The sequence below is a fragment of the Primulina tabacum genome, chromosome 7 (genome assembly GCF_025594145.1).
Source record: "Primulina tabacum isolate GXHZ01 chromosome 7, ASM2559414v2, whole genome shotgun sequence".
Classification (NCBI taxonomy): domain Eukaryota; kingdom Viridiplantae; phylum Streptophyta; class Magnoliopsida; order Lamiales; family Gesneriaceae; genus Primulina; species Primulina tabacum.
Window position 1 is genome coordinate 28,149,032 of NC_134556.1, and position 72,089 is coordinate 28,221,120.

The 72,089-nt window shown below is 36.7% G+C and overlaps 2 protein-coding genes and 1 pseudogene across 8 annotated transcripts; 2 read left to right on the forward strand and 1 right to left on the reverse strand.

Annotated features, from left to right (window-relative positions):
* Positions 1 to 35,160: 35,160 nt before the first annotated feature.
* On the forward strand, positions 35,161 to 37,047 carry LOC142550649 (sodium/calcium exchanger NCL1-like; annotated as a pseudogene).
* A 25,002-nt stretch (positions 37,048 to 62,049) lies between these two features.
* Positions 62,050 to 63,993, reverse strand: LOC142552380 (acetylajmalan esterase-like). The gene is given in 6 exon segments (XM_075662157.1): positions 62,050 to 62,366; positions 62,710 to 62,971; positions 63,069 to 63,217; positions 63,378 to 63,507; positions 63,509 to 63,585; positions 63,735 to 63,993. Coding segments are annotated over 6 exon segments (1,095 nt in total). The 3' UTR covers positions 62,050 to 62,148.
* A 4,128-nt stretch (positions 63,994 to 68,121) lies between these two features.
* LOC142551212 (uncharacterized) lies at positions 68,122 to 70,583 on the forward strand. 7 transcript variants are annotated; one of them, XM_075660321.1, is made up of 5 exons: positions 68,122 to 68,327; positions 68,468 to 68,812; positions 69,513 to 69,603; positions 69,932 to 70,014; positions 70,099 to 70,583. In XM_075660321.1, the coding sequence occupies exons 3-5, from the start codon at positions 69,523 to 69,525 to the stop codon at positions 70,361 to 70,363; spliced, it is 429 nt and encodes a 142-aa protein (XP_075516436.1). In that variant the 5' UTR covers positions 68,122 to 68,327; positions 68,468 to 68,812; positions 69,513 to 69,522; the 3' UTR covers positions 70,364 to 70,583. The 7 variants fall into 7 exon arrangements, with proteins under 7 accessions (XP_075516436.1, XP_075516437.1, XP_075516434.1 ...); XM_075660322.1 differs by having other exon boundaries at positions 68,468 to 68,607; XM_075660319.1 differs by having other exon boundaries at positions 68,123 to 68,372; positions 68,468 to 68,816.
* Positions 70,584 to 72,089: the final 1,506 nt, after the last annotated feature.

Below are 72,089 nucleotides of genomic sequence, written 5' to 3' on the forward strand. Positions count from 1 at the left end.
AGTATGAAATTGGTTCGATGTCATGGCATGCTAGGATGGGTCTCGGGGTGTCGGTTAATGGTCCGTACGATCGAGTCTAGAATGATAAGCATCATATGTATTGAAATTTCGTGAGTTTGCATTTCCCGCAGATACACGGACCTGGACACGGACCTTGGCACGGGGTCCGTGCGTTCATTATCTCCTTGGTGCCATTTTTGCGAGCCTACACGGACCCCCACACAGACCAGGGCACGGGGTCCGTGTCTTTCCCCTTCTGCACGACAAAGTTTACCGAGTTTACACGGACCCGGACCCGGACACGGACCTGGGCACGGGGTCCGTGTCCCTTCTTATTCCAAGTATTTCTTTTTGCGCACCTACACGGTCCCCTACCCGGACCCATTCACGGGGTCCGTGTACTCTATATTTTTGGGAAATGTTATTGTGTCTTGGAGTTTCATGTCTTGGGTTAGTACAATGAATTAAACGAGGTCAGGTCCCGAGTGTTATAGAATGTCTTAAGTTATTTATTGAATTCGGTGGTGAGCACGAATACCTACGTCTAAGTTATGTAAGTTAAGCATTTGAATTCATGTTAGTATGTGCAGCAGCGGCCCCAAACGAAATCCAACGAATCCCTCAACGCCAAGTAAGTATGTTGACGTGCAAGAAAATTATTTTCAAGTTTTGAGGTATGCGAAATGTCTTGTGGCCAATGTATGTATGGGGTTGGAAAGCGTTAAATCATGAACGGAGACCAACCCACCCCGTTAAAGCATGAACGGGTTTAGATCAGGATTTGAAAGCATTAAAGCATGAACGGGGACCAATCCACCCGTTAAAGCATGAACGGGGATCTCATGTATGTGGCAGTGGGTTCGCCGCTGTCATCCCAGTACTGTGGTTTAGTCTGATCAGGCGATTATGTTATGGGTCACTCGCTTTGAAACATGCCTCTACGTAAAATAACGAAGCTCATGTATGTTTATGTATGTACAAGCATGCAAGCATGTTTATGAAAGTTTTCACGTTATGGCACGTCTATGATAAGTATGAATATTCAAGTTTACTTCAAGTTCAAGTTTCAAGTATGTATGTTCTATTTTTAAGCTTCATGTGGTTTTATTACATATTATTCGTTATTCCCAGTTTATACGTGTTGAGTCTTTAGACTCACTAGACTTGATCGGTGCAGGTGAGGATGTTTATGCGGAGACTGAAGGTGGGGACCAATGAGCAGGCTTGGGCTGAGCGGGAGGCTAAACCCGAGGTCCGTCATGTTTTAAGTTTTACGGAAACATTCAATACATTTGTCAAACTTTAAATTTCAAATCTTTTGATTGCAACAACTTGTGAGACGTACGGTTTATATCTTTCATCGATTTTGAATGTTCACGTTTAATTAAGAAAATTTTTAATTTTTCCGCAAATTTTTAGTAGTAAAAGTACGGTAATGTTACAGTTGGTATCAGAGCGGTGTTCTTGTAAAGGTTTACGCCTACTGCCAGTCGCAAGAAGCTCACGAAGTCACACATCAAGTCTGTAAGTTTTAAAGTTTTGAATTATGTTATGCACTAAGTGCATAGTCATAATTTTAGCATGTCCACGATTTAGTTCAAATTACGTGCATCCTATGCTATTGTTATTATATTCATGCACATTGGGTTTACGTGTTGGGAAATTTATTGGAACAGTATGCCTCCTAGACGCTTGATTAATAGAGAAGCAAGAGAAGAGGACAGAGAGGCCCGAATTGAAGAGAAGGCCAATCCTCCACCTCCACATCCACCTTCGGATATGCAAGCTCATATGCTTGCAGGTATGACTCAGTTCTTCGCACAATTTGCGGGGAACCAGGCAACAGCAGATGCAGGGACGAGGCCCCAACCTGAGGCGGTGTATGAAAGATTCAGGAGGATGAGTCCGAAGGAGTTTTTGGGTACCACTGACCCGATGATAGCTGAGGGATGGATCAAGTCCATCAAAGTAATCTTTGATTTCATGGAGCTGACCGATAGCAGATAGGGTCAGGTGTTCTACGTTCCTTCTGTCAGGGGACGCCAGACTGTGGTGGGAGAGTGCGTCCGTATCAGTAAACTTGCAGACACTATCATGGAATGGCTTCAAGGAGATCTTTTACTCCAATTACTTCACTGAAGAAGTACGATCCAGGTTGACCCGGGAATTCATGACACTGCGACAAGGGTGACAATAGTGTTGCAGAATTTGTTAGGAAGTTTGAGAGGGGGTGTCACTTCGTACCCCTCATTGCGAATGATGTCCAGGCAAAGTTGAGGCATTTCATGGATGGTTTGCGGCCGATCTTGCGCCATGATGTCCGAGTTACTGTTTCTACTACTTATGCAGTTGCCGTGTCTAGAGCTTTGGCGGCAGAACAAGATCAGCGGGATATCGATAACGACAGGCAGGGCAAGAGGCCTTATCAGGCCCCATAGCAGCCGCAGCAGCATCAACAATGACCCCCATTTAAGAAGCCTTACCAAGGGCAGCAAGGGAAGAGGCCTTATCAGGGACCACCGAAAGGCAAGGGCCCTGTTCCTCAGCAAAAGGCTCCTCAGAGGCCGGGAGAGTACCCGGTGTGCCCAAACTGCAACCGCCAGCACCCATGGCAGTGTTTGTATGGGTCAAGCAAGTGTTTCAAGTGTGGAGCTAGTGACCACATGCTAAAGGAGTGCCCACATTGGAAGCAGCCAACCCAGGGCAGAGTGTTCGTCATGCATGCACAGGAGGCGAACCCAGATACTACACTGTTAACCGGTAACTTGTTTAATTCAGTACAGTATTAAATTCTTGCTTGCATGTTGAAATTTTATTTGGGATTATTAGTGTGTGAGTGATATTTTTGTGTGACTTGGGATATTAATTTTCTGCTATGTTGAGGTTAATGTTAGAATAGTGGGGATATAAGTTTTGTGTTGTGCTAACGTCCCTCAGGAAATATTTTCATCAGGAGGTTATCCACGAAGGCCATGATAGATTCAGGGGCCACTCATTCTTTCATCTCGAAGACCTTTGCTAATCATTTGGACATCAATTCCATCGGCCTTGATGTGAATTATTCAGTGACAGTCACATCAGGGGAAGAACTGGTAGCTACCAGCGTGGCCAGAGACATTGATCTAGAACTGCAGGGCCACCTGGTGTATGCAGACCTGATAATATTGCCGATGACAGAGTTTGACATTATCTTGGGTATGGACTGGTTGACAAAGAACAGAGTTCTGATTGACTTTTAGAAGAGATCAGTGTTGGTCAGATCGATGGGAATGGAGCAGTTTCTATTTGAGCCAGACAGGTGGAGAATTTTCCCTCGCATGATCTCCTGCATGCAGGCACGGAAACTTATTTCTAAAGGGTGTCAGGCCTTCGTGGCCAGCATTATTTCAGCACCTGAAGCACCCGCTCCGTCTATTTCAGAGGTGCCAGTAGTCAGAGATTTCCCAGACGTCTTTCCTGACGACGTCACAAGCCTTCCACTAGATAGAGAGGTGGAGTTTGCTATTGATCTCATGCCAGGCACAGTGCCAATCTCTAAGGCACCATACCGATTAGCTCCAGCTGAGATGTTAGAACTTAAGCAGCAGATACAGGAGCTTCTGGACAAGGACTTCATTCGCCCTAGTTTCTCACCGTGGGGCGCACCCGTGCTCTTTGTGAAAAAGAAAGATGGGAGCATGAGACTGTGCATCCGATTACCGAGAGCTGAACAACGTAACGATCAAGAATAAATACCCGCTTCCAAGGATCGAGGACTTGTTTGATCAGTTGCAGGGAGCTACAGTGTTCTCTAAAATAGATCTTCGATCAAGGTATCATCAGCTGAAGGTGAAAGACGCAGATCTTCACAAGACAACCTTCAGAACCAGATATGGGCATTACGAGTTCTTAGTAATGCCGTTTCGACTGACGAATGCTCCAGCAATTTTCATGGACTTGATGAACCGAGTATTTCAGCCCTACTTAGACTAATTCGTCATAGTGTTCATTGACGATATTATTATTTACTCGAAGAGTCATGAGGAGCATAGCCAGCATTTGAAGACAGTTTTTCAGGCCTTGCAGAGTCGCAAGTTATTTGCGAAGTTCAGTAAGTGTGAATTCTGGTTGGAAAAGGTAGCGTTTTTGGGTCACATAGTCTCTAGCAGTGGAATTGAGGTGGATCCAGCGAAGGTGGCAGCCGTTAAGGAATGGGTTGAACCAAAGAATGCTTCCGAGATCCGCAGTTTTCTGGGTTTAGCCGGTTACTACCGTAAGTTCATTCAGGGGTTTTCTTCAATAGCAGTGCCACTCACTTCGCTGACCAAAAACAATGCTAAGTTCGTGTGGAGTGACGAGTGTCAGAAGAGTTTCGATACTTTGAAGCAAGCTCTTATTTCAGCGCTAGTGTTAGCCATGCCAATAGGACAAGGAGATTTTGTGCTATACACCGATGCATCTAAGCTCGGTTTAGGCGCAGTCTTGATGCAGCAGGGTCGGGTGATAGCTTATGCTTCCAGACAGTTGAAGGTGCATGAGAAGAATTACCCGACACATGACTTAGAATTAGCCGCCGTTGTCTTTGCATTGAAGATTTGGAGACACTACTTGTACGGTGAGAAGTGTCAGATATTCACAGATCACAAGAGTCTCAAGTATTTCTTCACACAGAAAGAACTGAATATGAGACATAAACGGTGGTTGGAGTTAGTGAAAGACTACGACTGCGAAAATTAGCTACCATCTGGGAAAAGCTAACGTTGTGGCAGATGCCTTGAGCAGAAAAGTCGCAGTTGTAGCATAGTTGTCAGTGCAGAGACCTCTTCAGTCGGAGATTCAGAGATTTGGTTTAGAAGTTTATCGCAAGGGCAGAGCTACGAGGCTGTCTAATCTGACAGTCCAATCTTCCTCGCTTGACCGTATTCGTGCAGGTCAGCCTTCAGATGAGCAGTTACAGAAATGGAGGCTGAAGGACGAAGCCAAGGGAAGTGTACTCTACACAGTGTCAGATGGTATTGTGAGATACAGAGGCAGAATGTGGGTGCCTAGTGTTGATTCGATCAGAGAGGATATTCTGACAGAGGCACATGCATCTCCGTATTCCATTCACCCAAGAGGGACCAAAATGTACAAAGACCTGCAGATTTTGTATTGGTGGCCAGGGATGAAGCGAGACATCCGCAGATTCGTATCTGAATGCCTCACTTCTCAGCAGGTGAAGGCAGAACATCAGAGTCCAGCAGGAATCCTTAAGCCACTCCCTATCCCCGAGTAGTAATGGGAGAATATTACAATGGACTTTATGGTTGGGTTGCCGAGGTCAGTCAGGGATCAAATTCCATTTGGGTTATAGTGGATCGACTCAATAAGTCAGCGCACTTTTTGCCAGTGAATATGACTTTCTCTATGACACAGTATGTGGAACTCTACATCAAGGAGATAGTGTGATTGCATGGGATCCCAGTTTCTATTGTGTCCGACAGGGACCCGAGATTTACATCGTCCTTTTGGAAGAGCCTACATGCAGCCATGGGAACGAAGTTACTTTTCAGTACCGCTTTTCACCCGCAGACAGATGGCCAGTCTGAGCGAGTGATTCAAATTTTGGAGGATTTATTGCGGGCCTGTATGATCGATTTCCAGGGGACTTGGGAATCGAAGCTACCTCTAGTGGAGTTTACATACAACAACAGTTTCCAATCATCGATAGGTATGGCTCCCTATGAGGCGTTGTATGGAAGGAAGTGCAGATCACTAGTTCATTGGGATGAGGTTGGTGAAATAGCAGAACTTGGTCCGGAGATAGTTCAGCAGACTGCAGATGTGGTGGTCAAGATTCGAGACAGAATGAAGACCGCCCAAAGTCGCCAAAAGAGCTATGCAGATAAGAGGAGAAGAGATCTCGAGTTTTCCGTAGGTGATCACGTTTTTATAAAGATAGTGCCCATGAAGGGTGTTATGAGATATGGGAAAAGAGGCAAGCTGAGTCCGAGGTTTATTGGACCTTTCGAGATTCTTGACAGAGTTGGGACACTAGCTTATCGTGTTGCCCTTCCGCCGAATCTGGCCGGGGTACACAATGTGTTCCCACGTCTCGATGCTGAGGAAGTACCTAGCTAATCCTTCGCACGTGTTGAGCTATGAACCGTTATAGTTGGCTCCGGACATGTCTTATGAGGATAGACCTGTCCAAATCCTAGACAGACAGGAGCGTAGACTTCGAAACAAAGTGACCAAGTTGATCAAAGTCCGGTGGCTAAATCAATCAGTGGAGGAAGCCACTTGGGAAGCCGAAGCAGATATAAGAATTCGCTACCCGGAGTTGTTCGGTAAGATTTAATTTCGAGGACGAAATTTTTATAAGTGGGGGAGGAACTGTAGTGTCCAAACTCAGTACACGTATAACCCATGCATTTATTTAATTGTTAAATTATTTATTTAAGTTTAAAATGAGTTTTAGCCATGCATGATTTATTTAAATGCATTATTTTTAAATTATTCTTGTTTATGTGATGCACGTTAAAATGTTTTTCGAGTTCATGTTTCAGGCGATTATTCGAGGCAAGATCGAGGGAAAGAGACCGGTGATGATTTTTGGCAATATTTTAAAAGATGGTATTTTATTTTAAGTTGATATAGGGGTGTTTTAAATAATCTAATCTAGTTTCAGCATTTTAAAGCCTAAATTATTTATTTAAGTGACTTCAGAATTTTAAAACTTTTAAAGTCTAGCACATGTGCATTTTTATTTTTATATAAAGACTTTGTTAAAGTTAAGGGAGAGTTAGTATTTTAAATTAGTTGCTAATTAATAATTAAGCAAATTTTACTCTCCCTAATTTACTAATCACACGCACACACACTTTTACACACACTAAAAATCGCCTAAACTCACACACTCACTTCATTATTCAGATTTTATTATTTTTGAGAGCAAAAACCTAGGGTTCATATTACCTAGAGCAGCCGCCCTTCCCCCTTAGATTTTCCAGCAAATTTCGTTGGTTTTCTTCAAAGAAAATCGAGCCAAGTTCATCTGGGATCGTCTCTCTCATGATCTCCGCTTCGGTATCGCCGTTTCGGTAAAGTTTATCATCAAAAGGCACGTATATTCTGTTATTTCTGCATCGATCTCGTCATATTATGTGTTGTGTTATTTTTATGCGTAAAAATTCATGTGTGACGTTCGTCGTTTGAGCGAAAAATGGTTTGGATCAGTTTTGTAATAATTTTAGATCTGAAAACTCGTTTTTACTGTCCTTTTTAATACTGCGATTTTTCAGTCGCGTTTTTGAGAAAACTTTTAACACAAAAATTGTAGACATTTTCGATACCTTCGATTTTACAGTAAATTCGAAATTTTTGGATGAAATTGAGTGAGTTATGACTATTTTCGTGGGACTACTCAAACTACGTATTTCAAAAAATTATGTATTGATGTGTTCTCGAGAGTTTATTGTTGCAGGATTCGTTGGGAATCGACATATGATCGTTGCTGCGCCTAGGTATGCTTAATATGATGTTGGGTTGTTATTTGATAGGTCGTTTTGTGTCGATAGGCACTCGAATACATTAGAAGTCGTAGGAATCGATTTGGTGTCAATTGCCACGTTTTTGAATTGCATGTGTTGTATGGTGGACGTCGTTGCTTTGGGTGCTAGTACGAAATTGGTTCGATGTCATGGCATGCTAGGATGGGTCTCGGGGTGTCGGTTCATGGTCCGTACGCTCAAGTCTAGAATGATAAGCATCATATGTATTGAAATTTCGTGAGTTTGAATTTCCCGCAGGTACACAGACCTTGGCACGGGGTCCGTGCCTTCGTTATCTCCTTGGTGCCATTTTTGCAAGCCTACACGGACACCCACACGGACCAGGGCACAGGGTCCGTGTCTTTCCCTTTCTGCACGACAGAGTTTACCGAGTCTACACGGACCCGGACCCGGACCTGGGCACGGGGTCCGTGTCCCTTCTTCTTCCCGAGTATTCCATTTTGCGCACCTACACGGACCCCTACCCGGACTCATGCACGGGGTCCGTGTACTCTATATTTTTGGGAAATGTTATTGTGTCTTGGAGTTTCATGTCTTGGGTTAGTACAATGAATTAAACGAGGTTTGGTCCCGAGTGTTATAGAATGTCTTAAGTTATTTATTGAATTCGGTGGTAAGCACGAATACCTACGTCTAAGTTATGTAAGTTAAGCATTTGAATTCATGTTAGTATGTGCAGCAGCGGCCCCAAACGAAATCCAACGAATCCCTCAACGCCAAGTTAGTATGTTGACGTGCAAGAAAATTATTTTCAAGTTTTGAGGTATGCAAAATGTCTGGTGGCCAATGTATGTATGGGGTTGGAAAGCGTTAAATCATGAATGGTGACCAACCCACCCCGTTAAAGCATGAATGGGTTTAGATCAGGATTGGAAAGCGTTAAAATATGCACGGGGACCAATCCACCCATTAAAGCATGAACGGGGATCTCATGTATGTGGCAGTGGGTTCGCCCTTGTCATCCCAGTACTGTGGTTTAGTCTGATCGGACGATTATGTTATGGGTCACTCGCTTTGAAACATGTCTCTACGCAAAATAACGAAGCTCATGTATGTTTATGTATGTACAAGTATGCAAGCATGTTTATGAAAGTTTTCACGTTATGGCACGTCTATGATAAGTATGAATATTCAAGTTTACTTCAAGTTCAAGTTTCAAGTATGTATGTTCTATTTTTAAGCTGCATGTGGTTTAATTACGTATTATTCGTTATTCCCAATTTATACGTGTTGAGTCTTTAGACTCACTAGACTTGATCGGTGCAGGTGAGGATGTTTATGAGGAGACTGAAGGTGGGGACCATTGAGCAGGCTTGGGCTGAGCGGGAGGCTAAACCCGAGGGCCATCATGTTTTAAGTTTTACGAAAACATTCAATATTTTTGTCAAACTTTAAATTTCAAATCTTTGATTGCAACAACTTGTGAGACGTACGATTTATATCTTTCAACGAATTTGAATGTTCACGTTTATTTAAGAAAATTTTTAATTTTTCCACAAATTTTTAGTAGTAAAAGTACGGTACGTTACATAAAGAATTGCTTAATCTTTGTCCACATCATGGTTTTGAAATTTGGAGAGTTGTTTCTCAATTTTATGAATGCTTAACACCTAAAGATAGACAAATGATTGAATTAATGTGTAATGGAACATTTGAAGATAAAGATCCAAACGAGGCAATTGAGTATCTCGATTCATTAGCTGAAAATGCTCAAAATTGGGATACTATAGGTAAGAACCATCAAACAAGATTCAATCTCCCACATCTGGTGGAGGTATGTACACCCTCAAGGAAGAACATGATCTCCAAGCCAGATTTACTATTTTGGCAAGGAAATTTGAGGCACTTGAATTGAAAAAGAATGGTCAATTAAAATCTGTTCATGAAATTGTGTGTCACATCTGTGATATAAGTGATCATTCTACAAAAGATTGTCCAACTTTTCCCACTTTTAAAGAATGTCTCCATGAACAAGCCAACGTTTTGAACAATTTCAAAAGGCCAAATTTTGAACCATTTTCTCAAAGTTGCAATCCAAGTTGGCGAAATCATCCAAATTTTAGTTAGAGAAATGATAACGCTGCACAATTTTCACAACCACATTTCCAAAATAAACAAAAATTTCAAAATTATGCACCTTATGTTCCTCCACCTAAAAGGAATTTGGAGGATACATTGAATTCTTTCATTACAAAGCAAGAGTCTATCAATACTCAAAATTCTCAAACCATGACGGATTTGAAAGATACTCTTAATAAATTTGCATCTGCACTTAATGTTAATGAAAAAGGTAAATTTCCTTCACAACCACACCCTAATCCCAAGGATCATCATTCACAAACTGGACTTCTGGAACTCAACCGATGGATCAGGTAAAATATGTTATTACCCTTCGCAGTGGTAAGGTTGTGAAAAAATCCATTCTTGAACCTTGTGAAGATGATGATAAATCAACTCAAAAGGGTAAGGAAGTGGAACCCATAACTTGCGAAGAGGAAGTTCAACAGACAGTGTCACCACCATTCCCTCATGCATTGAAAAATACAAAAAAATCAAATTTGAATTCTGATATATAAGATATTTTTAAACAAGTAAAAGTTAATATTTCTTTATGAGATTGAATAAAGCAGGTACCATCATATGCCAAATTTTTGAAATACGTGTGCACTGTGAAAAGAAATTTGAATGTGAAAAAAAAGCATTTTTAGCCGAACAAGTAAGTGCAATTATTCAAAATAATAATACTTTGAAATACAAAGACCCTGGTTGTATTAATATTTCATGTATTATTGGAGAACAAATTATTAAAAAATCCTTGCTTGATCTTGGAGCTAGTGTGAATTTACTTCCATTTTCAGTTTATCGAGAACTCAATCTAGGCAATCTATAACCTACTTCGGTGACACTTATACTTTCCGATAGATCTGTTAAAGTGCCAAGAGGTATAGTAGAAGACGTGCTGGTCCAAGTTGATAACTGTATATCCTGTAGATTTTATAGTTTTAGATACACAATCTGTTGAAACTTGTAATGCAATTCCTGTAATTTTGGATCGTCCATTTTTAGCAACTTCTAATGCTCTAATATATTGCAGGAATGGAATAATGAAGTTATCATTTGGTAACATGACCTTGGAGCTTAATGTTTTTTGTTTTTTGTAAGAAACCACATGACAAAAGAGATGAAAGTGAAGATGAAAATCTTATTGAAATATTGTGGAAGAAAACATTCAGGAAGGGAGTACTCGTGACCAATTAGATATTTTTTCAATTAATACTGTTAAATAAAATATTTAAATTAATCTTTATGATTCTATCAGGTTTCACTCGTTACTAGGATCAGAGAAAGAATTTGAGGCAAAATATGATAACAAAGATGAACCACCCACATTGGAGTTGAAACCCTTGCCATTAAAGTATGCATTCCTTGGAGATGGTGAAACATATCCGGTGGTAATTTCTTCCGAACTAGCAAGTGATCAAGAAGGTAAATTAGTTGACATGCTTAAAAGACATAAAAATGCAATTGGTTGGATACTAAAAGATCTCAAGGTCATTAATCCACTAATTTGCACTCACAAAATTCACTTAGAAGAAAATGCTAAAACATCTCAACAACCACAAAGAAAATTAAATCCACACATAAAAGATGTTGTGAAAACTGAAGTTCTCAAACTACTCGATGTTGGAATTATCTATCATATTTCGGATAGTAAGTGGGTAAGTCCAACACAAGTAGGTCCAAAAAATTATGGTCACTGTGATAAAAATTGAAAAAGGGTGAATTATTAACAAATCGAGTCTCATCTAGTTGGCGGATGTGTATTGATATAGAAAAATAAATGACGCCACTAGAAAAGATCATTTTCCATTACCATTTTTGGATCAAATTTTAGAAAAAGTAGTAGGTCATTCCTACTACTGTTTTTTTATGGATATTCATGGTATTATCAAATTCTTATTGCACTTGAAGATCCAGATAAAACTACATTCACATGTCTTTTTGGAACATTTGCATTCAGAAGGATTCTATTTGGTTTATACAATGCCCCAGCAACATTTCAAAGATGTATGCTAAACATTTTTAGCGACATGGTTGAAAATTATTTGCAGATTTCATGGATGATTTAACTGTTTTTTTGAGAATACATTTGATAATTGTCTTGAAAATTTAGAAATAGTTTTGAAAAGATGTGAAGAAAAATGTCTTATTTTAAATTGGAAAAAATGTCATTACATGATTACTTCTGGGATTGTTTTAGGACATGTTGTGTCATCTCATGGAATTGAAGTTGATAAAGCAAAAGTTGATGTCATTGCCAATTTACCCCCTCTAAAAACCATTAAAGAAATTTGTTCATTTTTGGGACATGCTGGATTTTATAGGAGGTTTATAAAGGACTTTATTTTAATCGCTAAACCCATTTGTTACCTTTTAACAAAAGACACTGTATTTGAGTGGACTCAAGAATGTCAAAATGCTTTTGATAAAATCATTCGACATTTAACAACAACTCCTATCGTGCCACCTCCTGATTGGTCTTTACCATTTGAAATCATTTGTGACGTGAGTGATTATGCAGTCGGTGCAGTATTGTGTCAAAGATGAAACGGTAAGCCTTATGTAATATATTATGCAAGTATAACTTTAAATAATGCTCAAATGAATTATTCACCAACTGAAAAAGAACTAGTTGCTGTAATATTTGCATTATATAAGTTTCGTTCTTATTTGATTGGATCAACGACTATTGTGTTTACTGACAATTCTGCAATTAGATATTTTTTTCCAAACAGGATACAAAGCCACGACTGATACAATAGATTTTGTTGCTCCAAGAATTTGACATTGTAATCAAAGATAAAAAAGGAACCGGGAATGTTGTATCAGATCATTTATCAAGACTAGTAACAGGATCATCTTGTGAAATGGCACCAATTGATGATAATTTTCTTGATGAACATCTATTTTTAGTTACTATTACACCTTGGTTTGCTAACATAGTAAATTTTCTTGTGACAGGAAAAATGCCACCGCAATGGAGTTTCCAATATAAAATAAATTTTTTGAATGAGGTAAAAAACTTTTACTGGGATGATCCATATTTGTTCAAGTATTGTCCAGATCAATTTTTTTGACGTTGCATACTCGACAATGAGGTAAGTAGTGTCATTAAATTTTGTCATTCAGAAGCATGTGGAGGACATTTTTCTTCAAAAAAAATTGGATACAAAAATCTTGTAGTGTGGATTTTATTTGCCCACTTTATTTAAAGACACCCACAAAATCTGCAAGTTCTGTTAAAATTGTCAAAAATTGGGTGCAATTTCAAAAAGAAACATGATTCCTTTGAATCCTATCATAAAAATTGAAATCTTTGACTGTTGGGGAATTGATTTTATGGGACCTTTTCCACCGTCGTTTCGATACTTGTATATTTTAGTTGTAGTTGATTATGTTTCAAAATGGATAGAGGCAATTCCATGTCGAACAAATGATCATAAAATCGTCATCAAGTTTTTGAAAGAAAATATTGTTAGCATATTTTGAATTCCTCGAGCAATGATAAGTGATGGGGGAACTCACTTTGTTAATAATCATTTGCTTCATTAATGAAAAAAACATGGTATTACTAACAAAGTAACTACTCCTTATCATTCTCGAACAAATGAAAGAGTTGAATTAGCTAATAGGGAGATAAAGCAAATTTTGGAAAAAAAAATGTTAATCCAAATAGAAAAGATTGGTCTCTACGACTTAATAAAGCACTTTAGGTATATCGAACAGCTTTTAAAATATCATTGAATATGTCTCCCAATAAGTTGGTTTACGGAAAATATTGTCATTTGCCTGTGAAATTGGAACATAAAGCTTATTGGGCGATCAAAACTTTTAATTCAAGCATGGATGATGCCAACAAATTGAGCAAATTGCAACTTAATGAACTTGATGAACTCAAAAATTACGCGTATGAGAATTCAAGGATTTATAAAGCAAAAATCCAATCATTTCATGATAGAACAATTCTTAGAAAATCATTTGAGATTGGTAAAAAGTTTTGCTTTATAATTCTCGACTTCACATATTCCCAGGAAAATTACAATCAAGATGGAAATGACCATATGTTGTAAGACATGTGTATCCTTATGAAGCTGTAGACATTGAAAATCCTAAAAATGGTGATGTTTTTAAAGTAAATGGACAAAGGTTTAAACCATTTTTAGAAAATAAAATCTTTCAAGAAGAGTTTATTTTCCTTTCTGATCCTTGTTTTTTTGTGTTTCGTTTAATTTTGTTTGTTTTATTTGAGTTTCCTTAATCTTTTTATTTTCCCGGTTAAATGAAGTATAACGGTACTCCATGACTCTCATAGTCGGTTAAATCAGTTTCTCACAATTGCTGATACAAAAAATTTAAAAAATCTTTTCTTTTCTTTTAAAAATAGATGAAATTCTCTAAAAAATTTGTAAATATTTTCCCTCTGTTTCTGAAAATGTTCTAAAAATATTTATGCAGGTAGGTGTGAAAGATTGAGATTGCTAACACAAAAAGGAATTTCAGAAGATATTCGTCTTGTAATAGAAGCTAAGGTCCGATTAGGAGGAGAAGTTCTACAATCATTACTCATTCGGTATATGCCTGGATTAGGAAAAAGAATTTATGCGAAAAAACGAAGGGAAAAGGTTAGGGGTTGTCCTAAGTGTTCAAGATGGACTTGTGACAAACGATGCAGATCTTTGAAATGTATTTCCAATAACAGAGAAGATAATTGATTTCATTAAGAATTAACTGAGTAAAGAGTCTTTAGATGACATCTTATTGACTCTTGAGACGCATTCTAGTGGACACGTGCATATTGAACTTCTCCACTTATGGAAACAATTCCAAGATGAGCGTGATCGTAATATTCTTGGGAATCCAACTAAAAAGACCCTATTTGTCAATTTATAAAATATTGGATGAGAGGCATATCCTCGACTCATAGAAAGCGTCGAACCCGTTTCTGGATGTAAAACCAGAGGAAAATTAATTTCATTTCATAAAATCACGACGGATGCTCATCTATGCTTCGAATGTTGATCAATTAATTGATGATTTGGAAGTTTTTGTTCATAAGCCTAATCCAATGATAACAAAGATCAATTGGTTGAATAAGGCAGTAAGAAAAGAAAGTTGGATCATTGATTCGAAAGTCGTGGATTGGTTTATGTTTGTTTCAGTTTGTTATCTTCAATAAAATTTCAGGTGATATCTCTTTCATTATGTACTTTTTATTAATTGTTAGGGACAATGTCATATTCTTATTTGGGGGGAGAACAAACTTATAAAATCTATTTTTAAACAAAAATTACTTTTATATTAAAAAACATTATTTTAAAATAAAACCATTTTTATTATTTGTATCTTAGTAATTTTTGCAAAAATATCACACATTACATGTTTGAAAGATTTATATTAGAAAATGTATTAATCCATCTAAGGATGTTTAAATTTTTATTTGAAAAAAAAATTCAATTTTAATATTCTGATCACTATAAAAATATGATTTTTGAAATCTTTTTGAATGATTAACCATTGTGATAAGATCAATTATTAAAGTATGTGACCCAAGATATATCTGATAAGAGTGTCTAAAATTTTAAGCTCACACATACTTTGTGAGTGAGTGGAGAGGATTGAGAAAACAGCTTTAAAGCCTTTATTGATAATGAGATAGGCTATCTATTGTTTACATCTTGAGTTCTTATTTTGAAAAAAAATAGATATTTCCTCGAAAAAGAAGAGAAAAAAAATTGTTGAAGATCTATGTAATTTAAAGCTATATGCTACGATCCAATTCTCTCTCATAAAAAAAAGAGAGGAAAAAAATTGAAAGAGAGAAATAAATTGTACAATTTAAATAAATATGTGGTCAAAGAGCATATACTTAGTCTGATTCTATGATGCTATGAAAAAAGAAAAAAAATATCAGGAAAAAATATATAGGATAAGAATAACTCGATTTTGAATCAATGAATTTCCTATCTTTTAATTAATCTGGCTCGTTTGTCTATCTGCATTCTGTAAACCATTTTCATGAGCATTTATATGTATTTCAACTCCATGAGAGAAATCGTTCCCATGAATTGAAACATTTATTAACCTTTGAGGATATGGAGTTGAGACTCTTACTAGAAATTTCTGAAGGCCATGTACATTTAATTAACTTAAAATAAGCTTTGAATTGATTAGCTCAGATTATTTCATAAATTATAATTATGACGATCTTGATATAACTTTGACAGTTTTCAACTTTTATTTAAACACTTAGATAGTTCCGATTACATTTCTATTTAAATTAAATCAATATGTTTTGTGTTGCTATTAACGGTTAAATTGTTAGGGACTAGCAATAAGCTGGTTGGGGTATAATAAATATAAAAAATTGTACATTAATTAAATGTTTTATAATATAAATTTATATTGGTGGCAGGCATGAAATAAAATCTTCTTACAAATGAGATCAAATTAAGCAACAAATAAAGTTATCAAATGAGTGGCAGTTTTACATGCTCTAGCATTTTATCCATATCTCTCAAATTACTTGGTCAAATGATAAAAAACAAATACTACAATTCAAGCAACTCAATTATCTACATGTTGGGTTTTATGAGGAAAAGAAAATCCGGATGGGAAGATTTTCAAAAGAGATGTGTATGATGACATAGTTTCTTGGAACACCAATGAAGACTTATGTGTAAAAAATAATATTTTATTTGTGGTTGTCTTCCCAAATTTGGTTATAAATAAGGTTGCATTGTAATGTATTGAGATATCTCTCATTTTATGAACAAATATTTGAGTTCATAATATTTCTCTCTTTTTTTCATTTATTTCTTCATTTAAATATATTTAGCATGTTACTTTCATATTCAAAGTTTTACACTTTGAATAATGAGTAGCTAACTTCCCAAAGTTGAGATGAAAATGTGAAACTCTTGGTATGATAATAAGGTTATTAAAAAGTAATAATCTGTGTTTTATCTTATTTAATCATTATTTATTGTTTATTTTATATATATTTCTTTAAACATTATTAAACCCTACTTATAAGTGGAGTTTTGATTTATTGTTGTTATATGTTACACTAAATTCTTGGAACCATTTAAAAGTTAATTTGGTGTTACCAAACATTTAAAGTGGATGCCTTGATTTATTTATATGAATATATCATAATATTAATTTCTTGGTAACATTTAAATGTTTGTTTGGTTTTATTAACCATTTAAAGTGAGAACCTTGATTTAGTGTTTACAAAATATATATAGCACAATAAATACTTGACAAAATTTATAAGTTTCGGTATATATTATATACTTATAAGATAATAATATATAACATATTATAAATATGATTATTTAATATATTGGAACCATTTTATTAAATGGATTTCAATAATGATCATTGATGTTAACTTTATTAAATTACCAAAGAGTGGATCCTCTAATCTCAACTACTTAAATTAAAATTTGAAATTAAAAATTACCAATTAAATATTCAAATAATTAAAAGAAAAAAAACAAAAACAAAAAGACATTGTAGTTGACTTGTAATTACCTTAGCTTCCATGTGGATACGATATTCGGACTCGCCGAATTATACTACTTATGAACAATCTACTTTTGGGAGTGCAACAATCAAAGTCGTATCAGGTCTCAGGTCGGTTCAATTTTTAGTAAAAGTAATTTTTATGCATGTGAGGTTTGAGCATATTAAGTCATTAGACTCACTAGATTTGAATGGTTGCATGAAATAACAATGTTAAATCGTGAGGTGCGGACTATCGAGTCATTCGGGAAGCGCGGTGTAACGTCCCAGATTCGACGACTGTCCTCACTGTACCAAGACTAGTCTTTCCAGCGTGCTTATGTCCTCACTCACACGTACCCTGGGAAACTTCCCAGGAGGTCACCCACATCCCAAAATTGCCACAAGTCAAGCACGCTTAACTTTTGAGCTCTTTTGTGATGAGATACCGAAAAGAAGATGCACCTTCGTGATATTAGTAGTACACATCAAATCTTTTAAGCCCTCTTCAACTATACAGACCATTACATTTAACAGTCTCGTAATCCCTCTCATTCCGGTGTGGGATCGGTTCATTCATGTTCCCTCCACATAGAAGCCTGCCAGGAGCCGCTCATTGTCCGTGCAACTGATGGCATCGGCGATCACCCCCCGCCCTCTTCGGCCCCGGGCTTCATATGCCCACCAGCTTCCGCTTGGTTCGTCCCCGAACCACACCGTACTAAGAGAGGTCGGCTCTGATACCAACTGTAACGCCCAGATTCGACGACTGTCCTCACTGTACCAAGACTAGTCTTTCCAGCGTGCTTATGTCCTCACTCACACGCACCCCGGGAAACTTCCCAGGAGGTCACCTATCCCAAAATTGCCCCAAGTCAAGCACGCTTAACTTTGGAGTTCTTATGTGATGAGCTACCGAAAAGAAAGTGCACCTTCGTGATATGAGTAGTACAAATCAAATCTTTTAAGCCCTCTTCAACTATACAGTCCATTACATTTAACAGTCTCGGAATCCCTCTCATTCCTGTGTGGGATCGGTTCATTCATGTTCCCTCCACCTAGAAGCCTGCCAGGAGCCGCTCATTGTCCGTGCAACCTCATGGCACCGGCGATCACCCCCCGCCCTCTTCGGTCCCGGGCCTCACAAGCGGTGCATACCCCATGGCTTAGAAATTCCGCATATGTTAAAGGCTTTTTGACGATTTATGGATTATCGCTTTTATTTATAGACTGTTATGATGCTTGAATTTTCTTGAGTTAAATTTAGACTTTTATCTCTTGGTTTACTTATTCCACGGAAATGATTATGGATGATATGGATATTTGTTTATTTGACTACTTATGCTAATTGATATATGATGAATTAATTATGTATGGTGTAAAAAAAATAGTGCAAAATAAATGAATTTAGAAGTAGGGTCGTTTCATGAGGATAAATTTTCTTCCCCTTATTCATATTTTAGTTTAATTAGATATATAAAACAAGAAAATTTAAAATTTTGGTGATTAATATGCACAGAGGGAGCACTAAGGCGGGTGAACATGACTGCCCCAACGCGGCCCATGATCGAAAAAATTATGCGCGGAGGGTGCGTTAGGGCGGGTGAACTTCGCCGCCCCAGCGTGCCGCCCTTCTCCTCATTTCTTCCCTACGATATCTCTAACCTTATTCCTCTCGCTTAGTCTTCCCTCCCCTATTTGTGTGCTTTCTTTGTATTTTATACTCTATTTTTCAGGCCAACTAGTGATGCTCATGTGCTAACCGCGGTACACATCTCTTTCAAGTCAAGATTTGGCAAATTTTACGGCATCCCCAGCCGATTTCCGAGGATATCTGGTGACTTCTAAGCATTTTCCGCTCCACCCATGGCCGCAATTATCCCACTTATTCGTGAATTTAATCCCAACGCTACCGAAAGTATGGATTGAAAGTCGTGGGTGAGATGGAGATTAATGTCTTATGATTCATAAACACTTAATGAGCTGCTTGCTATGACACTAGAGGACGATTCTTGGTTTGAGGTCTTGATGGCCAACTCGGATTAATTTGGTTGTCAAAACGCTTTATTATCCAGTTACAACGTGGAAGGTACCTGACGCATACACATTTTTTGGGGAGAAGCATTTGAAAATGGACCCTTCATTGTGGTATGCATTTTTGTCAAAATGGATGATGCCAGTGGGTCATACGAGCAAATTCCAAAAGGATAGGGCAGTTTTGTTATACTTGTTGAGGCAGAACATTCTGATGAATGTTGGAAAGCTGATTTTCACACAAATATACTTGAGTATCAACAACTGTAACTTGTTATTGTATTTTCCTACGATAATCACTGAGATGTGTTGTAATGCCTGGAAATTATGTTACGGTAATTTGAGATTAATTATCGATAAAGTGATTTGATTATAGCCGGATCACTACTAAAATGGAATTGGAATAGCATGAGTATTCTTGCTGCGTGACCAGTAGGTCTCGCGCATATGCGCGGCATGAGGGCGCGCATATGCGTGAGCTACACAGGAAGCTTAAGTGCGGAACAGAACCTTGCGTGCACATGCGCGGCAGAGCGCGCGTATATGCGCGATGAGTCCAGTGGCCATGATGCATTTCCAGAGAAGTAGGCGCACATGCGCGACGGGGAGCGCGCACATGCGCGAGATGTCCAGTAGCCAAAATCGATTTCCAGAGCATGTCATGCACATGCGCGGAGGTTGCACGCGCATATGCGCGAGCTGCCGAGGGGTTGAGATGCGAGAACAGAACTTTGCGCGCACATGCGCGGGATGAAGTCGCGCATAAGCGCGAAAGGCTTTGGACAAAATTCGAGATTGACACGTAGCAAGTTGCATGCAATATATATAAATCAAGTTCATTATTTGAAGCATTCAGAAAAAGGAAGAAACGGAAGTCAGGAGAAAACTTTGATTCTTGATATTAGAATTCAAGTTACGAGGAATCCGTCCGTCAGAATTTGAATCCGACTTCAGTACTGTATTCCTATCGACGCAGGCTACAACTGGACGTAAGTTTTGTTACGTTTTGTTAAGATTTGAAATTATGATATTGTTGGAATCGAATATGATTCATATATGGTGTTTCTGATATGTTAGACATCGTATAATCGCAGTCAGATTGAGAAACAGATTGATTAGGGAATTGTTATGGTTTTTCAGATTATATTGATTGATATTGGACAAATTTGAATTATGAATTGATTACAGATTGTGTTGGATATCAGTTATAGATTGTAATTATTATCTGTTGATATTGTATTGACGGGGATATTCAGATTGTTCCGTGATGCCGTTGGTTTTGAGTTTAATCTAGATTGATCAGATTGGTATTGATTTGAGCAGTATATTGATATGGGATTATTGATGAGTGTTGACAGACTTTGAATTCCAGACGGGAACGACATCAGAACTGCAATAAAAGAAAGGTATAAGTCAATGTGGTACCGGTAGAACGACTCGAGTAGGATATACTTGAGTTTCCCTAAATCACATACTTATTGTTATTATGTACATTGATTTGAATTGATATGCTTGTTCTATTGATTTATAGAAAGCATATATTAGACGAGTGATCTTGTGACATAAGTGCTGATAGTGATGGAATCGTCACTGGCACATTGCACATTGTCACAAGATAGTGAGTTGGCGATAGTGCCAAAGTCTGTGACGGATAGGTCAAGACACCGGATGTTCGGTTATATCGAAGTGGATAGAATTGGAGTTTCTTCTATTACTGATGTTTGATATGGAATACCAACGTCTGGAAACCGGGATCCCTAGACTAGGATTGAGTCTAGTCTGAGATATGGAGTCACGAGTCTGATTGACGATTTTATATTGAGTTATGTTTCCAGATTTTGATACATGTTATTGATATCTGGTACATGCATGTACATTGTTTATATAATTGCATGTTTCAGTTGATTTAAACTGGGATGTATTTCTCACCGGAGTTATCCGGCTGTTGTCGTGTTTGTATGTGTGCATGGCAACAGGTGGGACAGGATCAGGGTCGAGGAGATGATGAGAGATCGTGATTAGAGTGGAGACTACGGACTTTGACGTTGCTGTAGATAGGATTCAGGACTTGATATTTAGTTGCTGAACCTTAGTTTAAATTTGATGTTTGTTGTACAAGACTTGTACTTTTATACTGATATGTATATTAGTTTGAATACCATTACGTTCCGCAATTTTAAAAAAAAAATTTAGACCCTCTTTATTGTAATTGATTAAATTGTCCAATGATGATTAAGTATATGATTAGCGTCCGGGTCCCCACAACAGGTGGTATCAGAGCAGAGATCCTTTAGATTGAGATAGAAGCTAGGGAGCAGGGTAGATTGAGTTTTCTTTCCTGCTTTTGATTGCTAGCATGATTTACTGCTTTATAATGCATGTTTATCTGTTCATCTGAATTGATTTGAAAACCATGTGTTATTGAGAATGAATCAGAACCGATTCTTGATCAACAGTAAGATGATCGGAGGAGGACTGAAACAGATTTGTTGTATTTGGTTGCTAACCCTTTTGATAATCAGATATGCCTCCTCGAAGAGTACCGGAATAGGGTAGCACTTCGAATCCTCCAATGGATGTAACAGCAACATTGATGGAGACATTGTTGAAGAGATTTCAGTCATTCCATCCACCGACTCTGAAGGGTACTGAGACTTCAGTTGATTGTGAGAGTTAGTTAGATGACATTGAGATGCTGTTTGAGTCCTTGGATTATACTGATGAGCGGAGAGTGAAACTGATTGGACACCAGTTGCATGATGTGGCAAAGAACTGGTGGATTACAACAAAGCGGGCCTTGGAGCATCGAGGTACAATTATCACCTGGAATGTATTCTGAATTCTATCAGAGATTCTTTCCAGTGTCGTACAGGAAGGATAAGGGAGCAGAATTTGCGAATTTGAGATAGGGTCAGCTGAACATCGAGGAATATGTGGCCAAGTTCTCTACACTGCTACGATTTGCTCCACATGTGGCCGAGAATGACGAAGCTGTTGCTGATCAGTTCATTAATGGCCTGAATCCGGAAATCTTTACCTTGGTGAATACCGGGAGACCGAATAATTTTATGATACTTTGAACAGAGCCAAGGGAGCCAAAGCCGGTCTGATGAGATAGAAGAAAGCTTCGTTTGTGCCTCCAGCACCGAGACCACAGCAACCACCTCCCCGGTTTGAGAGTGGCAGCAGCAGTGGAGGAAAGAAAGATTTCCTGAAAGCCAAAGGGAAGCAGTTTAAGAGATCTGGAAGCAGTTCATCCAGTTCTAGTGGCTCGAGACAGACCGGTCAGGGCCAGAGTTATACAGGACCTTATTGCAGCACTTGTGGAGGGAAGCATTCCACAGAGCAGTGCCGAGGAGTGTTCGGCAGTTGCCGTATTTGTAGGCAGCAGGGACATTTTGCTAGAGTCTGCCTCCAGAGAGATTCTCAGAGATCACAGGGTGCCGAATCATCTGGATCAGCGGCACAGACCGATAGACGATCAGCTGTTGTTCATTCATTCCAGCCAACACCATCTCAGTCACAGCAGAGGCCAGGAGGTAGCCAGACAGTGAGCCAGCCTTCTAGACAGCAGGCCAGAGTATTTGCTTTGACAGAGGAGCAAGCTCAGGAGGCACCTGACGATGTTGTTGCAGGTAACTGTTTTATTTCTGGTTATCCTGCATATGTATTGATAGATACTGGTGCATCGCATACATTTATATCTGAGAGATTTGCCTTGATGCATTCATTTCCTGTTGAGTCATTATCTGCTGTAGTGTCTGTCTCTTCTCCTTTGGGGACATGTTTGATATCAGTGAAATCTGTTAAATATTGTATACTACAGTATGATGAGCATGAGATTGAGTTAGACTGTATTGTGCTTGGGCTGTCTGATTTTGACTGTATTATCGGTATCGATATGTTAACCAAGTACAGAGCTACTGTTGATTGTTTCCACAAGATTGTGAGATTCAGACCGGATATGGCTGATGAGTGAAAATTCTACGGTAAGGGTTCTCGATCTATAATTCCTTTGATATTCGTATTGTCTATGACTCGATTGTTACAGAAAGAAGCGGAGGTATTCCTTGTCTATTCAGTTGATTTACTGAAATCGAGTCCATCATTGGCTGATTTGCCACTGGTGTGTGAGTTCGCTGATGTCTTCCCAGATGATATTCCTGGTTTGCCTCCGATTCGAGAGATAGACTTCAGTATTGAGTTGATGTCATGTACAGTTCGATTTCGAGGGCTCCGTACAGAATGGCACCGATTGAGTTGAAAGAACAGTTGGAGGATTTACTGGCCAAGGAGTATATCAGACCGAGTGTGTCTCCTTGGGGTGCTCCAGTACTGTTTGTGAGGAAGAAAGACGGTTCGATGAGACTCTGTATCGATTACCGGCAATTGAACAAAGAAACGGTAAAGAATAAATATCCCTTGCCTCGCATTGATGATTTGTTTTATCAGTTGCAGGGTTCATCTGTATATTCCAAGATCGATCTGAGATCTGGATACCATCAGCTGAGAGTCAGAGACTCTGATATCTCAAAGACAGCATTTAGAACCAGGTATGGACACTATGAATTTATTGTCATGCCATTTGGTTTGACGAATGCACCGGCTGTATTTATGGGGTTGATGAACCGTATCTTTCAGAGATATCTTGATGACTTCGTTATTATATTCATTGATGATATATTTATTTATTCGAAGAATATGATTGAACATGCTGAGCATTTGAGAATCGTATTGAAAATTGTGAGGGCTGAGAAACTGTATGCTAAACTGTCAAAATGCGAGTTTTTGTTGAGACAGGTTGTATTTCTGGGTCACATCATATCCGGAGATGGTATATCAGTTGATCCTAGCAAGGTTGAGGCCGTGATCAGTTGGCCGAGACCGACTTCAGTACCCGAGATTCGCAGTTTTATGTGTTTTGCAGGATATTACTGGCGATTTATTAAAGATTTTTCTAGCATTGCCAAGCCAATTACTCAGTTGACTCAGAAGAATGCTCCATTTTTTTGGTCTGAAGAATGTGAGACCAGCTTTCTTGAATTAAAGAAAAGACTGACCAGTGCACCGATCTTGACGATTCCATCAGGTACTGGTGATTTTGTAGTTTATTGTAATGGATCTCACCGAGGATTGGGTTGTGTTATGATGCAGCGAGGACATGTTATTGCTTATGCCTCGAGACAGCTGAAGCCACATGAGACTCGTTACCCAATTCATGATCTTGAATTGGCTGCCATTGTATTTGCTTTGAAGATATGGCGACACTACCTTTATGGTGAAAATTTTGAAATTTATTCTGATCACAAGAGCCTGAAGTATCAGTTTTCACAATCCGAGTTGAATTTGAGACAGCGAAGATGGCTTGATTTACTGAAAGATTTTGATTGATGAAATCAAATATTATCCAGGAAAATCCAATGCAGCAGCTGATGCACTGAGTAGGAAGGTATGTTCTTATCCCTATCGACGATCGGTGTTTCGAATTTGATTGAAGATTGCTGTTTGTCTGGATTAGCTTTTGAAACAGATCGTCAGCCTCTGAGATTATGTACTATTCGAGCGGAACCAGAACTGATATTGAGAATAAAAAAGGCACAGAACGTTGATCAGAATGTGCAGAATTCGATTGCTATGGTCAGAGCTGGACATCAATCAGAATATCAATTGTTGTGCCGAATATACCAGATTTGAGACAGCGGATACTAGCAGAAGCGCACAGCAGTCGTTTTAGCATCCATCCTGGTGGCAGAAAAATGTATAATGATTTGAAGACACGGTATTGGTGGAAACAGATGAAATCTGATGTTACTGAATTTGTAGCCAAGTGTCTGAATTGCCAACAAGTGAAAGCAGAAAGAAAGAAACCAGGAGGATTGTTACAGAGTTTGTCTATTTCTGAATGGAAATGGGATCACATTTCCATGGATTTTGTGACGCAGTTACCGAGATCCTCCAGAGGTTGTGATGCGATTTGGATCGTGATTGATCGATTGACCAAATCTGCATGCTTTATTCCATACAAGATGACATACAGACATGACCAGATGGCCGATATTTATGTCAGAGAAGTGGTCAGATTGCACGGAGTGCCGAATTCGATTGTTTCCGACCGTGATCCTCGGTTTACTTCACACTTCTGGCAGAGTTTGCAGCAGGCTCTAGGTACGAAGTTACATCTGAGTACCGCATATCATCCCCAGATCGACGGACAGTCAGAGCAGACTATCCAGACATTAGAAGATATGATTAGAGCTGTAGTGCTTGATTTTAGCACTAATTGGCAAGATGCATTGCCTCTTTGTGAGTTTTCGTACAACAACATCTATCAGACGAGTATTGAGATGGCTCCTTTTGAGGTGTTGTACGGTAAGAAATGCAGATCCTCTCTGTATTGGGATGATATCTCTGAGGTTCCTGAGATTGGACCTGACATGATCAGAGATATGACTGAAAATGTAAAGCTGATACAGAAAAAAATGAAGGCAGCTCAAGATAGACAAAACAAATATGCCAACATCAGACGACGACCGTGGGTATTTGAGGCAGATGACCGAGTATTTTTGAAGATTTCACCTTTCGGAGGAGTTGTCAGATTTGGCAAGAAAGGGAAGCTGTCTCCACGATATATTGGGCCATATGAGATTCTCGAGAAGATAGGAGATCGTGCCTATCGACTCGCCTTACCGCCTTCATTATCGGGGATACATGATGTCTTTCATGTATCTATGTTGCGGAAATATCTCCCTGATGATTATCACATTATTCAGCTAGACGAGCCAGAACTTGATGAAAGTCTAAGTTATGTCGAAAAACCAATCCAGATTATCGATCATAAGGAAAAGCAGCTCAGAACGAAGACAATTCCTCTTGTGAAAGTTCAATGGACTCGTCATGGCACTGTAGAGGCCACCTGGGAGACTGAATCGGACATGAGGCAGGAGTTCCCAGAGTTATTTCGATGATGTGAGTCTTCTGTTTAGTTTTTGTTATACATTTTTTTTTCTGATATGATTTGATTGCATGTGATTTCGGGGACGAAATTATGTCTTAGATGGGGAGAATTGTAATGCCTAGAAATTATGTTACGGTAATTTGAGATTAATTATCGATAAAGTGATTTGATTATAGCCGGATCACTACTAAAATGGAATTGGAATAGCATGAGTATGCTTGCTGCGTGACCAGTAGGTCTCGCGCATATGCGTGGCATGAGGGCGCGCATATGCGCGAGCTACACAGGAAGCTTAAGTGCGGAACAGAACCTTGCGCGCACATGCGCGGCAGAGCGCGCGCATATGCGCGATGAGTCCAGTGGCCTATGATCCATTTCCAGAGAAGTAGGCGCACATGCGCGATGGGGAGCGCGCGCATGCACGAGATGTCCAATAGCCAAAATCGATTTCCAGAGCATGTCGCGCACATGCGCAGGAGGTTGCACGCGCATATGCGCGAGCTGCCGAGGGGCTGAGATGCGAGAACAGAACTTTGCGCGCACATGCGCGGGATTGAAGTCGCGCATAAGCGCGAAAGGCTTTGGACAAAATTCGAGATTGACACGTAGCAAGTTGCATGCAATATATATAAATCAAGTTCATTCTTTGAAGCATTCAGAAAAAGGAAGAAATGGAAGTCAGGAGAAAACTTTGATTCTTGATATTAGAATTCAAGTTACGAGGAATCCGTCCGTCAGAATTTGAATCCGACTTCAGTACTGTATTCCTATCGACGCAGGCTACAACTGGACGTAAGTTTTGTTACGTTTTGTTAAGATTTGAAATTATGATATTGCTGAAATCGAATATGATTCATATATGGTGTTTCTGATATGTTAGACATCGTATAATCGCAGTCAGATTGAGAAACAGATTGATTAGGGAATTGTTATGGTTTTTCAGATTATATTGATTGATATTGGACAAATTTGAATTATGAATTGATTACAGATTGTGTTGGATATCAGTTATAGATTGTAATTATTATCTGTTGATATTGTATTGACGGGGATATTCAGATTGTTCCGTGATACCGTTGGTTTTGAGTTAAATCCAGATTGATCAGATTGGTATTGATTTGAGCAGTATATTGATATGGGATTATTGATATTGTCATTGCCAGATTGAGTGTTGACAGACTTTGAATTCCAGACGGGAACGACATCAGAACTGCAATAAAAGAAAGGTATAAGTCAATGTGGTACCGGGAGAACGACTCGAGTAGGATATACTTGAGTTTCCCTAAATCACATACTTATTGTTATTATGTACATTGATTTGAATTGATATGCTTGTTCTATTGATTTATAGAAAGCATATATTAGACGAGTATTAGACGAGTGATCTTGTTACATAAGTGCTGATAGTGATGGAATCGTCACTGGCACATTGCACATTGCACATTGTCACAAGATAGTGAGTTGGCGATAGTGCCAAAGTCTGTGACGGATAGGTCAAGACACCGGATGTTCGGTTATATCAAAGTGGATAGAGTTGGAGTTTCTTCTATTACTGATGTTCGATATGGAATACCAACGTCTGGAAACCGGGATCCCTAGACTAGGATTGAGTCTAGTCTGAGACATGGAGTCACGAGTCTGATTGACGATTTTATATTGAGTTATGTTTCCGGATTTTGATACATGTTATTGATATCTGGTACATGCATGTACATTGTTTATATAATTGCATGTTTCGTTGATTTATACTGGGATGTATTTCTCACCGGAGTTATCCGGCTGTTGTCGTGTTTGTATGTGTGCATGGCAACAGGTGGGACAGGATCAGGGTCGAGGAGATGATGAGAGATCGTGATTAGAGTGGAGACTACGTACTTTGACGTTGCTGTAGATAGGATTCAGCACTTGATATTTAGTTGCTGAACCTTAGTTTAAATTTGATGTTTGTTGTACAAGACTTGTACTTTTATATTGATATTTATATTAGATTGAATACCACTACGTTCCGCAATTTAAAAAAAAAATTAGACCCTCTTTATTGTAATTGATTAAATTGTCCCAATGATGATTAAGTATATGATTAGCGTCCGGGTCCCCACATGTGTGCTTTAGTTGGGGTTGCGGCCCAAGAAGATGAGGAATAATTGCAGCTTATGCACCCAATTGATGATGCAAGTTGGAAGAGTAAACTTGATAACAGGCTCGCAGACATTCTGGAGGATGAACAATTTGGAGTGGGATCCATCTCTCATGAACGACTTCCACTGCTACCTATCCAGCGACGACGTGTGCCATTGGTGACCGAGATGATGAGTTTTGTGCTTGGGCTCACTCCCAGACACAATATGAGTGTACTAACATTGCTTATCAATCCCACCACCATCGGGATTTCCCCCTCCATTTTAGTTTCAATACACTTTTCAACGGGACCATGAGGAAGTAGTGCCACCACAAGACATGGAGGAGGACGAGGATCATTGAGGGGAGTGTTCCTTTTCTTTTTCCCATTTCTGATATTTTGTATCTCATTGCATGTCCTTTTGTTGTTTTATTTTATTCCATTTTGATTGTTTTGCATGTAGTCCATTTTGTGCCATGCCACATTGCACAACTTTATTAATGGGGGTTGGTTGTTGGTTACATTGGTTTGGTGAGGTTATTTATTTCGTTTTAGTTTCGTATTCGCAGTGATGCTACTGAATTTATGAATATCGATAGAGTTTGATTGTGCATAACGATAGCAATATTAATCATGCAGAACCAAGAAGTGTTCACAATATTAGAAATGAGTAAGAAATACAAGAAATATGTTAAACAAAATATTAGACCAAACATAATAACTAGATTTTGAATAAACTTATATCATACCTCTCCTTCTACATGTAAATGAGTTTATATCATACGAGGTTATATTCTCTCGTTTCTTACTCAGCTTTTGGAGAGGAACTCTCTCCTTCTTGCTTCAAGAAACTACTCAAGATGGAATACCATGTGCTTGCTGATATTGTTGCAAAATCACTATTGCTCAAAGACGGTACTTTTGAAAAACTGACCAAGGAGAAATTTCAAGTGATGCTGGCCATCACCTCTGAATTTAAAGTGGATTGGAGTGCATTCATGTTTAGAATTCTGAAGCATATGGTTCTGAGGAAGAGTTTTGGATTTGCTGTTCAGATCAGCAAAATGCTTAAGGATGCTGATTTTCCTTTTATTACTGATTAGGACGCTTCTTTTGTAACAATGGTCGATGCTGATAATGTACTCGCCCTGAGGCCAAAGCCAACTGTGGCAGAATTTGTTGATCTAAAAAGGGAGATTGGAGATGCTCAGACTGAGGTACAAGGACCTCAGAAGAAGATCAAAAGAAAAAGAGTGGTTATCTCCACTAATTCTGATAAAACAGTTTCTGAGGAGTCTGCTGCTCCTACTCAAGCATCTGTCCCTGCCACCCCCGGCAAGAAGAAGGCTCGCACGGTGCTTCGCATTAAGAAAACAGCAGCAATTGCTGATTTTTACACTGTCCCGTTGAGACAAGTGTTTCTAGAAGCCACGTCTTCTTTTTTAGTTTCTGCTCCTGTCACTAAACAAGCAGTCACTTCTGCTACCACCTCTTCTACTGCTCCAACCTTCAGACCCTCGTCTGAAGTTGTTATTCATGAATCAACTGCAGGGTCTTCTCCTTTTCGACCCGTGTTGCCTGCCTCATTTTCAGATAAAGAAAAGGAAAACTCGTTGCAGAACCACAACTAATAAATAGAGTGGATGAAGCTGACAGAGTGGCTGTTCAGTGCTCTGTCTGTATCTATACGATCCTGATTTCGTTTACTGCTCTATAATTGTTGTTTTCATATTTCAAATTTTAGCATTTTAGCTAACATATGCTTGTGCTCAAATGAACAAATTTGGGCCACTAGCCTTCAGATCAGTCGGTATGGTATGTCGTAATGTATCGAGACATCTCGAGTTCGAGATTTACCTATCACTCCCACTTATAATAAAAAAATGAACAAATTTGATCTCATGAACATGAATTATGGATTTTTTTTCCAATTAAAGACCAAGTAAAATTATAAATAATAACCTTGAAACAAAATTTAGAGATGAAGTATAGCAATCCCCTTACAGAGAGATACGAAATGAGGAGAATGTAGAAATTTTAGTGATCTTGCATCCTTGTAAAGATAAAGTCAAATTGTGAATAGTAATATTTAAGGAAAAGCTAAACTCGGCAGTTGTTTGTCACTATTCACATTGAAAAAAAAAATGGAAAGAAATATTAAGTTTTGAATCTATTCGGGTTTAAAACGCTTTACCGTTTAGCTATTAAGTAATTAAATCGAAAGGCTCGGGTTTACGCCTAAGAAAAATATTAGAAGTCAAATTTAAGCTTTTATGATTATTCGGATAGGCTCGAGTCAATAAAATTAAGAAAAAGTCAAAATTGGGAAGTTCGAGGTCCAAGGATAAAATGGTCATTTTACGTCCCTGATAGTTTTAAGGTCTGGCAATGTCCCGAATAATCATAATACATGCTAAACAATATTTTAAAATGTTTATGATAAAAATGTGATTTGTTTATGATATATGCAAATGTTTTACGATTTTTCCTGCAAAATGCTATTTTACGATTTTTGAAACAAAACAATATTTTAACTGTAACATCTACTAATTTAAAATACTAATAGAAATAATTTTTTTTGAAAGCTAATACACGAAAATCCCATTTAAATACATGCATGCAGGACTGTTGAAAAATATGCCTTCTAACAATAACCATAAACAATCGCCCAATAAAATACTGTAGTTTAAAAATTTGCCAACACGAGCATCAATAATGTACGTAAAAATAAAACAAGTAAAAATCCTGGAAAGACAACAACATATCATAATGAACGTATAAACTGACCATGTATACTCAAAACTCATAAAAACGTGATGTGCGGAAAAAAATATGGTCCTCGGGTCCTGTGCGCACATCCAGCCCTGCCTACTCAGAATTCGGCATCTCCAGCCTCCTCATCGATATGCTCACCTACATAATTCACACCTAGTGAGTCTAAAGACTCAAACACCTGAATCGTTAATAACAAATACATATACATAACATGCAACAGTGAAAAGTAAGTAATAAAAATACGGTTCATGATCTTTAAAGCGTAAACATAAACATAATAAAGCATACGTGTCAAAACATATCTCACGTAACATCATATACGTGTTCATTTCTTTTAATTGAATTTCTTTCATTAGTTGTGACTTTCGTATCATCATGTCAGTCGATGGATTAATCTACGTGTAACCATGGTACCCTGCGGCGAGAACATCAGCAACAGCATTACCCGTCCACTGAACCCTAGTCTTACATGTCATCGTGTCATTGTGTTAATCACAACCAAATCTCATCCTTCAAAACATGACATCATATCACTCATTTGATAAAATCATTCATATACGTAAATTTTTCTTAAGATCAAGCATACACGTATTTTCATAATTTCATAAAAATCATATATGTGATACATAACACTAAAAAAAATGATAAATTTGTGTTCAAGGTGCTGCCAGGACTAAAAACTCGACTCGCGTGCAAAATGACCATTTTTCCCCTGAAAACCCAAAATGACCATTTTACCCCTGAACCTCAAAATTTCGATCCGAAGCTTACCATACTCCTTAAAACACCTCAAAAAATATTTAAAAGTTTTTTCTAGACATAAACTCGAGCTTATGAAAAAACTTAATCGATGCGTTTTAAAACTTGGACCGGGGTCCCGAGGACCATATAAACTGAAACGAAATAAATAACCTCAAACTCTATCGATATAAAATTCATACACGTGTACGACCATAGTAAACTTATGATTCAAACATAATAACTAGATTTTGAACACATTACCAAATGAGATTAAACTTATGATTCAAAATGAATTTTCAGTAGCAACTTTCATGATGGAACCGGTGGTCCGGAGACCCCTTCAGTAAAGGGAAGCGCGCGAAGGGACAAGGGTCGGATCATTATTGCCAATCAGACGAAGAATACTTGGCCGTCTGCCTTGTTATGCTCGCACGCAGCGGCGCTGCCACTACCACCTCCTCCGCCGCCCTTCCTGAGTCACCTAGAAGTCAAAGGCGAGAACTTGCCCACCGACAGTACTATCGCCACCGCCTCGAAACCGACAGAACAGTCTTCTGCTAAGGCGGCGACGGCCCAGAACCAGTCTTACTGGTGCAGTGTTTGCAGTAAATCTTTTCCGTCGTACCAAGCCCTGGGTGGACACAAAGCCAGCCACCGCATCAAACCACCGGCCGCCACCACCTCCTCCTCCGACGGCAATCTATCAACCTCGGCCTCCATCCCGGCGTCGAACGTATCACCTCTAAACCCAACTGGAAGGCTTCACGCGTGCTCCATATGTCACAAGACCTTCCCCACCGGCCAGGCTCTCGGTGGCCACAAACGCAGGCACTACGAAGGCAAAATTGGCAATGCCGCCTCCAAGAATACCGCCGGCTCAAAAAGCGTCAGCGTCTCAAGCGTCTCAAGTGACATGACTACTTCTCACGACGACGGAGACAGCACGGCAGCCCGCCGGAATTTTGACTTAAACCTCCCGCCATCTCTGGGACTCGAGTTGAACTTGATGATTGGTCTTGGAGAAGTAGAAAGCTCCGTATAATTAATCATCTGTTATTGTTAAGAAAATATACGTAATAAACTTAGATTCATTTGAGTTTACTTCTAATATTACGTACTTGTTATTTTCATCGATTGAATTTGAAAAGAATTCATTACACTTGTAAATGACAATTGATTGATTCTCTTTTTTCTTTGAAAAATTTGTCACCATTATACTTATAATTTATATAAATACATTTTCTCAAGTTTTTAAGATGTAAATTCGAATTCAATTATTATTTTAAATTTCATCACATCTAAGATAAATATCATCTCAATTACATTAATATAAATAAATGTATTCATTTGTGGTCAATCGGTCAACCCAATTAACTGTTCAAACAAGTCCTTGCAAGGACTGGAGTTGCATACTTGAATTATTTCTCAAACCAATTATTCGACAGTAAGGTCGTTTGTGAGATGGTTTTATGAATTTTTATCTGTGAGACAGGTCAACTCTATAAGTAATACATTTTTATAGATGACCCGAATAAAATATCTCACAGAATACGATTCGTGAGACCGTTTAACATAAATTTTTGCGCTTAATTAATAACTTTCGATTTCTTAAAATTTTCCTGAATTTTGTAATATAGGTATATATGCGAAATCTTTATTTCAGCCGACGCAAAATACAATTTCATGTATATACCAACGTATATAATTAAAGGATAAAGGAATATTATTGGATCATAATACTTAATACAGAAAATAAAATTAATAAATAGTATAAAAATTCCATATAATTATATGGTAAAAACTTGTGTGAGACGGTCTCACATGTCTTAATTTGTGAGACCTATCTCTTATTTGGGTCATCCATGAAAAAATATTAGTTTTTATGTTAAGAGTATTACTTTTTATTGTGAATATTAGTATGATTGACTTATCTCACAAATAAAGAGTCGTTGTCTCACAACAGACCTACTCTAATTATATAACCACTTAAAAAAAATTTTGAGATCCACTTGCATGCCAAACAAATCATACAATCTCCCACGTTAGCCAGATAGTTTGTTATAATTTTAATGAAAAATAATATAACAGTCGTAAATTTTATCATCATAAAGAAAATAAAAAATCATGATCTTCTTTTTGCTTGCTTATCTACTAATACTTAAAGCACGCAATTCCGTTAGATGGCCAGTTTCCTCCCGGTTCCCGGTAATACCAACTACAGGTGTCTTTTACAACACAGTTTGGTAGCCCCAAAACCACGTGTGTTGCTTTCTTCTCTCCACCTCACTCTTGACCTCCCGGTTACAACAGCTTTATGTATCTCCTCATTTCTCCTCTCCCCCTTTTACCCCTTTCGTTGGATTTTGGCTTCCCCCATCTCAGGTACCAGCGTCCAAACCCTTTTCCCTTTTTGTTTGGTTTCTCCTTTCGCCAACTCTTCGGTATCGCCGCTGCTGTTTCTCCTCTCGACTTCTACGAATTGGTGGGACTCTTACGGCTCTTCGGCATGCTCTTTTCTCCTTCTGTCTTGTGCGCCTCCCTTTTACAGCTACGGCTTCTTCGGTCGGCCATCTTCTTTTCCTTCTGTAACATTGTTTACTTCTCTCTCTGACATACTTCTTCTCCTCCTCAGGTTGCCTTGGCCTCCGTCTCTGCTGATCGTGACCAAATATTGTGGCAGTACTATGTCTTCTGGTGTAGCTTACTGAATTATCTTCTTTTTTTTTGTTCATTGACATAAGGCCTCATCAGATCCGTACACTGTGGTTCACAAGACTTGAGGCGAAATGTTGAAAAAAAAATCTTGTTATGATAAATAATGGTAAAGCTCACTTTTCAAATTAAAATAACCAAATAATAGATATAAGGAAAATATAATTTACGAGTTATATATTTATCTTTTTGTGATTTTTTTTTTGTGCGTCACAACATCAACATGACTCTAACGTAATGCAGTATTATATGAATAATTATATTGGAAAAAGATTGAAATTAAGCAAAAATGGTAAGATATGTTGCTAAAATTGAAATTTATCAATATAAACTATCCAAATACAAAATGATAAATATAATGAATCAATATTGTAAAAATATATGATTTATTTTAAATAATAAATATAATATTTTATTCAAGAAAATAAAAATAAAGATATGTAAAATAGGTAAGTATCATAATTTTTTGTGTTTTATTTTTTGAAATGTGTCCAACTACATAAATTTAAGAAAAGAGGTCAAATAATCGACAAGTAAAATATAAAAGTTTAACACACGAGTTGACACAAGATAAAATAATAAATATATTGGACAAACATTACCATTTTATGCATACAAAATTTTTAAAAATTTAATTAATGAGCCGTGTAGTTTTATTGTTTGGGCTCTACATAATTTGATTAAATCATCAATGAACACAATCATCATATTTAATCATGTTTTCAATGGGTCAATGCCCAATTTTTTTTTAAATGTTCAATGCACATACTATTTAGGTGCAGACCTCAACAACATGAGATTTTTTTTTGGGCCCCTGTGATGGTCAGGCCCTGAGGCGATGGCCTCTCTCGCCTCGCAATAGGTACGGCTCTGGGCCTCATAAGTTCAATTGTTATCTGATTATATTAACTGGAGATATTGTCGATATTTAAGCTAGGTTTGCCAGAATAACACTAGGTATGCTGGATCACGTGCTGCTAAACTAAACAAAGCTCATAACCCACTTGTAGCTTGAATGCATTCTTAAAAAGTTTATGTATATACCGGTGTTTCAATTGATCGAGAGACTCGAACCACAGCTGGGATTATGCTCGGTTCTTTGATTCCTTACATTGCTGTGGAGCTGGTTAATGTTTTCAAATACTTATTTGCAAACCATTTGTTGACCTTAATAGCACTTTTAGTCGCAGTCTTTTCATTGCTTTCATATTTTCTTTGTCAGGTATTCTGAGTTTATTTATGGCTTATATTTTTGTCAGTAGTACGTGAGATGATTTTACTTCTAACATGTTTAAATTTTGTATTCTTGTTTAGATTTTGAACCCCTGGATTCAAGAAAGAAGTTTAGACTACTCGAAGTATGAAATTCTGAGGGCTGGATTTCTGAAACACGTGCAACGGCTAGGAAATATCGTGAATGAAGACGGGAAACTCAACACTTCTGTCATAAATAAGTAACATAAATGAAGCTGAAACATTATTCATGAAATAGTTTTAGTGTTATAACTGAATTTGCCATTTGTGTGGTTTTTTTTTTTTAATGTGCAGATTATTCTCGGAAACAGATAAAGATAAGAGTCAAAGTATAACAAAAACTGAGATAGAAAAGCTGGTTCTTGACATCATGGAAAGTGGGAAAAATAAAAATTGATAACAAATATGCAGTATCTGAGATTATGAAAACATTTGATTTCGATAGTGACATGAGAATTAATGAGCATGAATTCATCGACGGATGCAAGAAATGGATTGATGAAACCAGTTCATCAGAACATGGCGATAAGGCATGATGATAAAAATGTCGGGTTTAGACAATCGTAGTTTAAAATATTTGAGTTATACACATCACAGCAAAATATGTCTTGTTTTGGTTTTTAGCAAGCACCCACTCCTTCACCTAACGAATAACCTGAAATATTTGTGCCCACCTCTCAATTTGCAGATCGTGTGGAAACAAGAAGTGCATGACAAATGTGCATTTATGAAATCAGTAATCAAAGTTTGTTTGGCATTGTTGTCCTGCCTTTCCTTGGAGAACCTCTAACGGAGAGTATTCTTGGATTGTCGTTTTCCATGAATTTACCATCTTTCTGCATAGCATTCGTGATAGTTGCATTGGCCATGAATGCAAGAGCTCTAATAGCAGCAATCTTACCCGCCAGCCGTAAGAGTGAAAGATCTGCTTCTTTAACATTTTCGGAGGTATATATATAACCAAAAAATCCTCTACAAATTAAATTTAGCATCATTAATCTGTTCTATGAATTGGGATGATGCAGATTTATGGCGGAGTTATCACGAACAACCTTTCAGGATTGACAACACTGTTGGCTATTGTATATGCCAAAGATTTAACGTGGAATTATTCGGCAGAAGTGCTAACTATTTTTGTGGTGTGTGCTATTATAGGCATCATGACTTGCACACGCACCACTTATCCTCTATGGACTTGCTTATTAGCATTTTTGCTTTATCCCTTCTCCTTAGGATTGTTCTGTTTTGCGCAGTTTTCTGGAGCTGGAAATAACCTTTTGTGTTTTGTCCTTTGTTTTTTAAAGGATAATTAGCATATGATATACGAATGAAAAAATAATATATTATTTACAGAGAAATTGAATCGGACTCCTACTGGATTGAAAATAAATATATGCCGATTTCTTTTTAATTTTTATTGTAGAACCCGAAAATTTGACTACGTATAAGTCATGCATAATTCTAGTATTTAAATTAAAATGATTTTTATTGCATGAGAATTTAAATTCTTTTCTTTAAATTTATTTACTTATTTTATGCAGTAGTTTAATTGCTATCTTTTCAGTTAATTAATTGAGGCCGGACTGGAGTTGGAGTAAAAAGATAAATTTTGATATTTAGAAAATATTGCTAGAATTTATTTAAGTTAAATAATAAGCTAATTTATTGTAAAAGAAGGTTTAAGGAATTATTTAAATAATTTGAAATAAGTAGTAAATATAGTTCAATAATTAATTCCTTAATTCCCTAAAATATTTAATAGGTAGATAAAACACTAGAGATTTAAAAATACAACATTTAAGAAAATTTTCCCTCCATTTTCATTATAATTTTCGGCCCCTCTTCATTTAATTTAAGAATTTGTTGTCAATCCAATTATTTAATTATCTTTCCTTATTCATTTTCTTGGGAGATAATTCTATCACACTTAATCTTCAATAATTAATATTTAAGCAATTTCCCTACCCTATTTTTATTTATGAAAATCGGCCATCCCATATTTTAAAAGATTTTATTAGTTGGGCAATTTGTTTTCTAATTATCTTACCTCAACTTTTTCTAGATAGATATCCTCCCCAACTTTTAAATCACTACCAAATAAATTAATTACACAATATTCCTACCCAAATCTTAGTTGATGGAAATCGATCACCCCTCTCCCCTCATTTAAAAGATTTAAATTAGTTAACAACTCAATTCCTTGATCTCCTTCCTTATCTATTTTTTTGGAGATAAATCCCTCACCTTTTTAATTCCCCAATAATTATTAATTAAGCATTATCCCACCTCATTTTGGTATGATAAAAATCGGCCCTCCTTTAAGTTTGAAAGATTTTATTAGTTGGCAATTCATTTCTTAATTATCTTTCCCTTAATCTTTTTCTAGGTAGATATTCTCCCTACTTTAATCACCATCAATTAATTAATTAAACAATGTTCCTCCATTGATCCTAGACCATAAAATCGACCAAATGCACCCTCATCCACCCCAAATATCTTTTGATATCAATCTCTTAACAAACTCATAGATAGCAAGATTTATTCTTCCTTTTATCTTGCAAATTCCCATCTTTCATCTAACCATTCCCTCCCCCTCCTCTTCACCGAAAATCTGAGAGAAAATCAGAGGAAATTCAGTGTAAAAATCGTGAGAAAACCGTGAGGAATTAAGAGAGAAAATCGAGTTGCAAGAAAGAAAGAAAAGAACTCTGTCTCCTCCGCGTCGTCATATCGATTTGTTTTCGTATCAAACAAATCTAAGGCATGTATATGTTTTTATCCACTCCTCAATCAAGTTATATACTGATTTTTAACATCTCATGTGCATGATTTTTAACCATAAAAACCGAAATACATGACAGCAATTTTCTAAGCATGTACAGAATTTTCTTGCCTTCCTTGTGCACTTCACGTTTCTGCTTGGTTTTGATGGTTCCAGGGGTTGGCTCACGTCCAGGCTTTCTAGGCTGCATCTAGGATGGATAAAGGGTGTGTTAGGAAGGGATACGTCCATTGGTAGCAGCCCTTTTCCCCCCTTGTACCACGTTTGACAGCAACTCCCCCAAGCTTGCCATTCGAGTCTCGGTTTTCATTGCTTGCTGTCAAAGAGGATGTTTCTGATCTTGGCTGCCCTAGGGGCTATAGCCATGGTTAGAACATCACCTTGGCATGTCTAGGACGTGACCAAGATTTCCCTTTCATGGCTTGGTTCACGTCCCAATCGGTTTTTAAAAATAAACAAGAACAGCCCCATCGGTCTTTGAAAATTCTGGATGTTTGTGTGCGTTGAGTTTCGAGTTCTAGAGTGTTTTGTGAATCTTGGTTGGCTTCTAGCCCTTAAACACGGTTCATACAATACCTCTTGATGTCTAGATCATTCCATGGACTATCAAATGGCCACTGGAATGACAAGGAACAACAAACGAAGTAGTACACCCCACGCACGCAAGGGTGCTTCTCGAATTGTGGCTGGCCTAGGGCCCTTAGCCATGGTTCAAATCATTCCTTAGGGTGTTGGTAATAGCCTCTGGTTGGTGGTTCAAGCCCCAATGGCCGGTAGTCTCGAAAACGACACACGAATTCGAAGGCACAGCTGCTGTAATTTTTGACAGCAAGCGTGCTGCGGTTCAGAGGCGTGTTCCGGGTTCTTGGTTGGCTTTTAGCCTATGGCCTTGGACTGGACAGTGCCTCATCAAGTTATGAAGGTCATGTTTTTGGCCGTTTGTGATTCGGATCATTTTAGAGGTCGTACGAGAATTTACGGTGCAATGTGCCAAAATGACTCTCGAAAGAGCGTTGCACGTTTTTGGCCTCCATTCACTAAATTTCGAGTACTGTAAATTTAGGAGCATTATTTCATCATTTCAAGTGTATTTTAATCATGACTAAATGATGGTTCGGTGTTGGTTCGGGTTGGTACGGAGTCATGATTAAATACGAAGTCTTTATGGCGTAATTGTCTCATTTTTGGGGATTTAATTGCTTAGTTTGGTCAAATAAATCATTTGCATAATTTTTCATGTTAGATTTAAGTCGCAGCGAGCCTGGGAGCGATCCAATCCAGTCAGTAAAATTATCACAGGATATTTAATTATGTTATTTAATTATAGTACGTGCAAAATATTCATTTTGAGATCTATGCGATATTGCTTGTGGTCACTTTACTATCATTACTTCACCCGGTCGCCAGGTACCGGTCAGTTCAGTTCAGTTCCACCCAGTATACTGTGGCATTAGTCTGATCAGACGCTCATTACTTCACCCGGTCGTCAGTTACCGGTCAGTTCAGTTCAGTTCAATTCAGTTCAGTTCAGGGACCACTTGCGTAGACCATAATCTCACCAAGAAAATTATTACAAGTTATTTCATTACAGGGCTCCAAGGAGCAAACATTTTCACTATGATATTTTCAGTTCAGTTATGCACGTATTATAATTACCATTGAAATGATATTTTACGTTACATCTCATTACAAGATATTTGCACTTGCCTGCAATTTTACTATTTATTTACTTGTTATTTACGATATATGCATGCTGAGTCTTTAGACTCACTAGGCTTGATTGTTGTAGGTACTGATGATATCGGGATCGAGGGCGGGGACCAGTGAGCCAGCTCAAGTCGGCAGTAGTGGGACCCGAGGACCTCAATTTCAGCATTTATTATCGTTATTGATCAAACATTTTTATCCATCGTTGGAAAAATTTTTAACAGTTATTTTTGCAAACAATAATTTCTTCCACCGCTATTTTTAAACACTAAACATTATTTAACAGTTTATTTTATGAATGAGATATTTTATTTAGTTTAAAAGAAAATTTTTAAATTTTCCGCAAATTTTCAAGTAAGAATTTTCGGGTCATTATAGCTGGTATCAGAGCAATGATTCTGTATAGATTTATACTACTACTGACCACGAGAAGCTCACGAAATCACGTCTTCGGTCTGTAAGTTTTACATTTACGCATTTTATTCAAAGCATGAATTATTTAACAGCATGTTTTCATGAGTTATTTTTACGTCCAGATTTTTATTGTTCAGTATTTAAATTTAAATAAATTATGGAATTATGCATGTTAGTTACGTATGGGTTATATATGGAACAGTATGCCTCCTAGACGCCAAGTTGGACGCCCGAGAGGTGGTGTTGAGCACCGTCATGAGGATGGTGAGGATCAGAGGCGAGAAGAGAACGGGCCCCCACCCCCTCCTCCAGATATGAATGCCCAGATGCTAGCTGGGATGAATCGGTTCTTCGCGCAGTTTGCAGGGACGTCAGACCCCATGATTGCCAAGGGCTGGATCAAGTCCCTCGAGGTTATCTTCGAGTTTATGGAGCTTGGAGATGCAGACAGAGTACGCTGTGCTACTTACTTGTTCGGAGGAGATGCCCGCTTATGGTGGGAAGGAGCATCAGTAGCCCTGAACTTGGCTACACTGACTTGGGCACGCTTCACGGAGGTATTTTACTCCAAATATTTTACTGATGAGGTGCGTTCTCGATTGACCAGGGAGTTCATGACCCTGAGGCAGGGCGATCTGACAGTTACGGAGTTCATCCGTAAATTTGAGAGGGGCTGTCACTTTGAGCCCTTGATTGCGAATGATGCGGGTACCAAGCTGAGGTACTTTCTTGATGGACTGCGGCCGATCTTACGCCGTGATGTTAGGGTTGCTGGCCCTACTACCTTTGAAGTTGCTGTTTCTAGAGCTCTGGTTGCAGAGCAAGATCTGATTGATATTGAGAGGGATCGCTTGGGGAAGCGACCAGTTCAGGTACCACACCGTCCTCCTCCTCCTCAACAACAGCATCAGAACAAGAGGCCTTTTCACGGCCCACCTAGAAACAGAGGTCAGCAGCAGCAGCAGCGGGGGCGCCCAGCCCCGAGGACTTTTGAGCATCCAGTTTGTCCTAAGTGCACCCGCCGCCATGCTGGAGCATGTACGTACGGCTCAGGGAAATGTTACAAGTGTGGCAGTTCAGACCACATGCTGCCGCAGTGCCCTCAGAGGAACCTCCCTACCCAGGGCAGAGTTTTTGCTCTCCATGCTACAGAGACGAATCCGGAGACCATGCTTATGACAGGTACTTTTAAGCTTTAAATTTATATTTGGGATTTAATGTTTTGGGTTGAGATTTTGAACCTAGAATTGCGATAGGATTGCATGCTCTACTCAGTATTATTTTTGGGGAAATTAAGTTAGAAGAATTTTGGCCTATGCATGTCTATAAGCTTAGCTCTTGTGATTATTGGGTTCAGCATAGTGTTCTAACTTTCAGGGAGAATCTTTATAGCGGGGTCAGCTACGAAAGCCCTGATAGATTCAGGGGCTACTCATTCCTTTATTTCGGAGACCTTCGCTAATTTTCTCAAGGTCAAGACCGTGGGGCTAGATGTAGCCTATTCAGTAGTATTGCCGTCTGGTGAGGAGATGGCAGCTACCAATGTGATCCGAGATATAGACCTTGAGCTGCATGGAAATCTGGTGTATGCGGATCTTATCGTGTTGCCGATGCCAGAGTTTGACATCATTCTAGGGATGGATTGGCTATTGCGGAACAGAGTTTTGATCGACTTTCAGCGGAGATCTGTTCTAGTCCGACCAGCCTGGGATGACACAGTTCTTATTTGAGCCAGACAGGTACTTTCCTTTACCGCGTATTATTCCTTATGTCCAGGCTAGGAAGCTCATGCATAGAGGGTGTCGGGCATTTTTAGCAACTTTTATATCTGTCCCCGAGGCACCCAGTCAGTCAGCCTTAGATGTTCCGATTGTCAGAGATTTTCTAGACGTTTTTCCTGAGGACGTCTCTGGTATGCCACCCAAGGGAGAGGTGGAGTTTTCTATTGAGCTTATGCCAGGTACGGCTCCGATCTCAAAAGCACCATACCGATTAGCACCGACAGAGATGGCAAAGCTTAAGAAGCAGATTCAGGAGCTACTTGACAAGGAGTTCATTCGCCCCAGTTTTTCTCCATGGGGCGCACCAGTCTTATTTGTGAAGAAGAAGGATGGCTCTATGAGGCTTTGCATGGATTACCGAGAGTTGAGCAGGGTTACAGTGAAGAATAAGTACCTACTTCCGAGGATTGAAGATCTATTTGATCAGTTGCAGGGAGCTTCGGTATTCTCCAAGATTGATCTGCGTTCTGGTTATCACCAGTTGAGGGTGAAAGACGCCGATGTTTCCATGACTGCTTTCAGGACTCGTTATGACCACTATGAGTTCCTTGTGATGCCGTTCGGTCTGACGAATGCGCCAGCGATCTTCATGGATCTCATGAATCGCGTATTTCAGCCGTACCTTGATCAGTTTGTGATAGTGTTCATAGACGATATTCTCGTCTACTCCAAGAATCAGGAGGATCACAGCAGACACCTAACCACAGTGTTCCAGACCTTGCAGAAGCACAAGTTATTCGCAAAGTTCAGTAAGTGCAAATTCTGGTTAGAGAAGCTGGCGTTCTTAGGCCACATTGTTTCTAGTAGTGGTATTGAGGTAGACCCAGCGAAAGTCGCAGCAGTCAGAGATTGGGTTGTGCCGCAGAATGCATCAGAGATCCGCAGTTTTCTTGGACTAGCAGGATATTATCGGAAGTTCATTAAGGGATTCTCCTCTATCGCAGTTCCACTCACAGCATTGACCAAGAAGAATGTGAAATTTGTGTGGAGCGACAATTGTCAGAAGAGCTTCGATACTTTGAAGCAAGCTCTTATCTCAGCACCAGTTTTGGCCATGCCGTCAGGGCCTGGTGAGTTTGTTCTGTATACCGATGCTTCGAAGCTCGGTCTCGGCGCAGTATTGATGCAGCATGGGAATGTGATAGCGTATGCTTCTAGACAGTTGAAAACTCATGAGAAGAATTACCCTACCCATGATCTAGAGTTGGCCGCCATGGTATTTGCCTTGAAGATTTGGAGGCATTATTTGTGTGGAGAGAAATGCCAGATCTTCACCGACCACAAGAGCCTCAAGTACTTCTTTACGCAGAAAGAGCTGAATATGCGTCAAAGGTGATGGTTGGAGCTTGTGAAGGATTATGATTGTGACATTAGCTACCACCCGGGTAAAGCTAATGTGGTTGCTGATGCATTGAGCAGGAAAGTCGCAGAGATGGCACATTTGACAATTTAGAAACCTCTTCAGCTTGAGATGCAGAGGTTTGATCTAGAGTCTTATCCCCAAGGTAGAGTTCCCCGTCTATCTACCTTGACGATTCAGTCCTCTCTTATTGACCATATTCGCAGTGGACAGGTAGCAGATGAGCAGTTGACCAAGTGGAAGCAGAGAGATGAGGCCAAGGGCAGTGTCTTGTATACAGTCAGCGACGGTATTGTGAGATACCGAGACAGGATGTGGGTTCCCAGCAGTGGTTCTATTCGAGCATATATTCTATCAGAGGCCCACATGTCGCCGTACTCTATTCATCCAGGGAGTACGAAGATGTACCGAGATCTGCAGTCATTCTATTGGTGGCCTGGGATGAAGAAGGACATCAGACGTTTTGTATCCGAGTGTCTGACGTGTCAGTTAGTGAAGGCAGAGCATCAGAGACCAGCAGGTTTGCTCAAGCCTCTTCCCATTCCCGAGTGGAAGTGGGAGAATGTTACCATGGATTTCGTTACCGGTCTGCCGAAATCACTCAGAGGATCAAATGCTAATTGGGTGATTGTTGATCGTCTTACCAAATCAGCGCACTTCTTGCCTATTAAGACGACTTTCACCATGATTCAGTATGAAGAGTTGTATATCCGGGACATAGTCCGACTTCATGGTATCCCAGTTTCTATCGTATCTGACAGAGATCCCAGATTTACTTCCTCATTTTGGAAGAGTTTGCATTCGACTATGGGGACGAAGTTGTTGTTTAGCACAGCTTTCCATCCTCAAACAGATGGGCAGTCAGAGCGAGTTATTCAGATTTTGGAGGATCTTCTCCGTGCGTGCGTTATTGATTTCTCAGGGAGTTGGGAGTCGAACTTGCCATTAGTAGAGTTCACCTATAACAACAGCTTCCAGTCGTCTATTGGTATGGCTCCGTATGAAGCACTATATGGCCGCAAGTGCAGATCTCCTATACATTGGGACGAAGTAGGGGAGAGATCAGAGTTGGGTCCGGAGATTATTCAGCAGGCTGCCGATGTAGTAGTCAAGATCCGTGATAGGATGAGGGCTGCTCAGAGTAGGCAGAAGAGTTATGCAGAGCAGCGGAGGAGAGATCTAGAGTTCGCAGTCGGCGACCATGTTTTTTGAAAGTGGCACCTATGAAGGGTGTCATGCGATTCAGGGAAGAAAGGGAAGCTCAGTCCGAGGTTCATTGGACCATTTGAGATCCTCGACAGAGTTGGGACTCTAGCTTATCGTGTGGCTCTTCCGCCGAATCTGGCCGGAGTACACAATGTGTTCCACGTCTCCATGCTGAGGAAGTATATGGAAAATCCGTCGCATGTATTGAACTTTGAGCCGTTGTAACTTACTCCGAACCTGTCTTATGAGGAGAGACCGGTGCAGATCTTAGACAGACAGGAAAAGAAGCTTCGTAAACAAGCTGGTTAAGCGAGTCAAGGTCAAATGGCTTAACCATTCAGAAGAGGAAGCTACGTGGGAATCTGAGCCAGAGATGAGGAGTCGCTATCCGGAGTTATTCGGTGAGTAGTAATTTCGAGGACGAAATTTCTTTTAAGGGGGGAAGGATTGTAGAACCCGAAAATTTGACTACATATAAGCCATGCATAATTTTAGTATTTAAATTAAAATGATTTTTATTGCATGAGAATTTAAATTCTTTTCTTTAAATTTATTTACTTATTTTATGCGGTAGTTTAATTGCTATCTTTTCAGTTAATTAATTGAGGCCGGACTGGAGTTGGAGTAAAAAGATAAATTTTAATATTTAGAAAATATTCCTAGAATTTATTTAAGTTAAATAATAAGCTAATTTATTGTAAAAGAAGGTTTAAGGAATTATTTAAATAATTTGAGATAAGTAGTAAATATAGTTCAATAATTAATTCCTTAATTCCCTAAAATATTTAATAGGTAGATAAAACACTAGAAATTTAAAAATACAACATTTAAGAAAATTTCCCCTCCATTTTCATTATAATTTTCGGCCCCTCTTCATTTAATTTAAGAATTTGTTGTCAATCCAATTATTTAATTATCTTTCCTTATCCATTTTCTTGGGAGATAATTCTATCACACTTAATCTTCAATAATTAATATTTAAGCAATTTCCCTACCCTATTTTTATTTATGAAAAGTCGGCCATCCCATATTTTAAAAGATTTTATTAGTTGGGACAATTTGTTTTCTAATTATCTTCCCTCAACTTTTTCTAGATAGATATCCTCCCCAACTTTTAAATCACTACCAAATAAATTAATTACACAATATTCCTATCCAAATCTTAGTTTATGGAAATCGATCACCCATCTCCCCTCATTTAAAAGATTTAAATTAGTTAACAACTCAATTCCTTGATCTCCTTCCTTATCTATTTTTTTGGAGATAAATCCCTCACCTTTTTAATTCCTCAATAATTATTAATTAAGCATTATCCCATGTGGGGACCCGGACGCTAATTCATGTCTTAATCATTATTAATGTCTTAATCATTATTAATGTCAAATATAACAATTAAGAAAAGTGGGACTAAATTTTTTTTTTCCTTTTTAAATTATAAATGCGGAAACGTAACAGTAATCTATCTGATATACATGTCAATATCAAAGTACAAGTTATGTACTACAAGCCTCTATCTCAACTAGGTTCAACAACTATACATCTAGTGCTGAATCCTATTCTGCTTCTGGGTCCGGATCTCCACGCTAACTATAATCTCTCATCCTCTGCCTGATCCTGATCCTGTCCCACCTGTTGTCAAGCACACATACAAACAAGACAACAGCCGGATAACTCCGGTGAGAATTACATTCCCAGTATAAATCATGTATACATGCATTTCATATAAACAGATATAACAGCATGAAATAGATATTCATAACATGTATCAAAATCAGAAACATGAATCAATACAAACTCCGAATCACACTCCATGATTCCTAGACTCTGACTCGACTCATCCTAATCTAGGGATCCCGATCTGAATAAGAACATACACCCACCTACACTCCCGATCGGGGTGGTGGCACGTTCTTATTCACGGACTTTGGCTCTTTCCATATCGAACATCAGTAATAGAAGAAACTCCAATTCTATCCACTTCGATATAACCAAACGTCCGGTGTCTTGACCTATCCGTCACAGACTTTTGCACTTTCTCCAAATCAGTATCTTGTGACAATGTGCAATGTGCCCGTGACGATTCCATCACTATCAGGCACTCCTGTCACGAGATCAATCGTCTCTGCCTAGGCGTATAAACCTATGACTCAATACATGATCAATAGATCAAAGATATCAATTTCATTCAATTGCAAATATCAATGCGATAAGATAAAGTATGTGATTTTGGGAAACTCAAGTCAAGTCAACTCGAGTTGTGCAATCCCACATCAACATCAATTTATACCTTTCTCTTCTCGGTCTGACGAAGTCGAAGTCTCGAAGTCAAATCTGTCCATATCAAATCTGAAATGACAATATCGAATATACTGTGTCAGTGTATAACTCAATTCAGAACCCGTTCTGATCAATACTCAAATCAAACATAATCTGATCCTTATCAACGATATCATGATACCATCTCAATCAATACCGAACCTGATCAAAATCAATCTACTGATGTTTCGACGGCATAACAATACATTCTTGATAGCCCCGTCAATCTCAACATCACAGATATAATACCACAACTCATAATCGATATCAATACGAATCATAATCTTCAATAATAACAGGTCATAACATCAAATCTGCGCAATCTCAATCATATCACTTCCGAAAATCATAACAATTACATAAACAGTCCGTTCTTCGATCTGATTTCAATTATATACTGATCAGTGTATCTAGAACACAATATATCAGTCAAATCATAATTCCCCAAATATCATAATTTCAAACAATATCAGAATTCAATAAAACTTACGTCCTGTCACAGCCTGTAACCAGAGGATCACTGTACTGAGGTCGGATTGAAATTCGGACGGTCATATTATTCGCAAATCGAATTCTGCACTTACGAACTTAAAACTTCTCCAAAGCTTTTCGTCCTTGTTTCCTGAATTCTGAGGCTAAAATCGTGTTTGATATATATATATATTGCATGCCAAAGCTAGGTGGCTCACTCCTTTGCAATACACGTCTCGCGCATATGCGCGACTACCATCGGCGCATATGCGCGAGACACAAAGTCTCAGCGCGTAGCTTCACGGTGACTCGCGCATATGCGCGCCTCTCATTCGCGCATATGCGCGAGACCTACTGTCTCGTCATATTACCATTCGCGCATATGCGCGCCCTACTCGGCGTATATGCGCCAACTTCTCTGGACATCACATTTAGCTACTGGACCTCTCGCGCATATGCGCGCACCCGTATCGCGCATATGCGCGAGGTCTTCTGCCACTAGCGCACATATGCGCGGCTCCTTGTCGCGCATATGCGCGAGGTGTTCTGTCCTCGCACATATTTCGTGTTTTAATCCGTCTTTTCCGGTTTAATCCTTTCCGTCTATAATCACATCAATCATCGCCAAATCATTTCAGATTACGGTAATCAAATTCTCAGGCCTTACATCCCACCTCATTTTGGTATGATAAAAATCGGCCCTCCTTTAAGTTTGAAAGATTTTATTAGTTGGCAATTCATTTCTTAATTATCTTTCCCTTAATATTTTTCTAGGTAGATATTCTCCCTACTTTAATCACCATCAATTAATTAATTAAACAATGTTCCTCCATTGATCCTAGACCATAAAATCGACCAAATGCACCCTCATCCACCCCAAAAATCTTTTGATATCAATCTCTTAACAAACTCATAGATAGCAAGATTTATTCTTCCTTTTATCTTGCAAATTCCCATCTTTCATCTAGCCATTCCCTCCCCCTCCTCTTCACCGAAAATCTAAGAGAAAATCAGAGGAACTTCAGTGTAAAAATCGTGAGAAAACCGTGAGGAATTAAGAGAGAAAATCGAGTTGCAAGAAAGAAAGAAAAGAACTCCGTCTCCTCCGCGTCGCGTCGTCATATCGATTTGTTTTCGTATCAAACAAATATAAGGCATGTATATGTTTTTATCCACTCCTCAATCAAGTCATATACTGATTTTTAACATCTCATGTGCATGATTTTTAACCATAAAAACCGAAATACATGACATCAATTTTCTAAGCATGTACAGAATTTTCTTGCCTTCCTTGTGCACTTCACGTTTCTGCTTGGTTTTGATGGTTCCAGGGGTTGGCTCACGTCCAGGCTTTCTAGGCTGCATCTAGGATGGATAAAGGGTGTATTAGGAAGGGATACGTCCATTGGTAGCAGCCCTTTTCCCCCCTTGTACCACGTTTGACAGCAACTCCCCCAAGCTTGCCATTCGAGTCTCGGTTTTCATTGCTTGCTGTCAAAGAGGATGTTTCTGATCTTGGCTGCCCTAGGGGCTATAGCCATGGTTAGAACATCACCTTGGCATGTCTAGGACGTGACCAAGATTTCCCTTTCATGGCTTGGTTCACGTCTGACTGACGATTTTGGTTGGGAATAAATCTAGCAAGCGGACTAGGTCAAGTAATAGTATTTGGAGATGAGTCCAGGTATCGTACCCACAGATATCGATGTTTAATGACTAGAATATGAATTATTTTTCCTAATTCAGGCTAATAAAATTCAAATGATGGGAGATAAATTAATTAAAACTAAATAGCACGATTTAAATAAATTAACTAAAGCAAAACTAATCCAAACTATTAATTTAGACGAAAATTCAAATTATTTAAAAACGACTAAGGCGCACAACGGTACCGAGACAATTTATAATCTACGTGTCAAATTCATATTCAATAAATTAATTATTTAATTCACGACGAAATTCCCAAAATTATTTATTAAACGATTCCTCGAATTAATAAACCTAATTAAATCTAACAGTCCAATTATTCTTAACTGAATTTAATTAGATTTAACCGCATTAGATCGCTGTGAAATTCCAGTTTTTCAACCTAAAGTCGCACACTAAAATCGAATACTATTTCTAGTCAATTTAACCATGTGTTGATTGATGTGTGAAGCAAATATTAATCTATCGCCTTCCGGTTTTAGATTAACCAACAAATATTCTATTTAATTGGCCAGATTAAAAGAACACGTGATAAACGACATCAATCAATGAATAAAATAAATAATCTAATTGAATCAAACTCAAAACATCAAAAAATAATATGTCTCGGCCCTATCATGGTCTTAGTCTATAAAAATCTACTCCATAAACTTAAAATAAAATTGCAATTCACTGTTTAAATTCAATGCAGAAAACATGATTAAGAAGGAATGGAAAGAGATTCTCTGTAATTTGTAGCGTGTGAGGAATTCCTCGCTGATTTTGCCTTCCTTCTTCCTCCCCTTTTTTCTTCTTCCGCGCTGTTCTCCTATTCCGTCTCCTTCTGTGCTTCTGTTATGGCAGCCCTCTGTACGCTTTTTTTATCCCTCTTAATGGGCCTCTCCTTCCTTTCCTTTTTAAGCCCATGTCCAGTAAAGAAAGTGTAGATAAGATATTTATAAAAATTTACATAGATTTTTCCAAGATTTCAATATCATCAAAGAATAGAATATAAGAGTATTTAATTTCCTTTCTTCTGATATTTTGTTCCCTTTGAAATCTAGTAAATTTATATTCTCTCTCAATTTAAACACTTTTCACTTTTTATTCAAATCTACAATTATTAATTAAATTAAGCACATAATTAGGATAAAAAGTCTAGATAAGGGCAAATATTATCAAATCAAATCCCTAAAATCTTTTCAAGATTTGGCCTTATCAATCCCCCCACACTTAAGCCTTTGTTCGTCCTCGAGCAAATCAGAGAATAAAAATATAATCGAGGAATATTCAATGATTCACCACAAAATTGACACAATCAACACTTTTCAACCTACTAAATTTCGTCACACTCAATCAAAAGATCACACTTTGAAAATCGTAAAATTCACTTTCGTTGCAACTTTAAAACTCAAGCATTCACTAGAAAAGATCAAGATAATGAGACGTGTGTAGTGTGGAAGTCAAAACTCATATTCGTCAAAGGTGTTTTAATTCAAGGAGTGCTCATATTTTCTGAATTTTTTTATTTTAAGAAACTCTCCATAAGCTTGTCTTTCATACCTTTCTCCACTAAATGTTGGAGGAATATGACCCGGTCAATAGGTCTTTTTAAGCTTATAACGTTAGGCCACGACTCACGGCTACAATAAAGGTAGGGAGATTCAAAATGAGAGAAAATAAACAATTTAATCATACAGCGCACTCCTTCATCTCTTATCTTCCTTCCCATATGGAATTTCATCATTCATCCACCTAACTTTTTCATCTTCCTTGTACTTTCATTCATATTCCCCCATATTTTTTTTTTATTTTCAACAACATTCCCTTTTAGGTTTTTCAATCACCACATCATACAACGTTCAATCCTCCTTTTTTTTTTAATTATATATATATTTTCATCAACTCCTTTCTCATTCTTCATGATGATTTTTTTTTTTTTCAAACTCCTCCAATTTTTCTTATCAATCAGCACACGAGAGTTATTGAAAATTTAAAAGTGCTAAAGAGTTTATTTCTCTCAAAATTAAGGTAGAGGAATAGTGTATGAGCTAAAATTGGGTAGTTGATGTGGGATTTTGAAGGAATACGAATGGTGGCTAATTGCATGTCTTTGACACACTCCATTCGATTTATTAGGCTCAAAAGGGAATACTAGGGATTTGAATGATGGATTAGGTAGGCTCGAAAGGCTCAAACGGTCCAAAGATCGCCTAAATCATCCCTAAGTCATTCTCCTCCATATTTTCGCCTCGAAAGATAATCAGACAAATTCTAGATTGTCCCCCCCCCCCCCCCCCCCCCCCCCCACACTTTAGATTTACACTGCCCTCAGTGTCATGCCATTCAAAAAGAATATAAAAGTTGGATGCAGAATAGCAAGAGAACACTTCCCTGACAGTGTTGCTTTAAATTCCATGGACTGTTACATGGGGATGGTAGAATTCCTCAGTGCTGGAAATCTTTTATTTCAACAGTTTAGCTTTTCCAGAATCTAAATCATATTCCTTTATTCCAATATTCCCTACACACACCAAAATCACAGAGAATTAACCTAATAGAGTAAAAAATAAAAAAATAAAATGAAACAAAATAAAATAAATCACTGGGTTGCCTCCCAGCAAGCGCTAAATTTCTTGTCTATAGCTAGACAACTCCCTTTATGGATTAGGTTGGATCGTGCAAATGAGTACTCGGCTCCTCTTGCTCCACAATTTCTTCATGAAAAATTTTCAGTCGATGTCCATTCACCTTAAAGGGATTTCCAGAATCTCCACGGATTTCTACAACACCAAAGGGAAAAACTTCAGTAACAGTAAAAGGCCCGGACCATTTGGAACAAAGTTTACCTGGCATGAGTTTTAAACGAGAGTTATAAAGAAGAACTTTTTGTCCAGACTCAAATTCCCTGTGCACAATCCTTGCATCATGCCACTTCTTTGTCTTTTCCTTGTAGATTTTTGCATTCTCATATGCATCAAGACGAAATTCCTCCAGCTCATTGAGTTGTAGAAGACGCTGATAACCTGTAGCTTGCACATCAAAGTTCAAAAATTTAGTAGCCCATAATGCCCTATGCTCTAATTCAACAGGAAGGTGACAAGCTTTTCCATAGACCAAACGAAAAGGGGAAGTTCCTATAGGGGTTTTGAATGCTGTTCTATATGCCCAAAACGCATCATCCAATTTACTAGCCCATTCCTTCCTTGAAGATCCAACGGTCTTCTCAAGAATTTTCTTAATCTCCCTATTTGACACTTCTACTTGACCACTAGTTTGAGGATGATAAGGTGTTGCCACCTTGTGCGTGACCCCATATTTAGCCAAAAGAGATTCAAAATTGCGATTACAAAAATGTGTTCCCCCATCGCTAATAATGGCTCTAGGTGTGCCAAATCTTGCAAAAATATTTTTCTTTAAAAATTGGATCACAACCTTAGAGTCATTGGTTCTACAGGCACTTGCTTCCACCCACTTGGATACGTAATCCACAGCCACCAAAATATATTTATTTCCTAAGGAATCTGGAAATGGCCCCATGAAATCAATTCCCCACACATCAAACAATTCACAGACTAAAATATTATTCAATGGCATTTCGTGTCTCCTTGAAATATTACCAACACGTTGGCATTCATTGCAATTCAAAACATAAGTGTGTGCATCCTTGAACAGTGTAGGCCAGTAGAATCCAGCTTGAAGGATTTTTGTGGCCGTTTTACTTGCCCCAAAATCTCCTCCAGTTGGACCACTATGACAATGAGAAAGTATAGAACTTACCTCTTCCGCTGGAATACACCTACGAATAATGCCATCTGCACAAATTCTAAACAAAAGAGGATCTTCCCAAAGATAATATTTTAAATCTGAAAAGAACTTCTTTTTCTGCTGATATGTAAGATGAGAAGGAATAAATTTGCATGACAAATAATTGACAAAATCAGCATACCATGGTAAATTAGAGATGCCATAAAGTTTCTCGTCAGGGAATTCATCTCTAATTACATACTTACCTTCATTGGGCTTCTCCAATCTCGATAGATGATCAGCAACTTGGTTTTCAGTCCCCTTGCGATCCACGATCTCTATGTCAAATTCTTGCAGTAGAAGGATCCATCTTATCAATCTTGACTTGGCATCCTTCTTGTTTAAGAGATACTTCAAAGCTGAATGATCCGTGTGGACTATCACTTTACTCCCTACAAGGTATGGCCGAAACTTGTCCAAAGAAAAAACAACAGCCAGCAACTCTTTTTCTGTGGTGGAGTAGTTCAATTGAGCTCCTGAAAGTATCATGCTTGCATAGTAGATTACATGCAAGAATTTGTCTCTCTTTTGCCCCAAAACAGCCCCTAAAGCAATATCACTTGCGTCACACATGAGTTCAAAAGGTAGATTCCAATCTGGTGCGACAATGATTGGCGTGGTGGTCAACTTTTGCTTTAATACCTGAAAAGCTTGTAAACAATCCTCAGAAAAAACAAAAGGAACATCTTTCATTAGCAAATTAGTTAAAGGCTTAGTAATACTCGAGAAATCCTTGATAAATCGCCTATAAAAACCTGCATGCCCAATAAAGCTACGAATTCCTTTGACATTAGTGGGAGGAGGAAGCTTTTCTATGATCTCTACCTTAGCTCTATCCACTTCAATACATTTTTCAGAAATTTTGTGATCAAGGACAATTCCTTCCTTTACCATGAAATGACATTTCTCCCAGTTAAGTACAAGATTCGTTTCTTCACATCTCTTTAGCACTTTTGACAAATTAATCAAACAAGAGTCGAAGGAAGAACCAAAAACAGAAAAGTCATCCATGAAGACCTCAATATGCTTTTCAACCATATCATGAAAAATCAACATCATACAACGTTGAAAAGTAGCGAGAGCATTACACAAACCAAATGGCATTCTTTTATAAGCAAATGTACCATAGGGACAAGTAAAAGTGGTCTTATCTTGATCTTCGGGGTCTATGGAGATTTGCATATATCCAGAATAACCATCTAAAAAACAATAGAAAGCATGACCTGCCAAACGCTCTAACATTTGATCAACAAAAGGTAAGGGGAAGTGATCTTTTCTTGTGGCATCATTCAATTTGCGATAATCAATACAAACACGCCACCCAGTCACAGTTCTAGTGGGGATTAATTCGTTATTTTCATTTTCAACAACAGTGATTCCCCCTTTCTTAGGAACAACATGCACAGGACTTACCCACTTGCTATCGGATATAGGAAAGATCATACCTGCATCAAGGAGTTTGATTACCTCCTTTTTGACGACCTCTTGCATAGCTGGATTCAATCTCCTTTGAGGTTGAGTGGTGGGAGAGTTCTCCTTCTCCATTAAAATTTTGTGCATGCACATGGATGGATTTATTCCCTTGATGTCAGCTATACTCCATCCAATGGCATATATGTGATCCTTCAGCACTCTCAAGAGCTTATCTTCCTCATCACATGTCAAGGAAGAAGAAACAATTACTGGCAGTTTATGCTCTTCCTTCAAAAATAAATATTTTAAATGAGGAGGAAGTGGTTTGAGTTCAAGGAATGGGGGTTCTTCTATGGAAGGTTTAAGTGATTTTGGAATATGTCCAAGCTCCCCAATCTTCGAATTCACCGATCTTGGCAAAGGCTTTGATCCCTCCAAGTAGTTCATACATTCCTCCACTTTTTCTCTGCTGGATTCCGTGGACTTTGGGCTAACCAAAAGCTTTTCCAGTGGGTCTTCAATCAAAGTATCATGCACACTACACTCAACAATATCATCAATAGCATCTATTCTATAACAATCAGAAGATCCAGGATATTTCATACTATGAAAAACATTAAAAGTTACCTTCTCATCATTCAACCTCAAAACTAACTCACCTTTTTGCACATCTATGAGAGCTCTTCCAGTAGCTAAGAAAGGACGACCTAAAATTAGGGGGATCTCACGATCCTCCTCCATGTCTAGCACAACAAAGTCAACTAGAAATATAAATTTATCAACCTTAACCAAAACATCCTCTATTACCCCTCTAGGATATTTAATAGATCTATCAGCAAGTTGAAGGGAAATAGTGGTTGGTTTAACTTCTCCAATCCCCAATTTCTCAAAACAAGAATAAGGCATAAGATTTATGCTAGCACCAAGATCACACAATGCTTTGTTAAAATTAGAATTACCTATAGTGCAAGGAATGGAGAAACTACCTGGATCCTTAAGCTTTGGAGGTAATTTATTTTGCAAAATAGCTGAACATTCCTCAGAAAGCTTAACAGTTTCAAAATCAACAAGTTTCCTCTTTTTAGTCAAAATATCTTTCAAGAATTTAGCATAAGAAGGCATTTGAGCCAAAGCCTCTACAAAAGGAATATTTATGTGCAATTTCTTAAAAACTTCAAGAAATTTTGAAAATTGTTGATCCAATTGTAGTTGCCTTGCTCTTTGAGGAAAACGAAGTGTATTAATATCAATATTATCATTAGAATCAAACTCCTTACCTTTCTTACCTGTCTTCCGTGTAGTCTGAGTGTTCTGTTCCTTAGCATCTTCCATTTTTGGTTTCATTCCTCCATCATTCTTTGCCTCCATATCCGTAGAATTCTGCCTCTTTGGTTCTTCTTCCTCGGCCTTGATCACTGTACTCACTGCATTCACTCCTTTCGGATTTTTCTCAGTATCACTTGGTAGTGTTCCAAGGGGTCGATTTGCTAATTGATTGGCTATTTGACCCATTTGAGCATCCAACCTTCGCAAGATAGCATCATGATTCTGCAGTCTCGTCTCCATTCCCACAATATGTTTCATCATAAAATCCTCATAAATTGGTCGTTGATCTTCTTGCTTGAATCCTGGAGGTGCTGCAGGTACCAATAATCCTTGTTGTCTCACTTGTTGAGGAATGGGCAGTGGAGGAATATGTGTTGGATTAAGGGAATTCTCCGTATTCTTCCAAGACAAATTAGGGTGATGCTTCCATCCTGGATTGTATGTGGAACTGTATGGATTTGATTGTTGTCTCCATTGATTCCCCACAAAATTCACTGCTTCTTCATCAAAAATGGGTTGTTCCTCGATGACTATTCCTTGGACCTGATTTGCTTGATTTGATTTCAGCTGAGCCCATCAATCTTAGCAGTAAGTGCATTCAACACATCCATTTCAAGAACTCCAGCCTTCTTTTCTCGTTTAATATATGTCCAACCCGCACTATTTTCAGCCATATTTGAAATTATTTCAAGTGCAACTCGTGGAGTCTTCCTGTATAAGCTACCATTGGCTGCTGCATCTAGCATGGAACGCACAGAAGGGATCTACTCCGTTATAGAAAATCTGAACTTGTTCAGATGAAGAGAAACCATGTTGAGGACACCTCCTCAACATCTTTCTAAATCTTCCCCAAGCTGTATGTAATGTCTCCCCATCCTTCTGGCGAAAAGATGATATATCCATACGCAGTTGTGCTAGCTTGGTGGGTGGAAAATATTGATTCATGAACATTTCCACCAAACCATTCCATGTAGTAATAAAACCAACTGGTAGATCTCTAAGCCATTCTGCTGCTTCACCATGCAAAGAGAAGGGGAATAGTCTCAATCTTATGGCATCCGTGCTCACTCCATTGAATTTGATTGTGTCACAGATAGATAGAAATCCCTCCAGATGTGCATTAGGATCCTCGGTCTATGATCCTCCAAATCTCACTTGATACTGTATCATTTGAATGATGGATGGCTTCAACTCAAAGTTATTTGCTTCCACAGTAGGGCGAGTGATGCTAGAACCATAACCTCCAGTGGTTTGTCTAGTGAGATCATAGACAGTGCGATCATCTTCCTCGTTGTCCATTACTTCCATCCCTGCTGTTTCAACCTCGTCCTCTGGTTTTAATTGTTCTTCCACGTCAAAGTCTGAGGATTTCTCCCTTTGTGCTCTACGTCTCCGTCGAAAAGTATTCTAATTCTGTCTCTCCTCTAACACGGCTCATGCACAGTAAGATAATCCCTGAAAATAAATAAACAAACTTTAAACGTACGAATATGCGTAGAATCAACAAAATTAAATAAAAACCTAATCTCAAGAAAATAATAAATCCTAATATTAAACAATTCAATCCCCGGCAACGGCGCCAAAAACTTGACCGACGATTTCGGTTGCGGACTAGGTCAAGTAATAGTATTTGGAGATGAGTCCAGGTATCGTACCCACAGATAACGATGTTTAATTACTAGAATATGAATTATTTTTTCCAATTCAGGCTAATAAAATTCAAATGATGGGAGATAAATTAATTAAAACTAAATAACACGATTTAAATAAATTAACTAAAGCAAAACTAATCCAAACTATTAATTTAGACGAAAATTCAAATTATTTAAAAACGACTAAGGCGCACAACGGTACCGAGACAATTTATAATCTACGTGTCAAATTCATATTCAATAAATTAATTATTTAATTCACGACGGAATTCCCAAAATTATTTATTAAACGATTCCTCGAATTAATAAACTTAATTAAATCTAACAGTCCAATTATTCCTAACTGAATTTAATTAGATTTAACCGCATTAGATCACTGTGAAATTCTAGTTTTTCAACCTAAAGTCGCACACTGAAATCGAATACTATTTCTAGTCAATTTAACCATGTGTTGATTGATGTGTGAAGCAAATATTAATCTATCGCCTTCCGGTTTTAGATTAACCAACAAATATTCTATTTAATTGGCCAGATTAAAAGAACACGTGATAAACGACATCAATCAATGAATAAAATAAATAATCTAATTGAATCAAACTCAAAACATAAAAAAATAATATGTCTCGGTCCTATCATGGCCTTAGTCTATAAAAATCTACTCCATAAACTTAAAATAAAATTGCAATTCACTGTTTAAATTCAATGCAGAAAACATGATTAAGAAGGAATTGAAAGAGATTCTCTGTAATTTGTAGCGTGTGAGGACTCGCTGGTTTTGCCTTCCTTCTTCCTCCCCTTTTTTCTTCTTCGGCGCTGTTCTCCTATTCCGTCTCCTTCTGTGCTTCTGTTATGGCAGCCCTCTGTACGCTTTTTTTATCCCTCTTAATGGGCCTCTCCTTCCTTTCCTTTTTAAGCCCATGTCCAATAAAGAAAGTGTAGATAAGATATTTATAAAGATTTACATAGATTTTTCCGAGATTCCAATATCATCAAGGAATAGAATATAAGAGTATTTAATTTCCTTCTTCTGATATTTTGTTCCCTTTGAAATCTAGTAAATTTATATTCTCTCTCAATTTAAACAATTTTCACTTTTTATTCAAATCTACAATTATTAATTAAATTAAGCACATAATTAGGATAAAAAGTCTAGATAAGGGCAAATATTATGAAATCAAATCCCTAAAATCTTTTCAAGATTTGTCCTTATCAACGTCCCATTCGGTTTTTAAAAATAAACAAGAACAGCCCCATCGGTCTTTGAAAATTCTGGATGTTTGTGTGAGTTGAGTTTCGAGTTCTAGAGTGTTGTGTGAATCTTGGTTGCCTTCTAGCCCTTAACCACGGTTCATACAATACCTCTTGATGTCTAGATCATGCCATGGTCAATCAAATTGCCACTGGAATGACAAGGGACAGCAAACGAAGTAGTACACCCCACGCACGCAAGGGTGCTTCTCGGGTGGGAGTTTCGGGTTTGTTTCTGATGTGGTTCGAATTGTGGTTGGCCTATGGCCCTTAGCCATGGTTCAAATCATTCCTTAGGGTGTTGGTAAGAGCCTCTGGTTGGTGGTTCAAGCCCCAATGGCCGGTAGTCTCGAAAACGACACAAGAAATCGAAGGCACAGCTGCTGTAATTTTTGACAGCAAGCGTGCTGCGGTTCAGAGGCGTGTTCCGGGTTCTTGGTTGGCTTTTAGCCTATGGCCTTGGACTGGACAGTGCCTCATCAAGTTATGAAGGTCATGTTTTTGGCCGTATGTGATTCGGATCATTTTAGAGGTCGTACAAGAATTTACGGTGCAATGTGCCAAAATGACTCTCGAAAGATCGTTGCACATTTTTGGCCTCCATTCACTAAATTTCGAGTACTGTAAATTTAGGAGCATTATTTCATCATGTCAAGCGTATTTTAATCATGACTAAATGATGGTTCGGTGTTGGTTCGGGTTAGTACGGAGTCATGATTAAATACGAAGTCTTTAGGGCGTAATTGTCTCATTTTTGGGGATTTAATTGCATAGTTTGGTCAAATAAATCATTTGCATGAGCCTGGGAGCGATCCAACCCAATCAGTAAAATTATCACAAGATATTTAATGATGTTATTTAATTATAGTACGTGCAAAATATTCAATTTGAGATCTATGCGATATTGCTTGTGGTCACTTTACTATCATTACTTCACCCGGTTGCCAGTTATCGATCAGTTAAGTTCAGTTCCACCCAGTATACTGTGGCATTAGTCTGATTAGACGCTCATTACTTCACCCGGTCGTCAGTTACCGGTTAGTTCAATTCAGTTCAGGGACCACTTGCGTTGACCATAATCTCACCAAGAAAATTATTACAAGTTATTTCATTACAGGGCTCCAAGGAGCAAACATTTTCACTATGATAATTTCAGTTCAGTTATGCACGTATTATAATTACCATTGAAATGATATTTTACGTTACATCTCATTACAAGATATTTGCACTTGCCTGCGATTTTACTATTTATTTACTTGTTATTTACGATATATGCATGCTGAGTCTTTAGACTCACTAGACTTGATTGTTGTAGGTACTGATGATGTCGGGATCGAGGGCGGGGACCAGTGAGCCAGCTCGAGTCGGCAGTAGTGGGACCCGAGGACCTCACTTTCAGCATTTATTATCGTTATTGCTCAAACATTTTTATCTATCGTTGGAAAAATTTTTAACAGTTATTTTTGCAAACAATAATTTCTTCCACCGCTATTTTTAAACACTAAACATTATTTAACAGTTTATTTTATGAATGAGATATTTTATTTAGTTTAAAAGAAAATTTTTAAATATTCCGCAAATTTTCAAGTAAGAATTTTCAGGCCATTATATTTATTCTCAAAATAAACGGAAAAAGCTAATAGGAAAATTGTATTTTTTGTCTGTATGTTTGGCTTTTTGTGCTTTTGATCATTTATGTCGTTAAATTTTAGTGTTATTCTTGCATCTTTTCGATCTTTAGTAATTTAATTATTTTTAATCGAAAATGTTGATATGACATTAAATACGTCATCAATATATCGTAAAAATGATTAAAATTAAAAAAAATAGCAGGTTAAGAATGAAATTTGACAATATATGGAAATAAAATTGTAAATAAACAAAATATGTTGTATTACCTACATTTTGTTGTCATTAAAAGTACTTTAAATATGAAATTAAAAATTTTAGCTCTTATATTTATTGCACACAAACATGTACAATTTTATTAAATATAATCTTTACAATGTATTTTGTTGGTAATTTCTCTTTCGCATGCATACTTACATGCTTAATTACCCATCTTTTGTTAACTACAAATTCATTATGTGAACCAAACAAAATGGAAAACAATATTTACAATACATGTATTAGATATAAACAATATCAATATAATTATATATTTCAGGAAAACAACAGGCTAACTAATACGAAAAGTTTACTCCAATCCAATATAAGACACCATCTTACGAAAAATGTCTAACATGGAAGCAAAACCATTGCTCCAACTAAACGACACGACATATATTAAGATAATATCAAATCAACCATGTACATTAAATGAATAACAAAATATATTTTGTTATCGAAAATTCTTAATCGTTGTACATATGCGTAAACATATTATAAACTTTATGTTAATACAAGCTCCAAACAATATTTATTCATGTACTTTAATTTCTTTTACTGGGACATCATTGTTATCTCTTACTCAGCTGTCTTATGTTTTAATCTTTAATCTCATGTTTATATGTCGTAAAATACTAAATGTTTCAGTACAGATATAGAACATAAAAAAATATTATGTTCATGATGTTTATACCTTTTAAATTTTCATTATTAGGTAAGATCTACAAAAATATGAACACATAATTAATTACTCTGAAAAAAAATATTTATTCATATTTTATACTGTTAACCTTATTTTATACTGTTAACCTGGGTAGGACACCTCAAGAATTGAGGTGCCCATACCTAGTCTAATTCGACGCCACTTAGGAAACTAATCCAACATACGTACATATTTATTTATACGTGCCTAACTGGGTATTAGACCACTAACGTTTTCTGTAGATAGAATAACAACGTGGTCATTAAGTCATATATTTGGGTAGCTCCAAATTACTTAACGATTAAATCTTAATACCAGAATGTTCAAATGTTATTACAACGATATTCTTCTCTTGGTCAACGTTCACAATTTTTTGGCTTCGAAATTTATTGATTGAGAAGATAGACAAGTCAAATTATTAGAAATTGAGATCCCAATATATATAGAGTTCGGTAGATTTTGGTAATTTTGTAATGTCTTCTCGTGCATAACTCGTTTAGGCATGGAAGAATCAACGATATGCACTGATCTATGAATTTTTTCAAGTAGAACTATCGTATTATAACAAGGAAAAAATCGATGATTTTAAAAGATATCGTCTTACAACCCGATGTAGAAATCATCGAAGATACAAAACATATAGCTAGATTGATCAAATCAGTTCATTTTTGTGACGGATTATAAGAGAATAAATCGATGATCAGTTGCTGCATTTAATGTGGGGATATATTTGTTGAATGAGCGATTGAGCAAGATCTTTATAAGCTTCTTGAGTCAAATGAATGCCATCCCAATTCAAGTACCTTTGGGGTGTAGCACATACTGGTACTCCACGGTTCCCACACATACTCCCCATGTTGAAATTGTACGTTCCTCCAATTCCACAGCACGCCTTTTGCACATTATTCGGATCAAAACCTGCACGTTTTATGATTTAAATTTAATATATATTTAACAGAAGCTTGATATATCATGTTACAAGATTTTTTTTTTACTTCTTAATCTTGGGCAACTATTTATTTTTGCGCTCTGAGTAAACTTAATGCAGTAACCTACAAACAACGCTCACCGAACAAACCCTTCACAAGAAGCTCAGCTGAGAAGGCAGTGAACATGGAGATTCAAACCCTTGACCTCTCGGCCAAGAGTGCACTGCCTTTACCAACTCGATTACCGGGGGCGGGCACAGCTAAACGAGTTGTTTGGAGGTGATTTTTTCTTTTCCCCAAATTAAACAGTGCAAAGTTATGATTTAACTTACCTAGTTTTGATGCATCACGCACAATAGAGAGGTAGGAAGTGTAGTAATCCCCGTAAACAATTATCACATTTGGATGCTCTTTTTTCACCTCCTCGATTGCTACTTGTAATATTTGATTGTGATACTTTGCTAAATCGTTGAACTCTTTCAAGCAATGGTATTCATCGTATGGACCTGTAAACTTTGTGAGGAAAATTGTCCCACACCCCATCGGGAGAACCCCCGGAACAACGATTCGAACCGCCCCGAATTCTATGACCCTCTACAACAAATCATATAGAAACGAGACGCACACAAGGAATCATTGGTTGCATACATGAAACATGAAGAAGATATAGAGATAAGTTGATTTAACTCACTCTAATGGCCTTTTGGATAGCAAAAACCACGTCACGGACCAAGCTGGTTGTCTGTTGAATTGTTTTGCCTTGGAGTAATGCAAATCCATAATCATTGACGCCAATCTCCCCAACAACGAAGAGTGAGTTTTTAAGCAATTCTATGCAATCTATGGGAGAAGAAAATATCTCAATAATTAGTGGGAAACCCAAAAAAAAAAAAATTTCTGGAGTAAAAATGTAAATTAATAGGGAAAATTACATAATTGTAAAATTGCTCGAATGAAGCTTTGTAACCATTCCCCAAATATCATCGAAAGATTAAATTACCTTTGAGGCAAATAGAATTGAAGTGGGTAAACATCCAATCAAGTTGTACATCAAGAGAGGTTGATGTAAATGGAGAAGAAATGTTCTTGGCTTTCAAGAATTCTACGGTTAGAGCAGTGGCCCCACTCGTAGGCAAAGTTATTTCCTTTTCTGAAGTCTGCATCTCTATTTTGGTAAGGATTCAGGAATGGCAAACCAGATGCCATGGCTACAAACACATAAACAACAATCAATCTCATATAAGGAAAATAGATTAAAAAAATAGGAATTAATATGAAATATGAAAAACCAGTATAAAAAATAACTCAACAACTTAATCTAATCTCGAAGTTATATATTCCGGAATTTTTCGTTTACCAATGTAGTCGATTATAAGAAGACCATTCGAGCATCGACCGGTTGGCTTCTTCCCATAGAAATCTTGGCCATAAGGAAGCCTTGCGCATGCACTTCGAGCGCCTCTGCTGCTCTCACGAATGTAGTTCCCAGTATCCGACAAAGAATCTCCCAGTTGGTATATCTTATCGATATAGCATTTCTTCAAATCAAGTGCGTTAATGCAATGCACAAACATTAACAAACCAAAAGTGATACCAATAAATTCCAACTTCGACATTTTCTCCAATGAAAAAAATCAAGAATTTGAGATGAGTTATGCAGTACTGGTGATCTTGTTCAAAAGGTACATGACATGGATTTATATATACCAAAATTAAGGCGGCAATAGGGTCATTTAATTATTAATTACAATCAAATTCTTGATTCTGGTCCATATTCAAATATAAATAAACATCAAATGTGATATTTATTATATATGTTAATATATTTGATTTACGAGGTTTTATTTCCTTTAAAACTTATAACAATATTAACAGTTGCAATATTAGATACTCTTGAATATATTGTAAATTAAAAATATCAATCACAATCACCACTTATGGGGATATGTATACTTGGTTAATGTCTTTCCTGATAAACTTGGACGTGTTTCAAATAAACTTGACTAAATTAATTATTGACAGATATTTTGTTCATGAGACGGATAAATCTTTCTAATATTTATTGAAGGATATATAAATATATATATGATTTATTTAAGTGGTGTAGATTATTTGGATATAATTTGCGCAATTTAAAATATATGATTTGGTTTGAGTCAAAAATTTGGTGGGTTTTGCACGATTTTAAGTAAATTATTAAATTTGAGTAATAGATATTGAGTAGGTCTCTTGTGAGACGGTCTCACGAATATTTATCTGTGAGACGGGTCAACCCTACCGATATTCACAATAAAAAGTAATATTCTTACCATAAAAGTAATATTTTTTCATGGATGAACCAATAAAGAGATCTGTCTCACAAAATACGATCCGTGAGACCGTCTCACACAAGTTTTTGCCATGTATATTAGATATCTATATATTATGCAATGTTTAAAAATGACTTCCGAACATAAAGACGCTGAATCAAATATGCAAATTTTTTCTAAGGATTTAGAAGGTGTTTGAGAATTTTATTCTATGGATTTAAAGGTGTTTGAGAAGTTTATATAAGTATTGTTTTTACTACTAATAATACTTATTACACGAATAATAATAATTATATTAATGAAACATAAAACTATATATTATATGAATATGTTAAAGTAATTATTTGCATCAATTTTATAATGTCATGCTTTTATTTATAATTATCATAACAAAAAATCTTATATAATACTAAAAAGATTAACAATTTTAAGCTCCATTATATTATTTTATATAAACAATTTGTTTTTAAAATAAGAGCATATAACTTATTAAAAACAACTTATGACGAGAGTGTACATCTTTTTCATTATTATTTTCTTGAAAATGTTATGCTCTTGAGTTAATGAAAATTGTAAAGTTTGGAATAGATTTTGATATAATATTTAAGTGTTCAATATTCTTTTTGGAACTAAAAGTATTGTGCATATCTGGTATCTCCAGGAGCGGAGCTTCTATATATTGGCCCGTGTGGCATGCCCTCACATAATTTGTTTTTTCTCACAAAAACTTGGCCTCATTATCATTTTTATACTAAAAATATTATTTTTTATTATAAATATAAACAGATCCTGAATAAAAATCCGTGAGATTGTCTCACTTGATATTTGTATTTTTTTTATAATTTCTTAACAAAAAATTGGCATGCCCACTAGGGATGGCAATGTGTAGGGTAAGGGTCGAATTTCATACATCCATCCCCATACCCATCCTCATACCCATCGGGTATTGAATTTCATCATCATCCACATACCCATTGGATTATCGGATACCCATATCCTACCCAAATACCCTATTATTGTATACAATTGAATTTTTTCAAATTTAAATTGTTTCAATGAAGTTATGAATATTTAAAAAATTATTTAAATGAACAATAAGAAAAATTATTAATGATAAAAATTTGCAAAATAAACTTTATATAAAAAATAACAAAATATTAAAAATAGTTTATATTAGTTGAACAAAAGTACGCAATTCAACAAAAATAAAGTATTTTTCAATTTTTAAACTCAAACATGGAATAAACTTTCCAATGGAGAAGATGGGAAATTGAATGAAAAATAAAAGAGTTGTAAAACCTTGAAACGTAAAAGTGAAAGTGAAAGGGAAGAGAAAAGAAAAATATCAATTTACTTGGATTTGAGAAGATGAATCTTTAATATAAATAAATATAATTACTATATATACATATATACATACATATATATATTTATATATATTAATTTAAACGGGTATTCGGGTAGGGTGTGGGTCGGATTATATCAAACCCGCCTCCATACCCGAACCCGAAAATCCCCATACCCGATTACCCAATTATTTAATCGGGTCTAAAAATTCCTCCGTACCCTCTTCTATTCGGGTCGGGTATCGGATCCTCTAACGGGTTCGGAGAAAATTGCCATCCCTAATGCCCACATTATGCCCGTGGATTTGGGGATTTGAAATGACTGGAATTGGAAATAGTTGTACAGAGAATGAAATTTTAAAATGAGATTGATATTTCATTGTATTTGACGATATTTGTATTTGAATTGATGAATTTTAAATTTATATATTTGAAAGATATTTTGTAATTTTAGAAAGTAAGACATAAATCTCAATTTCACATATTATATATTTATATAGTATTTCATGTTAATTACGATAAATTTCAAGTTTACTAAATAATTAAGATAATTGAAATTCAATTCTACTTTTTTAAATTAATGAGTAAATAATTAAGATGTGAATTTAAAATTGTATTTAAATTTTCATTGTGAACAATAAAACTATAATCAATTTTTTAACATTAAATATTTTATAGGAGTTTTCACAAAAAAATTATTTTAACTTATAAAATATTATTTTCTCCGAAAATTCATACTGATTCACACGTACTTGTTCATATATTTTTGATAAGTTTATTCAAATCAATTAAAAATATTTGTATATTAAAAAATGCTATAAAATATTTATTTATATATAGAAAACTCGGTTATTTTTAATACCAAAGCTACTTTTTCATAATTTGGGAATTTTTTTTAAAATAAATCCTGTTAATGAAGTTTATATTTTATTTCGTTAAATAATATTTAATAAAGATATATATTTTCATAGAAATCTTTAATAAACAATATATGTGAATTTGTATAAATGTTATTATTAAATAATGTATTTAAAAAAATAATAGCGAAATTTTTTAATGTTCCAGAATTTATTTTTAATTGTGATATCAAATTTCAAATAGCATTTTGAACTTTTACCAAACACTACAATATTTTTTAATAATTAGATTGTATTTGAATAAATGAATTCCAAATTCATAAATTTCAAATGTATTTATTTTATTTAAAAAATAAGACCATAAACTCAAATCTATCATATTCATGTTATATAGTATTTCATTTTAATCAATATGAATTTCAAGTTTACCCAGTAATAGTATCATTTGAAATACATTCTATTTTGTCGTATTAATGTGTGTATTTTAGATTTAATTTATCACTTCATTGTAAACTATTACTTTATAATATAAATCCATAAATTTCTATAATAAACAATCTTAATAGTGTGTTTGGTTCAATATTTTTTGTGTAATTTGGTGGGATTTTGAATTATAACATAATTTTGAATGTTTGGTATAATATAAATTTAAAAGAGCACTGATATTTGGTGAAATTTGATATAACAAAATGAAATCTTAACAAAAATAAAAAGATTTAATACGAATTGAGTTATATGAACAAATTTTTTAAAAAACTAATTAAAATATCATTTTCTCAAAAAACAATATATTTAATTAACTCATACTTACAATTTCAAAAAAATATTTTTAAATTATTTAAAATATTTATATATTTTAAAAATTATTTAAATTTTTGATCAATTTTTTATACTAAAAATCTAATTTATCATAATTTTGACTATTTTATTTCATTTTTCTTTTGATAAACTTTTTTTCAACATTAAAAAATTATAATTTTCTTTTATAATTTTTTTTAGTATATCATATATAAATGTTAAATATTATTAATAAAAAATAAATGTAGAAAATAATAAAAATAAATTTTTCTAAATATCAAATAATATTAATTTCAATCATCAAATTCAATTCTAAAATAAAATTAATAAAACATTACAATACAATTCTAAATTTACATATTTAAAATCGAAATTAAATTTCAATTTTAAACTTAATTATAATTTTTTTAAAAAATTCTGGCGATTCAAATTCAGTTTCAATTTTAATTCTCAATCCAATTCTAATTCCATATTTTATTTAAACAAACAATTCAGAAAATTGGAAACCCTAAACCCCAAATCACTAACGTCTCCTTTCGAATTCGCTCTCATTGCCGCTTGTTCGTTGACGGAAACAGGCCAGAGACCACCGTGGTTTGCAGTCCAGACCCAGACAACTCCAATAATGGTCTGAATCGAGGTTTGTGAGATCCAAAATTTCGAACCGTAAACATTGGTTGCGCGGGTTTTGTACGCGCTGTTCTTTGTTTGTTTGTTTTTTTCGTTTTCCGTCGATTAAATGCTGCTTCTGACCGTGTGTAGCTTGTGTTCAAACCTTAGGACATATCTTGACAAAATCCAGTTCGTTTCCCTTCGAACCAGCTCGAGCTCAAGCCCCTGTTCGTGATTTCAGCTGCGCGAGTACGTTCCTCGCTGTTTCCGGCGATTTCACGATCGATTTCGGTGATTTAAAGACTTGGGTGTGTTGAAATTGAACCCTAGACTATTTTTGAGCTAAGCCCAGTTGTTCCCAACCATTTCCGGCCTGTTCCGCCGTGTTTCGAGCTTTTACGGAGAGTTCCTGTGTGCACGACTACTGATTGAAATCCTGGATCGATTTTGCTTCGATCTTGTGCATTTTAGCTCGATTTCCTGCTCAATATTTCGAGTGTTAGAGGCTGCCTCGTGGGTAAAGTTTTTTCTCTTCGATTTAATTCGATCTCGACTTGTTTATTGCCCTAAAATTCATTGTCGATTATCTGTTTTATGTATCAGAGTTGGGCTTTCGGAGGTAAATTTCAGCAAGATAAAATACTAGTCGAATTAGTTAGTGCGATGCTGTTGATGTTTTGATATTGTGGTGCATTATGATTAGAAAGATTTTATATTTTTTATGGTTTTATTGATTATAGTATATTATTGTCTACGCTGATCTAGACCTGAATTGAAGTTAGTAATTTTGATTAAGATTTTACGAGGACTCTTTGGTGATAGTGGGCTGTTTGTGTTATTAGGACATGTGTTTTGGGTCAGTCAAAAATCAAAATACAGTTCAGGTGTTGTCCTTTGTTATTTGGATTTTTTTCAATTTTTCTAAAAATTGAAAACTTATACCTTCTTTTAATGTTTCAAAATTTCCCAAAAATATGTAATTATTGAAGTAGGAGACCGGGCGTCCCACAATGTGCTAATATTGTGAAAAAAGATTGAATTGAAGGCATGTCTTATGTTTTTGGATTTAGAATCGAGTTAATCATAATTAGCTAAAAAAATGCTCACACGCTTGAGAATATAAAGCATGCATATAACTTGGTGTGAAAGAACAAAAGATTTGGTGTTATCTTACTGTTTTATAATCTCTCTCTCTTGCTTGATTGATGATCAGGTGTGAGGAAATGGCATTGAATGCAGTAGAGGAGGAATCAAAGAAAAAATCTGAACCTAAATTGGTGAAGCTGGACAGATCATTCAAATTGGTATGATTTCTTACTCTGTAACTTAGGGGGGTCTTGTACATGGCTGGGATGAGAAATCATTTGTGGAAAATGATTTACTTACGAAATAACTTTATGAAAGCTGCCAAAATTGAGAAGTTTATAGATTTGTGTTTTTCATTGAGATTTGAGACATTGGTCTCCTCAGCACCTTCCATATGCTAGCTCGATATTTAAATTCATTTATTTCCTGCATACTAGATTCTTGCCGTAATCCAAAAGTGCACCATAGTTGCCGTCAAAGGTTTCTTTGCGCTACTGGTGTGTAGTATGTGCAACATTATAGAAGTTCACAATTTATTATATACAGGCTGAACAGTGGGTCAATAACATGAGTGCATCCTCAGTAAATGATAAATCTTCTGCGGTGGAATTGGAAGGGCGGCCTGCTAGGTAAGCACACATCTTCACAGTGAAACTTATAGTATAGCGTGGTGATTTTCACAAGTGTAGAATAACAGCTTTAAAATTTTTTAGGCTTGGTATTGGCGCGACAGTTCCTAGAGAGTCCAAACTTATGCTATCAAATGATCCTGTTGAAAGAAAATTGCTTGCCAAGTTAAATGCCAACAAAAGAAAAATCATTGAGAGAGTTGATTCGGGGCCGTCTACAAGAAATAGAGATGTGGGTGAAGAAAGTGAGGAAGATGAGTCAGAGAGTAAAACCAAGGTGTTTGGGAAAAAGAGACCCGTGAGTTTAACGTCAGCTGTTATGGTAAAAAGGAAGCATTTGCAGTCATAGTTGATAACTTGTGTAAGGTAGCAAACTAGCACGGGTTCCCGAAACTTCGGGTAGTTTAATTTATAGGCCTACTAATAAAAACATACGGCCTCTTTTTTCAAAATTTTCCCCGACATGAGGTGCTGACATGGCTTTGGATTTGGTGTGGGACGACTTGAACAACCACGAAAAAACCTCTTTATTTTTTCACAGCCTTTAGAAAAATTATTTAAAACTGGTTCATTATGTTTCCCTATATGACATTATGGTGTGGTTACTTCTCCAATGACTAATCGATATTTCACAGATTTGGATTATCATCTCTTTTCTCGCGTTTGGTTCATTTTTTATTTAATCTACATGCCCTTGATTATGATTGAAAGGCCGCACTATTCATATTATTTGTGTGATTAAATAACCCTCCTCAAATATGTGATAATGTATAATTTTTGAATAGTGATCATGATAAAATTGTATATTGACCATAATACCCTTGAATTGTCTTATTCAATATAATATGAAAATTAAAATTAGTGAAAATTTAATAATTAATATAATATTTAAATTATTATTATATTTTTTTATAAATTAATATCATATATTTTTATTATTTTCAATCATTTTAAAGAAAATAAATTGTAATGCAAATCTATCTTAAATTAAATTTTTATAAATTTTTAATATTGTTAATTAATTTTTTTATGAAAATAATATTTATTAAATTCTAGTTTATTGATTAAAATTAATTTTAATAAATTTAAATTATAATTATAAATATTTAATTATCTATTAAATTATTTTAAGAATATTTATAATTATTTTAAAAAAACAATAATATTTTAATTATTACAAAACTTTATTTAACATTAACATTCAAAATATTATTACAATTTTAAATATTAAAATAAATTCATATTTACAAATTTATTTCTAATAAATATATTTAAATTAATTTTAATAAATGTAAATTATAATTATAAATATTTAATTATCTATCTAATTATTTTAAGAATATATATTTAATTGGCACATGGTGTATTTTGGTTATTATAATAAAATTTACAAAATTAATCCATCATTTTAAAATCATACCAAACATCATGTTATTTATCTCTCCATACTATTAATTAATATCTCTCATTTTTTAATCATTCTAATTAATAATCTTTTACTTATCCCATCACACATACCAAACGGAGCCTAATTATAGTTCTAATCATGATCCATTAGCGTGTAATTAAATTGAATTAATGAGTTTTTTCTCAGTTTACATATAGACGTTAAAAAATTGTTGGCTGTCCATTAGAAAATCAGCAGAATATTGGTTAAAAGAGTGTTTAAAAGGGGGGGTTAAATAAACATTCTCAACTTTTATATTTAATCTATTTATAAAGCTCGACGGTTTTTGTTCAAGTTTACTGACCACTAGATTTTAGTTTCGTGTACGCAGTGTTGTCATTGTGCATATATGGTATCTCCAGGAGCGGAGCTTCTATATATTGGCCCGTGTGGCATGCCCTCACATTGGGATAATTTGTTTTTTCTCACAAAAACTTGGCCTCATTGTCATTTTTATACTGAAAATATTATTTTTTATTATAAATATAAACAGATCCTGAATAAAAATCTGTGAGACTGTCTCACAAGATATTTGTATTTTTTTTTATAATTTCTTAACACAAAATTGACATGCCAACGTTATGCATGTGGATTTGGGGATTTGAAATGACTGGAATTGGAAACAGTT

Excerpts from the sequence above, each read along its gene's own strand:
- LOC142551212 (XM_075660316.1), top strand. The coding sequence starts at position 69,505 with ATGATCAGGTGTGAGGAAATGGCATTGAATGCAGTAGAGGAGGAATCA. Across the intron at positions 69,604-69,931 it reads TGGACAGATCATTCAAATTG|GCTGAACAGTGGGTCAATAA; the intron begins GTATGATTTCTT and ends TATTATATACAG. Across the intron at positions 70,015-70,098 it reads TTGGAAGGGCGGCCTGCTAG|GCTTGGTATTGGCGCGACAG; the intron begins GTAAGCACACAT and ends AAAATTTTTTAG.